The 64,928-nt window shown below is 36.5% G+C and overlaps 1 protein-coding gene across 2 annotated transcripts; it reads left to right on the top strand.

Annotated features, from left to right (window-relative positions):
* The first annotated feature begins 4,637 nt into the window (after nucleotides 1-4,637).
* Nucleotides 4,638-35,261, top strand: LOC147077521 (uncharacterized). Of its 2 annotated transcripts, none has more exons than XM_085940850.1 (8): nucleotides 4,638-4,790; nucleotides 8,868-9,061; nucleotides 10,964-11,393; nucleotides 17,588-17,742; nucleotides 24,949-25,122; nucleotides 26,718-26,909; nucleotides 29,436-29,582; nucleotides 31,909-35,261. In XM_085940850.1, exons 3-8 carry the CDS (start codon nucleotides 10,964-10,966, stop codon nucleotides 34,207-34,209), a joined length of 3,399 nt encoding a protein of 1,132 aa, XP_085796976.1. In that variant the 5' UTR covers nucleotides 4,638-4,790; nucleotides 8,868-9,061; the 3' UTR covers nucleotides 34,210-35,261. The 2 variants fall into 2 exon arrangements, with proteins under 2 accessions (XP_085796976.1, XP_085796975.1); XM_085940849.1 differs by having other exon boundaries at nucleotides 4,646-4,800.
* Nucleotides 35,262-64,928: the final 29,667 nt, after the last annotated feature.

Here is a 64,928-nt window from a genome sequence, read left to right as displayed (position 1 = left end):
GATCTTTAACAAAATATACAATTTAATATTTAAAAAAAGTGTTTTATTGTTTTCAAATTTAAAACTAGGTATCTAAAAAGATAAAAAGAACTTTTTATATACAACATTTTTAAATTTTCTGTTGAATCATATTATAAACTTTACTTGACTAGGTTTTAAAATTTGTTCTTGATAGAAATACTGAATAATGAAATGTCATTTCATATTGATTTCCATAGTAACGCACGTATATATTATTAATAATAATTTAGTTGCTAGGACCCCCTAGCAACCAATAATGGTATAGAAATAACTTTTCATACAAAACAGAATTAACTGAAAATGAATTAAATTCTACTTAAAGATGGCTAAAAGTATTAAAAAAATGCATTGGCATCGTGTTCTGATATATTCTAAAAGTTTCAAATGTCTAGCTAGTCGGGAAGTTAGTTAAAAATCGATTGCAAGATTTGTACTGGACAAATAAGAATGCGAGCTAAGAAAAACGTTGTAAAATGACCATTACAGACCTATAAACTTATCTAAAGAATAGATGGGGGAGTCACAGACGAAATCTGCCCAATCAAGACTCGCAACTGGACAGAATCTGAATGACGTCCATAAGGTAGTTCGTAGTTCCATTTTTGACCGTTCTAAGTTTGTAGGACTACCTTATTGTAAATAAAAAAGGTTATATGGTCGAATGGAAATTGGCTGGACACATAGCTTGAAGAAAAGATAATTGTTGGACAAATTTAGTCATCCAAGAGATACAAAACGTCCACAAGGTAGACCTAGAGGCCACTGGATCGATGAAATGAGGCGTCTAATTACAAAAAGTGACAAGTCCACAATTCAATATTTTCGGGAAACAACGTTTTTATGTTTCAAGCTTCAATTATTTGTTTTAACGTGAGATTATTTTTTCCATTGTATTCTATGTCGAAATTAGAACCAAATGGAGGCAAAATAAAATTGGATGTAGCGCTATTTGTAGCTCACTTTTTAATTTACTCCGCATAAGGCACATATTTCCGTGGCACTGTCATGAGTTTACCAGATGCTCCAGCATGGGAGACGACCCTTTTCAATATTGAACGTTCCCTTATTGGTTGACTTAAATATGCGCGAAATCAATCAAGCTTTAAATAATACGAAACGCGGACTTGGCGCTTTTTGTAATTAACCGAGACTTAAAATATTTTTTTTCATAGGGTTATGTCGCGTTTTTGAATTTATAGATCAATACATATTGTCTAAAATTATACAAAGAATACGTGCGTATTTTTTTTTCGATTTTGACCAAATGTGGACTTATCGCTTTTTGGAATTAGACGCCTCAAATGATAAAGTTCTGCGGAAGTACGTGGTAACGCAATGCACAGGACCGCGGGAAGTGGAATCAGCTTGGAGAGGCATTCATCCAGCAGTGAATAGATTCAGGCTGATGATATTATGGTTTGAAAATAGCAGAAAACTGTTTTATTAAATTCATAGAAAACCTGTTTAATTTTATTATTCTAGCACAGCGGGGGGCAAACTGCGGCCCGCCGGGTATTTTTTTGCGGCCCGCCATCATTAATTGTAGTTCTGATTACGAATAACTTTTTTATATTTTTTTTTTTAAATATTGACAATAGGTTAAAATTTGAAGAATTTGTTGTTTCGTAAACGTATTATCTCAGTACGTCTTCCTTGCGTCTCGTCTCACACTATGTAACCACTATTTTCTACGTTGAACATGGTGACACATTTAAATACTTTTAACTCCGCGTTGCAAGGTAAAAAATATATGCCCATGATAATATATGGTAAAAAGTTTGAATGGATTTCAATTAAAACTCAAGTTATTCCTTCGACAAATATCGAATAACAACGTGGACCACTTTCCAACTTTGAAGTTGCTGAATATACTAGAATATAAATTTGAAGAATATGGTAAAATTATTAAAGCTCTGAATGACGATTTTTCACAAAGATTTGGTGACTTCCGAAAAATTGAGACAAGTTTAGCAATAGTACGCGATCCATTTTCAATAGATATTGATAGTGTACCGACAGAGCTACAACTTGAGATTATTGATCTGCAGTGTGACACTGATTTAAGAGAATTGCATCGTTGTGAAGAAATCTCGAAATTTTACAATGCCCTTAAGGGGACGCTCTACAGAATTGCCCTTGAGAATTGAAAATATGGTTTTTTTACATGTGGTCCGGAATTGTTGCTCTACTGGTAATATTCAAAGGTCGCCGACAATGCTTTGGTCTAAAGTAAATAATGATCTCTCATAACATAACACTGTCAACGTGAATAAAATATGGGGTGACCAAAAAATGATATCTTCTAATATACGTAAATGTTACTAAATTCAATTTGTTAATCATCTGTTTGGTGGGAAATATTGTAACCAATATGATGGATAGCCACGATATAAACTTAATAATATATTAATAACGTTTTAACCAGAAATTGTCCGAGAGCTAAACATACGAAGGATGTTGAAATACATATCTACCTACATTTTTATTTCATGTGCTATCCAAAAAACATTATTATTGAATAGTATTTATTTTGAATGTGTAAGACCTATTACATAATTATTAAAAAAATAGGTAAGTACACATTGTTTAATTCTAATGCATATTTAAAAAAAAAAGTGTAATATAGTGATGTCTGTTTATTATAAAAAGAAAGTGACTTTGTATTAAAAGAAATGAAAATATAATTAATTATATTTTCATTTCTTTTAAAATGGAATTCTACCAAGTAAATGCTAACTCAATTAATGACTTTTTATTACTTACCCGATTAGTTTAATTAATTTAGTCTGACACTTTTACAAACAAGTAACGCAATTTTACTTTTATAAAAATAGGTAGTGATACACCCCTGTTACAGGCGGGCTTCTCCCGGTGTAAAATAATCATTTAGTAGCTCAAGTCGAAACGTAACCCTGACCTCTAGAAACGGCTTCATAAAACATCTAATCTGATTCCTTGCTCAACCACGTAAGTATTTTTTTATTTATAAGTAAGGGCCTTCGTCCGGCGTAAACATAAATATATCGTTCCTTTTTTTGTGAATCCGGGGTTCGATGGACACCTGAGCTAGCCGCTGGAACCCCGGGGATCTCAGTAGGTACAATAATTATTGTTGGTAAGTAAAGCCACTGCAAGAAATAATTTATATAAAAAATTATTATTAACGTAGAGACACCCACACATTTTTTTATTCAAAGCTAGCGTCGCTGAGAAGATAGCAAAGTTACCGACCAGGGCTGTCGAAGACTAATTACTTATTTTTATGATGTGTTTTTAATTGTGTGCAATTTGGCAGAAAAATATAATAATATAGATACAGTTGCTTACCATTCGGGTATCCAATGAGATGGGTTTTGTTTAATCTTTTGCAGACATCCTACAGTTTTATTTTTTATCTTGCCCATCTCACGTAAGGATATCTGATATTATAAAAGTTACATAGTACAACAGTGTTTAAATCTAATATGTAATTGTACAGGTTTAATTAAAAACTATAACAAAATTAACATTTTAATGATTTACAGATTTTCCTATGCTATATCAACTTAATATCAATTTTAATGAGACAAGATACATATTACGATTTATCCAAAATACACATCATCAGATAATATGTGAAATATTTTGATAAGCAAAAAAATAAGAACAATACAAAAATAACATAACATAATCAGCCAGTCTTTTCATAATTATTTTAGATAAATGTTGTATGCCGTTTGACGCTTGGAATTATGTAATTATTCCATCTGTTCAGTAAGCTATTTTTAACTTTAAATTTGTAACTTTTTAAAACGTAAAATTAGATTGATATTATTTTGACAGCCCTGTATTCGTTCGGCTGGCTTCAGGTTACGTCGCATACATGTTATGTTTGAAGGGAATAATAATAATAATATTCATTCGCCCGAGAATTGTAATTAATAATTATTGCGTTTCTTAAAATAAATCCCCGATGGTTAGAGGTTTTTGAGGTTAGACTGAATTAAAATGACGTCCTTTCAACTCTGAGATCATTCTCTGAATGAACTATGAATGACCTTGTTCCTGTTCATCGGGCTCTTAATTCAGACAAATTCGACCAATTTAAAGATTACGCAAGAAAAATGTTCATTATTTTTGGATCAACCTATATATGTGAACAAACATTTTCGATCATGAACCTCAATAAAAATTCTTTACGATCAAATATCTCCGATGCCCATTTACAAGCAGTTGTGAGAATATCAACTACAAAATTAACACATGAATTTAAAAAAAATGTACAATAGTTTCATTTTGCTCATTAATTTTTTTGAAATGTTTATTTTTCGTGATAATAAATAGTGTATATTTAAAAATGGTATTTAACTTGCGGCCCGCCGCTCATTTTGAATTCCTGAATTTGGCCCTCCATCCAAAAAGTTTGCCCCCCCCTGTTCTAGCATCAACAGAGATGACGGTCAAATAAAAATCAAACGTTGAATTTAGCTAAAAAAATATTTTTACGCCCAAAAAAATTATTTATTCCAGCATAAAGCGTATTTTTAGTCGTATTAATTATTTTATTTTGCTTCATTTTATTATTCTTTATTTAGGTATGACAATTTACGTATATTAATCTATGATGGCAACACTTTATTTGTTTGGATTTTTATCCTGCTATTCGGCCAATTCGGCTGTCAAAATTATAAATTGTCGGTTGTCAAACAAGTTAGACAATAAAAAATTGATCCTGGCTATATTCATTATGATCAAAATTACATTTTAAGTTCAAGATTGAACGGATCTTGGTGTGTATAGGTTGGTTAAGTTGAATAAATGGCTTTAATGTAAATAATTTGCGATTATTGAGACGACATCACCGTTTTCAACATTCGTTATAATATAAGCTCCTGTTCTCAAAATGATGCATTATAACTATTCAAGGACACAATATTTGACATTTCTTTATATTTATTATTGTGTTATGATGTACAAGTCAGATATTATAAGTTCTTTATTATAGGTTATCCAAACTCTGGTACGAATTTGTTTTTGGTAAATGTGCAGCAGAGGTGGCCATGAGATTTTACAACTTTGGGGTCTTTTTACTGGTTCTCCGCCACCGCTCGCTGTCATCTGTCAGCGAGCGCAGTGTTGCCAACTGAACTATAATTATAGTACATTTTGGTTCGCGTACTATTCGAAAAGTTACATTTTCGTCCGCGTACTAGTAAAAAAGTATAGTACGTCAAAAATACCACAATTTTGAAAAAAAATATTAATTGAATTCGCCGGTTTGGTTAGGGGCTCATATGTTGCGATGTTTAAAGTTCCGTAAAATGTTCGTACTTCAATCAGCAAATCGTAATAACGTGAAGCGAGGGACGTAGTAATTATAATCTGTGTATAATATAAATAATATAAGATCTCAGTGTGCGATATTAGTCTATGGACGTGGTTTTGCGTTGTATACCTACTCTAAAAAACTAACGTGACAGTTAATGACGGCGGATGTTAGCATTTTTCGGTTGTAAAAGGTGTTATAATAAAGCAGGGCATCGGAATTTCTCGAATTCTCCGTTATGTTTATGTGACAAACAAAAAACTTTCATTTTCTACATGTCCTATAATTTTTGCCGAAATACTACGATGGCTTGGACCGCGTACTATAATTCGATGACAAAAAGATAGCTAAAATCCAAAATGGCGACTGACAGATTACGATGACGGAGAACCAGTAAAAAGCACCCAACTTTGTTTCAAAACGTTCGCGACAAAACCGAAGAGACGTAACATGCTACTGTCCAACAAGAACTTCTTGGCTACGTGTTAAAACTGTGAACTAACAAGTTCCTCCCATTTTTTAACCGCACTTTCATTAACAAGCTCCTCCCATTTAGGCGACGACAGCGCCTTTGGCTTGTGCCTAAATCTTCTTGTTGGACAGTAGTCTCCCAGTCTCTAAGTTTCCAGTCACTCATAAAACAGTGGTACCAATATCAGTAGATTCGATGAAAAATCAAATTTTCTTACCAAAATTATTAATGGCACTAAACTGAACTGAACAAGCAATAACAAGTCAAGACATCTGTAGGGGGTCGTCGATGTGAGGGCCAATGGTGTGGTGACGAGGAGAGATGAGAAGTCGTTGTCGTGATTATGAAGGGTGTGAGTTTATTTAAATTGCGTAAACACATGTGTACAATTGTTACAATAATGTGAATCACAGCACAGAGCGATGTGCTTCGTTTGAAAACTTACAATCGAATAATTCTCTTTTTATCAATCATGACGTACTGATTATTATTTTATCAACTTATAATTATGTAATAATTAGGCTATTAACTAAGTGAGAACAGATATACAAAGATTATTGTCGCGGTCATTGATTTACAAAGTTAGCTATGACTTGATACCTACATGGAAATGCCTATTAATTCAATTTGTAATATGTAATATTGCCATACATCAAAAGTTAAAGATGGGCGAACCCAAAGAGATTAGACTGTGGAGAGTGAACATATTGTCATTTTCGTACGATCACATACGAAACCTTACGAAACAGAAAAAAAAGTCTGTTGGCATTACTGTAAGCTGCTACTTCACTAAGTAGTGTTTGCTTTTATGTTCTAAAAAAACATGGAGGATATTGTTATTGTATTTTACAAAGATTTCAGATGTTATTCGGCTAAAACGGTGTTTTTAATGAAAGAATACAAAGGAGTAACAGCATTTCGGAACAATATATGCATATTATTAATTATACATTGATAGTTTTTCCTAAAATATCTGTTACAATGACAATTATGTCAAACGTCGAAATGTTTACTCTCCAATGTCATGTGCCAGGGCCGCACTCTTAATATTATTGTGAACCCAAAATATAAGATTTGTTTTTCAAAGTAAAAAAAAATATTAGTACTTTCTAGTTAATGACATTCATTATTTAGATAAATTTATAATAGTTTTCAGAGTTAAATATATTTTGCCCTGCACCAAAGCGGAGGCATTCGTACGCATCCATAATTATTTAATTGAGAATATTTAAATAATAAACTTTTAAACTTTTTTGTTAATAGCAACTGTATTTTTAGAGAATTAGATAATCACATGTATGATACTTCGCCATTAACAAACCACGTCACAAATTTAATGAAACTAGTTTCAAAAAAATATTTAGAAATATGATATCATTATTTAGTGAAAAATGCAGAGCAACTAATCAACCATATTAGACAATATTTTAATAGATTAATTATACTTAGGAATCAATAGTTTTTCAAAATATTATTTTCTCAACGCTAACTTTTATACATTATATTTCAAATAAAACCATTTTCGTTTTAAATAATCTTTTTTTTTGTATGAATTCATATTATATATGCAGGGCTTCTCTGATAATAATATTATGTTAAATAGATAAAATATTGTAATTAACTATATAATCAAATTTTCAACATACCTACCTGTATTCTGTGTCTAATATATTTCTTTTTTTAAGTTATAAGTTTTTATTGCGGGAACTTTTTATAATGAAAATACGTTTATCATAAATTGGTTGTAAGCTTGTGTTGATAAAAAAAAATACTCAGTGGGGCATTTTTATGTCCGAGTATGGCCCATTTGCAGCAAAGTGTACCTAATTTCAGAGAGGTAGAGCTTTCTATCACAAAACGAGTACACACTGACATTTGTGTGCTACCTCTGGGGGAGGAGTCCAATCTCTTTGGGCGAACCGATTTTTAATGTAAAATTTGTGGCAGATGTTGAGAAATACTCCTGCCTCTATAATTACAGGCTGCCAGAATATTCCCGTAAAGATATTACAGAAAAAGCTTAGAATGAAGTAGGAAAGAATGGGTTTGACAGTTTGAGGTTATGAGATTATTTAGTTTCAGTAGCGCCGTGTGCGCAGCATCAGTCACTGGCCAGTTTACAAGTTCCATCACCAACAAGTTCGTCAGATTTTAGTTTCTGTGTGAGCAGTTGCGTAGCATAGAGGTAATGCGCGGATGGGACGTTATCACCGGCCTTCTTGCGCTCTTAGGCGGAGATGGCAAACGGTGATAATGTCATGGCCAAAGAAGCGGGGGTGGGGGACAGAAACGCACGGTGTATTTTGTCAAGGCTGGTTTATTTTTATCGTAATTGCAGTTAGTTAGTTGCAGGGTATAGGCGGTTTTTGCTGGCGGTTAGCTTGATGCTTGCTTGGCGCCGACGCGGTTTTCTTGGCTGGTTGTTGCTCTAGACTTGGAGATGCTGACTTGGCTTCGCGTCCGAGGCGAGCAGAGACGATGCTGGCTGTCCGGCGGCCAATCGAAGAGAGCTTTGGCGGTCGATGCTGTTCGTTCGGCGTCAGGGGAAAGAGAGCGAGATTTTTCGCGCGCGTCCAACTGTCAGGCGGCGTCATGTTCGTCCGTCGGTCGGGAACCTCCCTGTTTTACCAACGGATTGACTAGTGGCGGCGCGAGCGACCGTTTTCGACAGACCGCGTCTGTTTTGGCGGGAGCGCTGACGAATTTGAATTTTTGAGGAGGCGGGCTCTACTTGGCCGAGGGTTGCGAGAACCGCGAAGAGTGGACGTAGGCTGTGATGTAATGGGAAAGTTGATGGTTCGGTCCGCCGTTTGAGGCGGTCTCCTGTGGGAGACTTCCATCTGGTATCAACGTAAACCCGGGAGATGCAGGGTTTGATTCCCTGCCAGGGTGGCTTACTTTTTACAAAAAGATTTTTTCTATTGGTTATAATATATTTTCTCAGAAAATGTTTTTCAAAATTATGGGTGTTCAATAATTAGAATGGTACATTCTTAAATCTTTTGAATTATTCCTTGAATAAAAAAAATAGTTAATTATCCATGTATTAATTTAATAACAATTTTTTAGGTACATCAGTTTTTTCAGGTTACCTACCACACCGCTCGTAGTTGATCACAAAAGCATCGAAGGAAAAGTATGAGAAAATGAATCTGAAAATAAAGGTCTCATGGACTAACTTTTAAATCAGCCGCAAGTCACTCACATTGTGGATTCATTCGCAGCACACTTCACACTACTATCATTCACATCTGTCAATAGCTGTAAGTGCTTAAACACAATTTAAAATTATACAGTCGAACTTGGTTATTACGAGGAAGATGGGACCGACTGACTTTGCTCATTATAAGCGGTTCTCATTATATCAGAGAATAGGTATGAGCTGTCACATAACAAAAAAAGTCGAAAATAAAAAATCTGAAAACCATCGTAAAAATCTCCGAAACAAGCATGGCCTTCATAAACTACAAAAGAAGTTGTTTATTGTAATGAACGCTGGTAGTTACCTATGGACTTCATAAACCTTGGATTTTTCAACCATATGCATGGATACTTTTTCATTATTGTCGGCGAAAACAACAATTAGGTAGGTACTAGTGTTATAAACGTCAGTGGCGCACCCAGGGGGGGGGGGGGGGTGGCAAGGGGCCCTGGCGCCCCCCAAAACTGAAAATTATCAGAATGATTTTAAACATTGAAATTGAAAGCCAATAAACTATACCTTTGGGCTTAGACAAATAAAAACACGGCAAAAAAATGATTTGTATTAATTCTCCAGCACCCTTTTTAGAAAAATTTCTTAGATTTTAATTACTAACACAAAAATTTCGAAACACTAATGTCAGGTTTTTTTTAGTAACCCAATCCCTAATGGAACTGTCAAAAAATTCTCGGTGTCCACCCGTGGTCTAGGTCATGGCTGGGAAGGGCTGACAGGGCTCTAGCCTGGGGGCCCAGGCTGTGGGGGGCCCGGCGTGTCGGGTTGACCAGATAAGTGAGATAAACACACATCATAAATTAGATTTAATAGTAAAAAAAAGCGCCTGCGCTATTATACTTCATGGCCATAAATATTTTCAATTATTTATATAATTGTGCAATATATTTTTTGATTATTATGTGTCAATACTCGACAGCTTTATTATTAAAGTAGGTGTATTAAAAATCGCCAATAATTCACTGTATAAGTGCCCTTAATTTGAACTAAACACAATTTGAAAAACGTTAAAGTAGTGTTTCACACTGCCTTTAATCTTAGCGGTAGGTAGGGGGCCCGCCAAATATCCTAGCCTGAGGGCCCGTTTCAGGATGTGGGGACCATGGCGTAGGTACTCAGAGTGCAATAGACAAAAGACCGATAAACGAGAAATTAGGCTGTGAAGAAGAAAAAGAGCCTATGGGACTAATTTACATTCTCCTCCTTGGGCCCCCCCCAATATTAAATCCTGGGTGCGCCACTGATAAACGTAATCCGTCCCCGGCGGCATCCTTTATTGCTTAGGGTCAAAATGTTTTGAAAAGATGGACACATTAACAGTATTTTAGCTCAGTATATCCAATATGTTGCTCGTTATAAAAGTGAATAAATGTATGGAGAAAATCATAAACCAAAATGCCAACGAATGTTTCCTCATTCCATCCGAGATCTCGCTATGTCAGAGATCGTAATAACCGAGTTCGACTGTAATTATCATATTATTTAATACGCAAATGTTGCCAATGTAAACCCTGAATTTCGATTTTTTTATGAATGCGTATTATTGTATTAACAGCATATTTAATATTACCAGGCGGTGGCGTTCGCCGTATCACACTTCACCATGAAATCGGAAATATATGGTCGTATATTAAAGACCGTAGAACCTCTTTGGGTCGTATAGTACTGAGATAAAATTCATGTCTAAATAAAACACGGTTCTTGTCGGTTTACCGGAAGCCAGTGGCAAATTTTTTTTGAAAATAGCCGTTATACTGGACTATTTAAGTTAGGTTAGGTTTTCAATCTTGAATTCATGATTTTTGTCAATCTGGTCATCTCTTTCCGATAAGAAAGCTCACGGCGAACTGTGCTACGGTGAAATGTAATACCTACAATTTACATGTAACCATCATAAATACGTTCAACCGTGGCCATCATGAATTAATTTTCTGATTAATATTTCCAGATGCCTCGCCGATGTGCCATCGCGGGATGCAAATCTAACTATGACAGCTTTCTGAAGAATAACCCTATGGTTTCCACATTTCGTTTCCCGAGGGACAGCGAGATGAAGGAGAGATGGCTTCAAGCGATACCGCAAAATAACTTGACGCCTTCGGACAACACGGTCGTGTGCTGCAGACATTTTTTGCCGAGTGACCTGATTAATACCTTTAAATTTAAAAATCCCGACGGAGTAGTCGTGGATGCCGTTATGAAAAAACCTAAACTTGTTAAAGGAGCCACCCCTTCAATATTCGGTGACCAGCAAATCGTGCACTCATCGAAAACTCAAGTAAAGCCGGTTGTTCAGAAGATTAGTCGGAACAATTTCAATGACAGAACCAACTGCCAAGTGGATGATTCTTTATCCAGTGATGTTATGGATAATACTGGTAAGATCTTTGTAAGTTTTATCTCGAGTCTACGAGGGTAGTCCCAGAAGTACCCGACCTAACAAAGAAAACACAAAAAATTTGGGGAAAAATATTTTTATTTCTCTACGTAGTCTTCTTTTAGGTCGATACACTTTCCCCAGCGATGTTCAATAGCTTCGATACCCTGTTTATAGTGAGAATCGTCGAGCTCCTCAAAATAGCCATCTACCGCAGACTCCACCTCTTCACTGTTGGCAAATCTTTTACCACCGAGCCATTTTTTCAAGTTTGGAAACAGAAAATAATCCGAGGGGGCTAAATCTGGCGAATAAGGTGCGTGAGGAAGCGATTCTAACTTTAACTCATTGATTTTGGCCATCGCGATAACGGATGTGTGAACTGATGAAATGTCCTGATGAAATGAAACTTTCTTTTTTGCCAAATGCGGTTGTTTTTTCTTGATTTCATCACTCAAACGCTGCAATAAGTTTGCATAATACACACCGTTGACTGATTTTTCTTTCTGAAGATAATCAATGAAAATTACCCCACGCGCATCCCAAAAAACTGACGCCATGACCTTGCCAGCAGATGGAACTGTCTTCGCCTTCTTTGGAGCCGATTCTCCCCTTCCAGTCAATTGTTTCGACTGTTCCTTTCGTCTCAGGTGTGAAGTGATGGACCCATGTTTCATCCATGGTTATGAATAGACGCAAAAACTCTGCTTTATTGTTGTGAAACTTCGCCAAACACTCGATTGAAACATTCTCACGATGCTATTTTTGTTCCATTGTGAGTAATCGCGGCACCCACCTTGCGCACAACTTTCTCATGTCCAAATTTAAAGTCAATATGTGATGTACAGCACTTTTTGAAATGCCTACCATGTCTGCTAGCTCGTACAATTTCAGTCGACGTTCATCCAATACCATTTTGTGGATTTTCGTCACCATTTATGGCGTGGCCACCTCATTTGGTCGTCCACTGCGATGTTCGTCTTGGCAGCTCGTCCGAGCTCGTTTAAATTCAGCCAACCATTATTTTACTGTTGTAAACAAAGGAACATACACCCCCAGAGTAGAATCTAGCGCAGCTTTGTTATTGGTTGGACTGAAGCTTTTCAAATGAAAGTATTGTATCACATAACTATGACCAATTTTTTCCATGTTTACAAATTCACTGAGAGCGTTCACCGTTGATGGCTGACAAATAATTACTGAACAACGTAGCGTCGTCAAACTTCAAAATTAGGCTTTATAAGGTCGGTACTTTCTATTATGGTCATTATTTTCAAACAACAACTGCTATCTATACGTCAGGTCGGGTACTTCTAGGGCTACCGGTATGTTACGATAATATTCACCGATCGCTCAACAGTGGCGAGGTGTGGAGATAGGCTGTTTAGATCCAACATAAATCGTGCATGCTAAATTTTATCAGTCATGCTTATTTGTTTTCATTGAACTAAGAATACAAATTGCAGATGGCGCCGACTAGTTTTTAGAATTCAATTAAACCCTCTCTAAACCAAACCATAATACAGTCGAACTTGGTTATTACGATCACGGAAATAGCGAGATCTCAGATGCAATGAGGAAACATTCGTTGACATTATTTTAGTGTATGATTTTCTCCATACATTTATAACGAACTAAAATGATGCTGCCGGGATCAGATTACGTTTATGACACTAGTTAAGTGTCTCAGTACCTAATTGGTGTTTTCGCCGACAACATTGAAAAAGTATCCACGCATATGGTTGAAATTGCATTTAAAAAATCCAAGCTTTGTGAAGTCAGTTGGTACCTAACCTAACAGTGTCGGGGGTCAGAACTTCATTACAATAAACATCTTCTTTTGCAGTTTATGAATGCCATGCTTGTTTCGGGGATTTTTACGAAAAATGTTATATATATCGATATAATGAGTAATGCTTCATCATCATCAGGGTCGCGACAACACGGTGTGGATCCTAACCTCCTCCAACAGCGCCCTCCACCTGTCCCTATCCAGTGTGGCCGCTTTCCAATTTGGTACCCCCAGAATACGGCAGTCACTGGCAGCTCCATCCAACCAGCGAATCTTTGGCCTCCCTCTTCTTCTACGTCATATTGGATTGCTGGACATCACTCTCTTTACCGGTTCATTGTCATTCATACAGTGCACATGACCTAGCCATCGCAGTCTCCCAATCTTGATTGATTGAACTGCGCTGCAATCTTCGTACAGCCCGTAGAGCTCAGCATTATATCTTCTCCTCCAATTGGTGCCATCCCTGATCGGTCCATATATACGGCGGAGAATTTTTCTTTCAAAAATATTCAGGGCTCGTTCATTTCGCAGAGTTAATGTCCAGGTTTCCGATGCGTAGGTGAGCACTGGCTTTACAAGAGTCTTGTAAAGAGTGCTTTTAGTTCGGCGAGATAGTATGCGGGACTTAAAATGTCTTAACAGGCCAAAGAAGCATTTATTCGCAGACATGATTCTCTTGTTGATTTCTTCTGTAATATCATTATGTCGAGTTACAAGAGATCCAAGGTATATGAAACTGTCGACCGTATCAAACTTGTATGCACCAATATCTAACTTTGGTACTTTGGTGCGACTTCTCGTGGTGTGACATAGACAATGAGTAATGCTTATAACAAGCAAATTCAGTTGGTCCCATCTTCCTCGTAATAACCAAGTTCGACTCTCTATATTATGTGGGCGATCCGACAAAAATAGTGCACACTTTTTCTGTCACACTTATTTGTTTTTGTTGTATTATGAATACATGTTACAGATAGTGTTGGTTAGTTTTTTAAAATTCATTAAGACCTTCCTAAACCAAACCATAATCATTATAAAATATTCTTCTATCTATTAAATATCTAAAATTATGTATGACTTCTAATGGCATAATTTTAGATAAATGAATATTTTTTGACTATTATCTATTACTTGGTAGGTTACTACGTAGGCTTTAGTTGAATTTTACAACGTTTTTCTTAGCTCGTATTCTTATTTGTCCGGTGGTTCTTTCTCCGGTACAAATCTTGCAATCGATTTTTAACTAACTTCCTGACTAGCTAGACATTTGAAACTTTTAGAATATATCAGAAGACGATGCCAATGCATTTTTTTAATACTTTTAGCCATCTTTAAGTAGAATTGAATTCATTTTCAGTTAATTCTGTTTTGTATGAAAAGTTATTTCGACACCATTATTGGTTGCTAGGGGTCTGGGGTCCTAGCAACTAACTTATTAATATATATGTGCGTTACTATGGAAATCAATATGAGTGTCAAAATGACATTTCTGTATTATTTCTATCAGTACAGTCAAGTTTATATGACTTAACAGAAAATTTAAAAACGTTGTATATAAAAAGTTATTTTTATCTTGTAATATCGATGGCCGCGTGGCTTAAGGGCCGGTCTATAGTGTCGAGGGTCCCAGGTTCGAATCCTGGGTCTGGCAAGTACACAAATTGTTTTTCAATTTGTGTATGAGTCAGAGTATGGACCTAATAGGTTGAGCAAGTGGCTGACATCCATTTCTCGTAAAAATAAAATCTGTTAGAGGCCCATATGATCCTATTAGGATCGGTCATGGTCAAAAGAAGAAGAAAATTATTAAACATTATCTATACATTGTAGTTTTAGTTGAATGACATGATACGTTTGACTATTTATGTCCAATTCTAACAGCCTACCTCCACCCTTTGCTACACATATTATTTGCAGTATTTCGGCTTGCTAACTGACATCCCCTCATCCGCATTAGTCCGTTATATCAAGGTTCTACTGTATTTATATACAGTCGACCTCAGTTATTACGATCTCGGACATAGCGAGATCTCGGATGTAATGAGGAAACATTCGTTGACATTTGGTGTATGATTTTCTCCATACGTTTATTCACCGTTATAACGAGCAACTTATCGGATATACCGAGCTAAAATACTGTTAATGTGTCAATCGTTTAAAAACATTTCGACCCTAAGCAATAAAATCCGATCGGACAGGATGCCGCCGGGGACGGATTCATATTATCAAATATATATATTTTTTTTTTACATACCGTGAACCAATGACATTAATATGGACGAATCATCTGGGAATAAAAATGACACTCACTTTTTTGTCGGGTCTGCCGAATGGCATAATCTGTTCTAACGCCATTACAATAAAGGTGATATTGCTATAAATTCCTGATGCTTTTAGTCGGGTCTGCCGAACGGGTTCGCTCAAATGAACATTGACACCAGAAACACTATTCTAACGCCATTACAATAAAGGTGATATTGCTATAAATTCCCGATGTGTGATATCGCATAATGGTAATTGCGTGACGTCTACCTATACATGTGCGAATGTCACTGTGCGTGAATTTAATTGCTAGCTACTGTATTGAGTGCGTTGTCCATTAATAATGTCATTGCCGTGAACATTACAAATTACAAATTTAAGACGTTCACATCATAACATTTAAAAACAAAAAAACAGTGTAAAGAAGAAATAAATATATGCAGTATCACAAAAACAGTATGAAAAGTTAAGTAAAAGGTATAAAATTATAAAAAAAAAATATATAAATTATAAAGCATGGAAACACACCGAATGAGCTAAGTGGACCCTATTTTAAGAATTTATAAAACAACGTCCACCTATACTCATCCTCACGTAGATGGAATATATCAACATCCGAAGCGATTTGATTGATCAGAGTTATTGCCCTCCCAATTGGCATCACCAATGGCAGGTTAGTTCTGCTCCTCGGGAGAACAAACATCTAATGCTCCCGATTTCTAAGATAATTATCAGGGATACACAAGTCAATACTACCAAGAATGGCAGAGTTCTCATTTACACCACGTATAAGTCGTTTATGACACTAGTTAGGTGTCTAATGGTTGTTTTCGCCGACAATAATGAAATGGGTTGAAACATGGTTTAAAAATTCAAGGTTTGTGAAGTCCGTAGGTACCTACCAGCGTTCATTACAGTAAACAACTTATTTTATAGTTTATGAAGGCCATGCTTGTTTCGGGGATTTTTACGATGGTTTTCAGATTTTTTATTTTCGACTTTTTTTTGATATGTGACCACTCGTTTAAAAATACCTATTATATTAACACCTCCGGTGGCACGAGGACGGGATCGTAGCTTTACTCGGTTGGCAAACCTCGTCTTTAGTTTGGCTAGCTCAGTTATGTGCGTCCGGAGTGGTGTTAAAATTAGTCTTCTCGGGATAATGAGTGGTATAAATGATTCAACGCCCACGGTTGCCGCGCGGCTTAAGCGTTGGACTATAACGCCGTGGGTCCCAGGTTCGAATCCTGGGCCTGGCAAGTACACATATTGTTTTTCAATTTGTGTGTGTCAGGGTATGGACCTAATAGGTTGAGCAAGTGGCTGACATCCATTTCTTGTAAAAAAAAAAAATCTGTCAATATAAACCTCTACTCTGTGAAGGCCCATATGATCCTATTAGGATCGGACATGGTCGAAAGAATAAATGATATCCCTTGGTGTTATATTGACGTTTATTTGCATATATTATAGTTTTTACAATAAGTTACAATTGTTCTATGATACTATTTCGTATTTAAATTGTTCAAGTTGGTAGCTCAGAGCTTTTCGGTTATCCTGTTCGACGCTAACTGCCTCGCTCTGGGGTTCTCTTTCAAAATTCTTCCGAACCCACGTCGACTCACGAAAGAACTCCCGTGATTGACCAAATCAGATTGGATGATCTTTTGATTTGGCGAATCAGCCCGCGCGCGACGAGTAAAGCATTGTGCAATGCGCGGCCGAATTATAATATTTGAATTCTTATTACTAGTACATATTTTTTTTTATTTAGTCTTTAAATTATCGCTTTTGTCCATCATCATTTACACTTTAAGATTTATCTTTATTGCACCTTCGCCCAGTATGTGATTTTCACACACCGGACGAAGGCCTTTACCTATGAATAAGACATTTAAGTAGTTGAGCAAGGAATCAGATTAGATGTTTTATGAAGCCGTTTCTAGAGGTTAGGGTTACATTTCGGCTTATAATTATTAAATCATTCTTTCACACCGGGAGAAGCCCGCCTGTCACAAGGATGTGTCTCTCTGATATAACGAGTACCGCTTATAACGAGCAAATTCAGTCGGTCCCATCTTCCTCGTAATAACCAAGTTCGACTGTATTTACTAATGAATGTTTAAAAACACTAGATGCAGCGCACAAATGCGGCATACCACGCTGCGTCGGAAACTACAAGCGCGGGCCGAAAGTCCACACCTTCTCCTTGCCGAGGAACGAAGAGTTGAAATGGAAATGGATAAAAGCCATTCAACATCTTAATATGGGGATCCACAAGAACACCAAGGTATTTTAATGGAACGTTTAATAGCCCTTTTGATGTCGTGTCGTTTACCTTTCCGTTGATATTGTCGATGGTATCTGCTACAACCCATCACTATCTACTAGTGGCGAAGGGTGGAAGTAGGTTGTTGATATCCGACATAGTAGTGCATACTAAACTTTACGAATACACAAGTATTCATAGGTATACTCGAAAGTGTGGAGTGTCTGGATAAGAGGAATGTTAAGGTGTAGGCGGGGTAAATGTGGATGTCATTGGCGCCTGATAGATTTTTTCACCCCGCCGTCTTAAAAAAACAATATAATTGTTATGGATACATTTTTGAAATGGACCCCCCCCATACCGTACTCTTGCTGTCAGTCGCGGCCAATGACATTAATATGGACGAAGCATCTAGAAAATAAAATGACACTCACTTTGTGTCGGGTCTGCCGGATGGCGAAATTCATATTTTAATATCGGTATCCTACGCTCAAATGAACATTCTGCTTGCAAGCGGTCTGGCGACACCGCTGGGTCTGCCCATACAAAATTTATGACTGTCAGGTTTCGACTCCACCGTTATTATTGTGTTACAAAATGCCTATGTGCCTAGTTAAAAATTATAAAAAAATCTACTAAACACCCCAAGAAAGATGGGATATCACTTTTCATGTGTTAGTATTATTTATTATTTATAAAATGCCATTTTAAGATATTGATGAATGTTTATTCAATGCAATTGAATGACAGAAACCATTGGACAGTCGCCTGCGATGCGCTGGGCTCACTTGCGTCTAATCTCCGAGAAGTCGTAAGTAACCGAGAATCTGTTTCTAACGCAATGAGTCATGACACTAATACGCCATTAGAATAAAGGTTATATTACTATAAACTCTCGAAGCTTGTATCGCATAATGGAAACGGATACGTCATATGGTCACGTGACATCTACCTATACATCTATGAATGACTTTCATGCACAATTTCTCGTGCGCGGTATGAAGTGAGTTGTCCATTTAATATGTCATTGGTCGCGGCACTACAATTCTCTGCGTGACATTAGGATTGACTAACAGAAAATTATTAAATGAAACACATATTCTCAAAACATAATATTACAGTACCCTCTCAGTAATCGGCCACCGCAAAAACCAGACAAGTGTCCGATTAGTGAAAGCGGCGGATTATAGTGTATACATTCAAAATATATGGTAAAAATTAAAACAGGTATTTCGTAAAGATAGTTTTTTTGAGAAATTTGTACTAGCAAATTATGGCTTTATTTAAGGGCGGACGTGCTTAGCGTGGGTCAAAATGGAGCTTTTATTCTATTTTCAAAGCATGATCCTGGACATTCCTTAAACGTTGTAGATAATCTATTTGCATAACTTTGAAGCTTTATTATCCTTTATATTTATTTTAAACATTTGGTGACCGCATAAAGTATTTTTATTAGTTTATAGTTTGTCAATTTATGGCTACGGCCGTATGTTGTAGCTTAACCACTGGGGAATGCCAAAAGAAATGGCGTATTTCAAAAAAACACTACCTTATTCTTAGTTCAATAATTATTATAAAGCAATCATTATTCGTAGGATGTTTATCACACTTGAATGGTCAAAGACATAGCTTATAATTAGTATCTTTAGAATTATCTTCAAATGTGTTAATCTTGCCCATTTTTTGAATAATAAAATGCCTAATTCTTGTCAAATTTGGGATCACAGAGGTTATCAATATAATTTTTTATCGTAAATATTTCACTATAATAATGTCGACATAAATTATACTGATGGTTTTATAAATGCGTTTAAAAATTAATAAACGTAAAAAATCTTAACACCACTGCACATTTATGTACTGAAATATGACTATATTCTAAAACATTAGAGCAAGAGGTTTAAAAGAATACTGTTTTATGTAATAAAAATACTTTATGCAGTCATCAAATGTTTGAAATAAATATAAAGGATAATAAGGCTTCAAAATTATATAAATAGATTATCTACAACGTTTAAGGAATGTCCAGGATCATGCTTTTAAAATAGAATAAAAGCTCCATTTTGACCTACGCTGAGCATGTCCCCCCTTAAGTATAATCAAAATCAAGTATTTACAAATTTATAAACTAAGTTTATTAACTAAATAATAAACAGTATGTAAATCATTTGATGTAACCAGTTGTTCAGTGAGGCAGGTGTTCTTGAATGGCTTAGGATTTTTGGCTTTCCCTTTGATCAAAAGCTTCAGTTTGTGTGTCCCGGTTACATTGGAGCACGGTATAATTGTGACGCGGTCCTTGGGCACTTTCCTCCCTGGTACATTACTTTCTTCGTGATGAACGTACGTTTTACCAAGGAGAAGTTTCCAAAATAAACCCGTCTGCGTTGTATACTTTTACACGGCGGACTACTGAATTTGACAATCGAATACCGGCGAATTATAAAGCTTGATTTAGTGTTTTCAACTAGTATAAATAACGGCGGATTATAGTAGTTGTCGGATAATCGAGCGGCGGATTACTGAGCGTGTACTGTAGTTATATAGTGGGTACAACAGTAATATGAATATATTAATTCCTCTTCTAAACCAGTGATTCCCAACTGGGTTCCAAGAAGCATAGACATTCAAAGGCAAACTGTCATCCGTAGACATACTCTAAATGTCAATGGCAAGGGGTGGAGATAGGCTGCTCACACTAAACTTTGTCATTCAAACTTATTTGTTTTCATTGAACTAAGAAAACAATTTGCAGATGGTGCTGGGTAGTTTTTAAAATTCAATTAAACCCTGCGTAAACCAAACCGTAATAGTTTAGGTATGCTATGGGACGATCGAACAAAAATAATACACACTTTTTCAGTCGTACTTATTTGTTTTCATTGAATTAAAAATACATATCACAGATGGTGTTGGTTAGTTTTTTTAAATTCAATTAAACCCTGCCAAATCAAACCAGAATCGATAAAAATATTCGGTACAGTTCGGTTATGAGGAATACAGCGGAAAACACATTTTGAAAATACCCGATATACTGGATTATTTGTTAGTTTAGGTTAGGTTTGGTTAGGTTAACCTAACAAATAATCCACTATATCGGGTATTTTCAAAATGTGTTTTCCGCTGTATTCCTCATAACCGAACTGTACCAAATATTCTACTATCTATAAAATATCTAAAATGAAACATAATTATATGGTTTAATGACATAAATTTACATATTTTATAAATAAATGAATATTACGGGTTAAATTATAAATTGTTATGGAACATTTTCAAAGATGATAGTAACACCTCCGAAAGCACGAGGACGGGTTCGTGGCCTTTCTCAGGTTACAAACCTCGTCTTCTTCGGCTAGCTCAGTAATGATGTCCGGAGTGGTGTTAAAATTTGTTTTTCTCTTCGGGATGTTAGGTGTAGGGTAAATGATCTTCCACGGCGCTACATCCCGGGATGGGATTTGGCCTCCTCCACAACCGCTCTCCACTCACTCCGGTCTCTCGCCACACTTCTCCAGGTACCGGGTCTTCCTATATGAAGCCAGTCCACTTATACAGCGTCAGCCCATCTCCTTCTTGGACGGCCTCTGGGTCTCTTCCGTTGGGGTAGCCACTTCGTCATGATCCTTGGCGCTCTAGCTTCAGGCATTCTATCCACATGTCCCGCCCATCGTAGTCTTTGGGACTTACAGTACCTTATGACTGTTTACTGTTCAATCAGCTCTTCCAACTCGTGGTTCATGTTTATTCTGAAATTCCCATTTTCCAACGTGGGTCCAAAGATTTTGTGGTGTATTTTGCGCTCGAAGACAGCTAATTTGTTTTCCTCGTTTTGAGTTAAGCACCAAGTCTCAGCCGTAAGTGACCACTGGCCTTATAATTGTTTTATATATTAGAAGTTTACTTCTTCGGCCTAGAATTTTCGACCCCACCAGTCGCTTGCAGGCATGCCAGCATTTTTATCTCCTCTGCTGTCTTATTTTGGGTATTTAGGCTGGATCCGAGATACGTGAACTTGTCCACCCCTTCATATGCATGCTGTCCTATGTCTATATTCTACAGCGGTACCTGATCGCGTGTGCTGACCATATACTTAGTTTTTGACTGGTAGGGTAAATGGTAGGGTAAATGATACCCCTTGTTAATTTTATAGAAGTTTATTTGCGTTTTTAATTAAATTTTAAGTGAGTCACGCAGAACCTTCTAGTTCCCAAGCTCTTTGGACGCTCACTAACTTTTCTCTCGGGGTTCCCGTTTTTAAAATTCCTCCAAACCCACGCCGACTCACCAAAGAACTCTCGTCATTGGCCAAATCCGATGATCTTTGGATTCGGCGAATCACAAGACAGACCTTGGCGCCGGCGCGCGAAGATTTTACCGTTGCGCAATGCGCGGCAAACATTTACAACATTTGAATTCTTATTTATATATTTTATTTAGTCTTAAAATTATCTCTTTCATCCATCATCATTTACACTTCAAAATTTATCTTAATTACACCTCCGCCCAGTATGTGATTTTCACCCACCGGACGACCTTTACCTATGAATAAAATATTTACGTAGTTGAGCAAGGAATCAAATTAGATGTTTTATGAAGCCGTTTCTAGAGGTTAGGGTTACGTTTCGGCTTATAATTATTAAATGATTCTTTCACACCGGGAGAAGCCCGCCTGTAACAGGGATGTGTCAATAAGTAATATATTTTGAGCGTATGTTACGTTTATAAATGTTTAGGAAAATACATAATTCAAACTAATTGCTTATTTATAAACTAATTATAACAAACCAATTGAGCTTGCTTTTGAAATTTCATCGATTTAGTGTACCTATTCTTCTTCTTCCATGGCGCTATAGCCCTGGCCTCCTCCAGCCGGAACGGTCCTCCGCACGTCTTTTCCAGTTCCTGATTTTTAGCAGTAGGTTGGCATCTTTTGTAATGTTATCACCCCATCGTGTGCGTGGCTTTCTCACTGGCCTTTTCCCTCAAGGTTTCCTTCAAGGATCTTCTTCGGTATCCGTGACTCAGGCATGCGCTGGACATGGCCTGCCCAGTTTAGCCGCTAGAGTTTTGAATCTTGGTATAAGCGGTATACTTCTGTGTTGTACCTAATTCTCGACTCCCCACCATCATTCATGGGTCCGTATATCCGCCTCAGTATCTTTCTCTCAAAGCAGTCCACCATTTCAGCTGCTTTCATATTTAGCGTCCATGACTCGCACCCGTATGCAACGACTGTGCGTATGACGGTTTTATAGAGCCGGGTCTTAGTTTTTCTGTGGTCATTCCTGGATTAGAATATGGGCAGGAATGAGAAAACAGCGACACCAGACACCAACACAAATTTTGTCATTAACAGCGAACCAATCGAATGTGTGACCCATTATAAATATTTAGGTACATGGGTCAATGAGAAATGGGACCAGTCTCAGGAAATAAAAACTAGAATTGAGATCGCAAGGAGCGCCTTTCTCAAAATGAGACGCCTCCTTAGCAATTGAGATCTTAACCTAGGTCTGAGACTGCGAATGGTACGTTGTTATGTGCTCTCGATTCTTTTCTATGGTATGGAAGTATGGACGCTAAACCAAGAGATGTCACGGAGCTTTCGAGAAGTGGCTGTATAGACGCATCCTCAAAATTCCTTGGACTGACCGAGTGACAAATGTTGAAGTTCTCAATCGAATGGGGTAAGACCGAGACGTTCTACGTAGTATCAAAACCAGGAAACTACAATACCTCGGCCACATTATGAGGGGACAAAAATACAGCATTCCCCAACTTGTCATTCAAGGAAAGATCAATGGTAAGCGTAGCAGAGGACGGCGCCGCATTTCGTGGCTTAAGAACCTCCGTGATTGGTACGAGTGCAGCTCCACCGAACTGTTCCGGGTAGCAAACGACAAAGATAAGGTCGCCTTGATGGTGGCCGACCTCCGCTAGGGGATGGCACAATAAGAAGAAGAAGAAGCAATGAGAAGTACGATTTATTTGCAGTTGTTATTCGGGCTTTTATTTTTTCCAGTTCCCTTTTGTAATATTGGAACCCAGGTATGTGAACCGGTTGACAACCTCAAATTGATGGTTTCCAAAACTGGAACTTTGGCCCAGCCTACTCTGATTTTTTCGGCTTTGTACCATGACTTTAGTTTTGTTTTCATTTACTCTTAAGCCAATCTCTAGTGCGGCCTTTTGGAGGTGGTCAAATTCTTTCTTCACAATCCGTATGGATCTGCCCATCATGTTGAGGTCGTCTGCGTACTAATCTACTACGTCTAGTGTACCTATTCATCAGTGGCGAAGGGTGACTTTTGGAAAGAGGTAGGCTGTGGAGATCTGATAAAAAGAGCACACTTGTCAGGTATACTTACGAGAATAGTACAATATTTACTACTAATGAATAGGTACACACTAATAAATGACAACGACACACTAATTCAATGAAACTTCAAAAACTCATTGACGACATAAAAATGAGCGGTGTGTTTAAATTACGTATTTTTCAAAACATGTATACCCATCAAAAATCATTAGATAAATTTATTTTTTATTTTTGAAAACAATCTATACTTACTTATTTATTAATATTCGATTAAACGCCGTTGAAATTATTTTTTTAATTATCTAATTATTAATGATTTTGGACAAAGTGCGCAGTCGTGACAACAATATTATGCGCGAATGTTTTAGGCTCTGCGATAGGAGCTTACCTTATTTCGTACAAATCAGTAGACTTGCTGAGGTTACGAGACGTAAAGTCCATACGAAAAAAATTCAGAATTATTTCACACATAATCGGAAATTTATTTACGTCGAGACGTCGCGGCCTTTATTATTTAATTTACGGCGCGCTGTGGTATATTTTTTAATACCTTTGCAGATTGTTTTGTAAACTGTGTAATACTGTAATACATTCCTACATATACAACGTCTCTCGTTGGCAAAATAAATTATTTTTATATAACATAAAATAATGAAGTGATTAAGTATATAAATATATCAATATGCAATTAAAAAATTTGGATTATTTTCTTATTTCCCGTAAATATATCTGACAAGCGTGGTTACTCCCACAGCCTACCTCTTTCCAAAAGTCACCCTTCGCCACTGCTGCCGCCCCCAAGCGACGCTCAATCTGACTACCCCCACGGGATGTTAATGCTAATTCCACCAAGTACCTTCAGTCGATAGTATTAATATTACAAGTCTATTTTATCTGTTGCCCAGATCTGCGAGCTGCATTTTAAAGGTGAAGATATCGTGCGGGAGTATATGGGGCTGAACAGCGGAAATGAGAAAATATTCATGCCACTGAGGATTATCAAGTTGCGGGGTGGCACCGTGCCGAGCGTCTTCCCTGAGGCCCCCAACCAAGTCTTCATTGTGCCACTTTTACCAGCGGTAAGTGAATCTGATTGATCTACTATAATCAGGAGCTGATTTAAGCGTCGATGACATTGAGCTACTTTAGAAGCTATAAGCTGGCGAATTTGCAATCAGCTTGTAAACTCGTCCAGTGGTCATCATCGAACTAGCTAACAAGCAGATTGTAAACAATCTACCTAGAAAAGTTGAAAGCCGGACTACTTTACTCGCTACTCGCTGGCCGATCTGCTTCTGCGCAGTAGAGTAATAGTGTCGAACCAGCCGGTAAAAAAACTGATACTTAATACGTCCTGTGAAATAGTACCAAAAGTGACAGTTTCAACTCGTTAGTTTGTTGGCTTCTGAGAGAGTGGAAAGTTTTGTGTGTCATCATCACAATCGCACTAGCTGACTCGCCCGCTTTTAAACTCGCCGAATGGCAGCTTGTAGAGTAGCTCAATGTCATCGACGCTTTACCAGTGAATGCGCACAAAAGTATAGCCCCCGTGCTGACAAGGACTCCCGAATTAAAAAAAAATCAATTAACATTTAATATTATTTGAATCGTTTAAAAAAAATCCCAGACGTGATTGGACATTGCAAAAATAATAGCTTTGCTGTACCCATATAATATGTTCTTTTTTAATGAATATCACAGTAGTCTTCATACGATTTTAACTTTGTTGAATGCAGACCTCGCCATGCCCTCGAAGACTCGACTACGGAATATAGCAGCGATCTATATGCGATTATTATTCCTTTCATAATTAACGAATTTGTTATTGGACTTCCAAGGCATATGTTCCATGTCCATTCCTCATTCAGAGCATATGGACTTTGCACAGCACCTCCAAGAATTCCAGTCTTGCAGCATTCCAGATCATGCTTTTCGTAACTCCGCCGTATACACTTCGTAGATAGTATTTAGTGGCCTTCCGACATGCCGGAATTCGGTTGGTTTGAAGAACAGAATAGCGAGATTGTCTCCTCACTCATAAGTCTTCTTTCAGTCATGCCGGTATTCCATAGCTCTGCCGTATACCCATTGGATGGTATTTAGCAATGACATTATTAATGGATAACTCACTCAATACAGTAGCTAGCAAGTGAATTCGCGGATAGCGATATTCGCACATGTATAGCTAGACGTCACGCATCGGGAATTTATAGCAATATCACCTTTATTGTAATGGCGTTAGAACAGATTATGCCATTCGGCAGACCCGACATAAAAGTGAGTGTCATTTTTTTTCCCAGATGGTTCGTCCATATTAGTGACCTTTCAGGACGCTGGAATATTGTTGTCTTGAAGAAATGACTACCATACTACTGAAATACTATCTCCTAAGTGTATATGGCGAACCTGGCATGACGCAAGAAGACTGGCTAGCGACAAGGATTCTTGGAGGCACCGTGTATTATCCATAATAAGCTCCATCTAAGGAGTGAACATGGTCAAAGAAAGAAGAGTCAGTGAGCAATGCTGGAATTCCATTTAGATATATATGTACAAACGTTTCGTCCTTGAATGACAGACGTGTCTAAAACTAGAGATGAAAGCAAAAAGATTAACCTCTATCGCATGCGCTAGCCACACATATAACTAATTATTTCTTTTTTTAAATTCCTAGCATGAAATTGAACCGGTTTTGCAACCCATGAAGAGTGAACCGGATCCTCTGGAAGCCTCCGAGGTGACTGAATACGAGCCAGACATCTTTCCCTTCTGCACCATAGATGAAGAAGATGTAGATGATTATTGCAAAAAGGAAGAGCCAGAGATGATAATTGAATACGTGATGGAAGAAGATGACAATTCATTGGTAATTTAATTAATGAATTAGTTAGGCTAAGGCCACATAGGTAGGTACCTTGCTTGGTGGCTACGTGCTTGGTGACATATCCCAGCGAACGGACGCACACAATACTATCGCAATGGCCACACTGCACGCTTTGTGCCTCGCTACGTGATTATAGTCACCTAGTGAGTCTCCCGTCGAACAAACGTGTTGGTTAATTTTATTGTGTCACCTAGTGATTTTGCAAGATGGCAGATGTTTCTTCAGTATGACAAATGTCAAACACCGTATATTTTGAGGTTATGAATAATGACGCATGGGATGAATTGACATTATGCACCCAACAAGTTCAAATTTGAAACTTTCGAAATTTTAAACTTAAATTCACTGTGAGAAATAGCTTTCTGGTTAGTTTTGAGAGTGACCACCGCCATCTTTAGAGAGCGCTCCCAAATGTCAAATGAATTTGTACGTAAGCATGTAGCGTGCAATGTGGCAATAGTGTTTTTAGTAGACAAGCATAGCACCTAGCTCAGCACTAGCGAAGCACCCACTTATGTGACCGAAGCCTTAGGCTTCATAACTAGGCTTAATCGTTGTCTATATTGGAGCAGTGTTGTTGACTTTCTGTTGGATTTGAACACAAAGAATAACAATGAAAATTTAGACAGTGCATTTAGCACAAAGAATTTGGACACTTAAGGACTCTCAGAGTCTTAAGTTGTGATTAAATTGAGATGCATGTCACGTACTGTCACGGCGACAAATTTAGTCTATGGTTTCGTCATTTTGCAGAATATTTTGAACAATCACTATCTCTATAAACTCTATGATGGAGAGTGCCAACTCTAATGTATTAGTATTTAGAATTATTATTCATTATTCATGCTAATTTCAATTAATTTTAACAGTTTCTACGTGTGCGTACGTTAAAATTATTTGCGATATTACATCCATAGATAATACTTTGAACAGAACCCAACCTGCAGACCATAGATAATAGGCAGCATGTTTATAGAAAATACATACAGACCTACAAACTTATCTAAAGAGTGGATAGGGGATCCACAGTCAAAAATTACCCGATCAAAACTCGCAACTGGACAGAATCTGACATACGAATGACGTTATCAAAATGGCGTCCATATGGTAGTTCGTAGTTCCATTTTTGACTATTCTTTAGATAAGTTTGTAGGACTGTACTTAGTGCCAACCGCTAAAAACAAAAAAAACACGCAATTTTGACAGGAGTCGAAAATGTATAGGCATGTAGAAAATGGTAAAAAATGTTCATTGAGTCATGCAGGTGTCGATGCGGTGCAGTACAACGTGAGGTGACCTCATTGTTGTTCTGGTGACTTTGGCAGATTTTGCTAACTGACAATGTTCACCAAGAAAAATGACGTTACACACTTTCTTCCCATAGCGGCAGCTTACTGTGACGTCACGTGATAGTACGCAACGTGCAGTATAATATAATCACAATTTTTTACGCATACCCTATACGACAAGTAAATGTCGATTACCATAATTTTTAGCACCGATTACATTGGGTGGTGGCGCTTTTCGCAAGTGGACTGTAATTTTGAGGATGATGTGGATTCCGGATCTAGGGGTGGGGGCGATTTAACATGATGCCAGACACTGATATCTTTAATGATGTTGATGATGGCTCTATAATCTGCTTGTACTATCACTCGCGCGGTATTGTTTGTTTAAGGTTACCCGGTGCGCGGCACTTGACGGTACACAGTTTATGGATGACATAATATGGGGTTGATGAATGATTATGATAAGGTGTATGATTGATGGACGCGACGTTCACTCAAATCGTAACAGACTTAGTGCAACTAAGGTCAGCCAGATACTTTTGAGGCACTCGACCGCTCGTGCAACGATGGCTAATCTATCATGGAGTCTGCAACACAACCGCTTACTTGATGTCATTCGAGCTAACTCCATGTTATTTGCATCACGGTCTACAATGACCCGTAATTGCTAATTGTCTGGTCTTGTGACAATAATACTGGGATTTGAGGGAGGTGGGAGGTAAGGATTACGGCCACCACAATTCGGTGCAACCATTGGTTATACAAAAAATTATAGTTATCATGTCACGGTAAATGTAAACCTTTTCTATGCCTCATGATATTATGTACTATGGCAGTATCTGACAGGCCGAAGATTTTTAACGACACACGTTGAATGTAGAGCAAAGCTCTTACTACAATCGCTGTAATACGGGTAATTTGTTGCTTAGTATTTCATACTTATTCAAACAGATGTCACTGTGTGTTTAATTTTTTAGATTATGCAAATCAATTGACAGTGGCTAGTAATTTAAATTTAGAGTCGGACGAGATAGCTCGCGAAATTTGTATGGCCTCATACCATGTTTTCTTCGTAGTGGCATTTTTCTAGGTATCCGCTCAATTATCGCTTAGTAAGGAGTCTGTCGATGGTACCCGTTGTTCCTATATGCTACACCCAACGAGAAAACATAAAAAAAAAGAATTGAAGTAGGTTATTATTATTTTTAATTTTTTGCAGCCTGACTACACACTGGAGGTGGAAATAAACACAGAAATGAACCCCGAAAAAGTGTTAAAATACGGGGAATTATTTTCCCACGGCGGCGACACTGGAGAGAGTGGGGAATACTCGACCGCGGTGATACACGATCATACCTACGCCTTGGTGAGTCGTTTCTTGTAATTTATTCATTCACTCGTATGGCGTGGAAATATCTAGTGACTGATACAAAACGCGGAAGCTAACATATTTTTATTTCTTCCTTCGGCCACAACATATCGTCAGTGTTTTGTAAAAAGGGCGTATTAACCAAAATGCTATTTTACAGGAAGAGGGTTTTTAACTTTTGAGATTTATTTATTGATTACTTGTAGATGATTATAAATGTCTTTTATAATAAATTGTTTATAATAAAGGTGGTCAGAAAATAAACAACTTAAGATTCGCAGGCGATACCACACTAATCGCTGCTGATGAAAGAAAACTCACAGAGCTGCTACGCCGGTTAGAGGAAGAGAGTCGCAATTACGGCCTACTTAGTAATAGGAATAAGTTAATGGTTGTTGATCGGGCTAACCTTCTACCAACAGCAAGTACACTCTAAAACCTCGAAACAATCAACGAGTTTGTATATCTGGGATCGACCATCAGTGGAAAGGGCGGATGCGAAGCGAAACATCTTACCGCCATATGGAAGGATCGGGGAATTTCGATTGCCACAAAATTGATGCTTGTGCAAACATTAGTGTTCTCTATATTTTTATACGGAGTCAAGTCATGGACCCTGATGGCAAGGGAGCGGAAGGCAATCAATGCCTTTGAGATGTGTTGGCGCCGAATGCTTCGTATTTCTTGAACGGAACACAGGACGAATTAGTTAATCATCCAAAGACTGCAGATAAAGGAACGGCTCTCAACAATATGTCTAAGACGCATTCTGCAGTTTTTTGGACATATTGTCCGGCGTGAACCAGACATCCTGGAGAGACTGATGGTTTTGGGTGGCCTCCAGCGAAGGCGAAGCAAAGGAAGAGCGCCTGCGCGCTGGAGCGACTAAGTAAAAGAGCTGACTGGGGGCACCATTAATAATTGAGCGTAGTTATATGCAAAGCAGCCATTCCACAACAACCTCAATCAGAGATAGAAGCACTTTTATAATATAAAGTGTGTTTCTTTAAATCCACAAAGCCCGTGTATACTGTTTATACAATTTGAATGATATATATTATATTGATTTTGTGTAACTTTTCAAAAGATAAAAGCATAAAATTATGAAATTATGGCGTTTTAGCAGTCCAGGCTGTTTTGTGCAAAACCGTTTTTTTAGAATGTTCATTCTTGAATGCAGCCAACTCTTATTTTTGTGAGAAAAATCGTTATTTTTGCATCTATTTTCTTTAAAAAAAACCTTCTAAGTTACTCAAGTATTATGGGAATTTCATAGTTCTGAAAATAATTCTAAAAACTTGTAAATTATACATTAATATTTACCTGCCTGGCACTATTTTTTATATGAAAAATCTATATATTAAATTATATTATATATTTCATATATAATAAAATGAAAAACATATAATGTAATTGAAAAAATAATTTTTATTAATTGAATGTAGAAAAACACACCTAACACAGTTAGGATTTAATGATTAGGTACATAATATAATCATATGGTTGCTTTATGCAATTCGAAAATGGCATATTTTTAAAACGCATTTATATGACATTTTTGTATGACAGCAGCTTGGTTGCTTTATGCAGATCGAAAAAGTCGTATTCTGCTATTTGTAAAATCTTTAAAACGCATTTATATGAGATTTTTGTATGACGGCAGCTTGGCTGATTTGTGCAGATCATAAAACAAACGTGTGAGATTATGGAAATCACAATAACTCATTTTTATCAAAATTGTGGCTTGGCTGCTTTGTGTATAACTACGCTCAATTCTGCCCTACGAGAAGCGGAAGACCGAGAAGGATGGAAAGTCTTGGTCGCTCAAAGCACGGCAAATTAAAAAGTGGTCACGATCCTGCGCCATGAGTGTACAACCAAGAAAAAGAATATAATATTTTAAAAGGAGTAATATGTCACATTGGCTTTTTATCCGTAACACTAAGTGGATATTCGCCCTACCGATTATTGTTTTTAAGTACTTTCCTGTGGAGGTACATATTCATTTTTCATTAAAGTCTCGAGTTCGCCAAAATGGTTGATTCGCCCTTTTACATAACACCGACGATATACATGCGATATTTAGGGGTTGTCCATGTATGTCGTTATGCCCAAAATAAAAAATCATTTTAAAAAAAATTAAATATTACTAATATAATACCTACTAAACTGACTTGATCATTTTTAGACGGGAGGGTAAAAGATTTTGTGACGATAGAGGAGAGAGAGGTCAAACAATGCTGAAAATTTCATAATGTGATGTCATCTATGGATGACCCCTTACACATAACCAAATACTAATTGAATTCATGTTATTTTTCAGACTTTGACCACGGAAGAGGTGTACGGGCTCGATGTTGACATGCCCTCTGAAGAGTACGATAAATATGGAAGTGGACAAGTATACGGTGGATCCGATGAATGTAATGAATCCGTTCCATCTTCGGAGGGCGCCCTGCAGGCCATAAAGATTGAGGACAATTCGATAACATCGAGAAGTTACGATTTAAACAATCAAAACTGTAATGAAATTATGAATTATTACGAACAGTTTTGTGACGATGCGGCTGATTTCAAATACAGTCTGTCCGCGGGGGATTCCAAACACCATTTACAAGATGAAGATATCAGCGTGCCTGATTTGAATTGGAATATGGATTACGACGGAGATATTATATATGACACCCGTATTGACGACGCAATTAATATTGTCGAAAGTAATATTAAACGGGAGATTCTTAACGGCACGCACAAAATTGCGGACGTGGTTATGGGCAAAGTAGAACATTTTGAAAAATATTTCGTGTGCGACGTTTGCAGCAACGTTTACGATTGTCGGGATACACGTGATAAACACATGAGATACCACTGCAATAATATTGCACCGATTGACAATAAAAAAATTGCTGATGGTGTCAGAAGCGATAAGAAATCTGTAATTCGTAATTCGAATCGAGGATTAAATAAGAAATCGAATATTGATTGTATTGAAAAGTCGACGAATAAAAGTTTAAATGTTAAAAAACCTAGGAGTAGTCCGATATTAAAATGCGAGGTGAGAATTTTTCAAGAAACGCTTGTTGAAGAGAATGAAACACACGTTGTTCATGCTACAAAATATGAAATAATTGTCACGTTTAAGAGAATGGAAAAAATTTGTAATGATAATAGGCTTGTAAAGAATTCTGCAGCAAATTCGAATTATGATTTAATGCGTCAAAAAAATCTTTCAGATACGAATTGCAAATTAAAGTGTCCGGATGGTTGCCGGCAAATCTTTACCGATATTATAATGTTCAGGCAAACCGGAACGGGTTTCCGGCGGTTTGTTTGCGATAAATGCTTTTATCAATGCAGGCTGACAGGTCATTTGTCGAATAACAAAGTTTTTAACGATGTTATTGAAGATAAGTTCAAATGCGACGTATGCGACTACAAGGCGAAATTTGAAAAGGATTACGAACTGCATAAGTTATCGCACGCCGGCTTGAAAGCGTATAAATGTAAATTGTGTTTTTACTCGACTTGGCATAGCGAAAGATTCGCGTCTCATACGAAGAATCACAAGGAAGTCGTTCTGTTTTCTTGCACGAAATGTCCGTTTACTTGTCGTAAAAAGTATTTTTTGAAAGCGCACAATATGAAGCATACGGGGGAATACACTTTCAAGTGCGACGTTTGTCGGTTTAAAACTAATTCTCACTTGTCGTTAAAGAAACATGCGATTATTCACACGGACGAAAAGCCTTTCCCTTGTCACATGTGCGACGCCAAATTTAACAGATCGAGCAATCTGAAAACACATCTGTTCACGCATAACTCTGAGAAGAGATTCAAATGCGATTTATGCAATTATAAATGTATAGAAATGGCTTCATTAACATCACATAAATCAAAAAAACATGGCTTAGATAACGAACCAAAACCAAAAAAATGTGATATATGTAATTATAAATATAATAATTTGGTTGAGTTAAGTTTGCATTATGATAGTGTACATTCGGATGTAAACATGTTAAATTGTGATGAATGTGATTATTTATGTCCGAAATCGTCTATGATGCGCATTCACAAGTCGACTAAGCATAAATCGCGAAAATCCCAGTGTAAACTATGCGACGTTTGGTGCGTTAATTACAACGCATTGAAACTGCACCGCGTCAAAGTGCACGGGATGGATTACGACTATCACTGCGAGTTCTGCTCGTTCAAGTGCGTGTACAAAAACCAGTTTCAAATTCACCAGATGATGCACACCGGAGAAAAACCGTTGAAATGCGGCGAATGCGGTTACAGAACCACGGCCAAGACTCGGCTGAAGATTCACATGACGAAGCATACGGGAGTGAAGAAATACCTGTGCGATTTTTGCGGTAAGGAGTTCAGGGATCCGAGCAATTTGAGGAATCACAAGTTGGTGCATGACGACTCGAAGCAGTACAGCTGCGATATATGTTCGTTCAAGACGAAATGGCGGTCAAATCTCCGGGAGCACGTTATATCCTTGCACGGCAAAGGGCATTTGTATGAATGCTCCTATTGCGATTTTACTTGTATGTCGAGGAGCGTTTTAAAGAAACATAATGCAAAGTCACATAGACTTGAAAATAAAGGTGCCGATTAAACTAAAGGAGCCTAAAGATATGAAGACATTATAAATGAAAGACTATCGACAGGTTGCATGACAATTCATCTTTGCGTTGATTTTCAAACCAACGTTTTGTGTAATAGCACCTGCCCTGATCCAGATTTCCCTCTAATTAGCGACAGGCAAAACATTGAAAGCTTCAAATACCTGATAAATAGATGGTAATTTGCAGAGAGAGCTCGCTATCCGAATAGGAATGGCTGGAGCAACATTCAACTTGATACGGAGGGTCTGGGACTCACGATTGTACTCGGTCAAAACCAAATGCCGCCTATTCAACGTTTGCATTCTAACGGTGCTGCTTTATGGTAGCGAATCATGACACCTTACGAAGGCTCAAAGCAACCGTATACTGAGCTTCGAAAACAGATGTTTGCGACGGATACTGGGTATGACTTTAGGTGCAACGAGGAGATAAGAGAACGCATCAAGCAGCCTCTCATTATGCTGAGAGTGAAGAGGCGATGCTGCACATGCTGCGGATGCCAGAAGAGAACCTCAACCTGGCTTGCCTGTTCTTCAAGAACCCGGCGTCTCGGAAGGCCGCTAAATACTATCTATAGTGTGTATACAGTGGACCTACAAGATGCTGATTTGATCTGGAATGAAGCAAGAAGACTGGCGAGCGAAAAAGATTCTTGGAGGCGCCTTGTGGTGTCCATATGCTCCAACTAATTGGCGGGTATACTGCCGTACTAAGCACAGAGGCCGTAACTGACGTATTTAGGTATTTTCATGTTTTTAGATATTTAGATTCTGCAGAGTTTTTGTATAAGATCGGCGAATAAATCCAAGCTGTAACTACTATAGTTACGGAGAAATCAAGGGTTTTAATAGCCGTATCTACGGAGTTTGAGAAAAAAACTCGATAAATACTAAGCGATTCGGTTGTAACTATCATTTACTAAGGGATATTAGCCGTATCTGACATATATACGGCTAATATCAATACATAATATTAATAATTATAATGACATAAATCAAATATTTACGGTATGTAAACAAATCTTAAACCAAAATTAACTATTAAAGGCAAATAAAATAAATAAAAAGTTCCCCAGTTTTAGCAGGAAAAATAAAATAATATGAAAGCTCAGATCTCCCACTTGCCTTAAATGCAGATACGGCCTCTATGCTTAGTACGGCAGTATAGGGCCAAAGAAGAAAGATATTCTAACTAGCTAGTTGCTCATTGCACGAACTGTGTAAATGTGGAGGCCCGCATCTGTGTTTGATTTTTATGGCTGAATTCATGAGGAACGTACCTACAGGAGATTGGAGGCTTTCGAGACGTGGCTGTATCGTGAATATATCCTCGTCAACTTGTTTCATGTTTATGAATTTTTTCAGAGTATATTTTAGAGTACCTATTCATTAAATAGACATGAGATACAATAGAACAGTAACGAAGGGTGGAGATAGGCTGTTAAGATCCGACATAAATAATGCACACTAAACTTTGTCAGTTAATTGTATTTGTTTTCATTGAACTAAGACTACAATGTGCAGCGTGTCCGGAAACTTGTACATTTGCAGTTCGCCGTATTACACTTCACTGTGAAATGTTGTATCGGAAATATATTGCCGTATATTAAAGACCGTCTAACCACTTTGAGTCGTATAGTACTGATATAAAATACATGTCTAAATAAAACATGGTTCTTGTCGGTTTACACTTTACAGGAAGCCAGCAGAAAACAAATTTTGCCAAAATCAGCTATGAAAATTTAATTAATGTTCTTTTTTTTTTTTTTTATATTAATAACCATGCCCTTGCTTTTTCGTACAAGGTGGTTAGGTGGGTTAGTTGCATTGATGTGGGGCTAATTAGGTTCCTCCATTTATATCTTCAATTTTCTTTATGGCCAGGATTAAATATTTTGTGTAGTGTTCTTGTGTTGTTCTATTGTTCGTGAGGCTTTTGGAGGTCAATTTCATGATTATGCTGTCTACACCGAGTCCTGAGAGTCCATCGCTCCCTTTCTAGTATAGGGCAGTTGTTGATGACACGCCACACAGTTTGAGATGTGTTGCCGTCACATGGACAACAGTCATCATCCCTCAATTTAAATCTTTTTAGATAAACTCGCACCGCTCCGTGGCCTGTTAGTATCTGTGTGAGTTTGTGCGATATTTTTATGTTCCTGGCATGAGTGATGGCAGAGTTTAAGTTTGGAATAAATTTCTGTGTTATTGATCCTGTGGCGGATGTTGTGTATCTGTGGTTCCATAGCTCTATTGTGTCTTCGTTTAGTTTTTGTTTTGCGTAAAGTGAGGAGGAATTGTGTGTAGGTTAAAGGTCTTTTATCTGTTGTGGCTTGTTTAGCGTATTTATCAGCTTCCTCGTTTCCGGCTATCCCTGTGTGACTTCTTATCTAGAATCTAGGGTTTGTTCCTATCATTCGAACCTGTGTTGATAGTGTTAAAATGTCTCTTACAAGTGGGTGTGTGGATGATGGGTTTTGGAGAGCTACCAGACTGTATTGGCTATCTGAGAATATGTTAACATAGTCGTATCTGTAGATAATATAATGTTCATATTGAATCTTAAGAAAATTGGAGACCGTATAGTATACGGACATTTGTTTCCGATAAGAAAGCTCACGGCGAACTGTGACATGTGACATTGTTTTACTTACAATTTACATGTAACCAATATGTAGATAGTGTTTGTTTGTTTTTTAAAATTCAATTAAACCCTGCCTAATCCAAGCCATAGTATATAGCCAAGCCAATAATATAATCAAAAAATATTCGTTTATCTATAAAATATCTAAAATTATGCACTTTAGATATATTATAGAGGAACTGTTTTTCGGACCCTGCGATTATCTGTATTAACCCAACTCGAGCAAGTCAGCAGCTACGTCTATCTCGGACAGCAGGTGTCCATAGACGGAAGCATGCACGATGAAATTGCTCGAAGAACAAAGCTGGGATGGAGTGCTTTCGGACGTCTGAATAGTATCTTCAAGAGTGACCTACTGATACACCCCTGTTACAGGCGGGCTTCTCCCGGTGTAAAATAATCATTTAGTAGCTCAAGTCGAAACGTAACCCTGACCTCTAGAAACGGCTTCATAAAACATCTAATCTGATTCCTTGCTCAACCACGTAAGTATTTTTTTATTTATAAGTAAGGGCCTTCGTCCGGTGTGTGAAAATCGCATATTGGGCGGAGGTGTAATTAAGATAAATTTAATTTAATTTAAAAAGTATAAATGATGATGGATGAAAGCGATAATTTTAAGACTAAATATAAGTATTTAAATATAATAAATTTTGCCGCGCATTGTGCGTGAAATACTCGCGCGCCGGCGCCAGGGTCAGGCTCGTGATTCGCCGAATCAAAGATCATGCGATAAAATTTGGCCAATCACGAGAGTCGTTTTTGCTGGACGGCGTCGGTACGCGAAGTTTAAAAAAATAAAAAGAAGTTAGTAAGCGTCCACTTTCCGACATATATGGACCTGCGTAACTAATTGTAAAAAAACCTAAACATGTAAAGAAAGTGTAAAATATAAGGAATACCAAGTTACACGAGACAGACGTGGTTTTATTTAATTCCACCCTCAAATATATCGTACTTTTTTTTGTGAATCCGGGGTTCGATGGACACCTGAGCTAGCCGCTGGAACCCCGGGTTTCTCACTACCATTATGTATTAAGTGTAGGGTGTTCAACCAATGTGTGCTACCCTCAACACGAGAGATGTCCAAAGGCTAAGAGTCGCACAGCGAGGCATGGAGAGGTGTATGTTGGGCATCACGCGAAAGGACCGCAAGAGAAACGAATGGTCGGTAGTGGTGTAAATTAAAAAAACAGTTTTTCGGTGGAATTCGGCATAAATATTGTAGCTCTAGACCAGTGGTTCTTAATCGGTGCACCGCTGGCTTGTTGCAAGTGCACCGCGAAAATAATGATAAAAGTAGGAAAATCCGCGAAATAATGAAAACCGATGAAAGATCCAATGTGATTTCGATGTTGCCGAATCTATCGCACGCATTTTCTGTTGGCCTCACAGGTTTTCGTTTCATAAATGAAAACAAAATAGTGGATCAATATCTATGCTGCAAAAGACTCACCGAGCGTACAACATGACAAGATGTTTTTAATTCTATTTCACTTCACTTTCAACAGGCATTTTTAAAAAAACTTTGCATGTCTGTGGAAGCTAAGTACGAATGTTTGCTTTTTCACACTGAAGTTAGATGGTTATCTAGGGGTAAAATTTTATGCCAATTCATCGAACTTAAGAATGAATTGTTAATCTTTTTCCAAAATTAAGGATGGATAACAAAGTATGGATGATTTTGTAAAACGTCTTCAGAATGATGATGATTGGTGTGCTAAAATGGCATATTTAGCAGATACTTTTAATTAAGTACTTATTAACACAAGCATTCAAGGAAAAAACGATTGATTTTGGTGCATCGCTTTTTTTTCTTATGATCAAAAGTGCACCGTGACTTCGAATAGGTTAAGAAACACTGCTCTAGACCAAGCGGGTAGCGCAGCCGATATTATTTGAGTAATGGTTTAGCATGCTAGGTGCACATGTCCAGCATGGTTGCTGCTAATAGTTCATAACACTTCCAATCCGCCAGTCGCTGATGACACGCTCAACGGTTACCGCCACTATGCCTCCAATTTAATAAAAATGTTTTTCAATCCTTGCCGACGAAACTTGTGACATTTCGACAACGCAACAATTTTCTTTCTGTATTAGATACATAGACGATGGAAATAACAACAAAATTTGTGAATAATTCATTCAATTTATTCTTGTAACAAGCACTACAGGAGAAAGCTTATCTGACAAAATATTGGAAAGTTTCCATAATTATGGAATCGATATGTCATATTTACATGGATAAGGTTACGACGGTGTCATACCGATGAGCGGGAAGTTTAATGGTGTCCAATCTCATATATCCACAAGCAGTGACGTCCCTAGATAAAATGCCGCCCCTAGGCAGCGAAAAAAGGCCGCCTTATTTTTTATACAGTATTTTTCTTTATCCTTTCATGACTAAAATATCTAAGAAATGTGTTATATATATACATTACCGACAAAATATATACCACTAAATCTATTTAAATGCTATCCCTGCTTCAATAGAAATATTGTGAGTCCTAGGTTTCAGATATATTTAAAAATACACCTGGCAACTTCCAAAATTCGTAAATGGCAAAAATATTGGGAAAATTTAAAATTAGGCAAGTATGTACCTACCTAGAATTAAAAAATCTGCACGTGTCATTGCTGGTCATCAAGGACGTGACCTCCATGGCCAACGGAAGTAAACTAGACATCGCGAACATGATAAAAAATATAATCCTGTTAAACCTTGTAGGTATTGAGATCCCCGGGGTTCCAGCGGCTAGTCCATCGAACCCCGGATTCACAAAAAAAAGAAATTCAAACGGTTGGAGTATAAATAAAACACGGTCTTTCGTGCTCGTAACGTGGTCTTCTTATATTTTACATTTTCTTTAAACGTTTACATATTTTGTTTTAACAATAAGTTTCGCAGGTCCTATCCTATCGGAAAGGGGACGCTTACTAATTTTTTTTTTCTTTTTAAATTTCGCGTACCGACGCCGTCCAGCAAAAAGGACTCTCGTGATTGGCCAAATTTTATCGCGTGATCTTTGATTCGGCGAATCACGAGCCTGACCCTGGCGCCGGCGCGCGAGGATTTCACGCACAATGCGCGGCAAAATTTATTATATTTAAATACTTATATTTAGTCTTTTTTTTTTTTTTTTTGTGATTTTACCGAGGCTTTGACTGCGACTCGCTGTCATATCGCCTCTTCTCTTCTAGAAGGGGATCCTTCGATCAGGTCCTCACTCCTATTCTGTTAAATGGCTTTATAATTATTTTGTCTAGCTCTTCCATCTTTCTTTCTTTCTTCTTTAGATGCCAGTGTTTTATGCACCAGAATCGCTCTCCTCCGTATCCATCCCTTCTGTATTTTCGATACATCGTGTAATCATTGAATTTAAGATAGTCTAATTCAGACCTCAGCCAAGTCTCTGAGATTAATGCTATTGAAATTTTTGTCTTATTAAGTAGAGTTCTATATCATCCTTTTTTTGCTTCATACTTCTGGCATTCCATTGTAAAATCCTAATTTGTTTTTTATTATCCATTTTGCTCCAGAACCTCCCCTAGAATTTCCTTTAAGTGTCCTTCTTTGAATTGTTTGCATACCCAGTCCACTGCTTTAATTATTAGTTGTTTAATGATCTGCTGCCAGTCTCCCCCTTTCAGCAAGACTTTCATAATTTCTCCCATCGCGTTAACCTCTGTCTTCCCCTTTGAATTTTTCTTATTTTTTGTAGGCTTTACGCTACTACGTGTAGATATTATTGTTGAGCCTGAAGCTTCTACCACCGCTTCTTCTTTCTTTTTGTTTTCCTTAGTTTTTTGAATTGTTTCGCTTTCATCTCTTCCTACGATTTTTTTTTGTTTTAATATGTCAGCATAGCTATTATTTAACATATTTTTTTTTGCTTCCTTGAAAGGTATGTTCATTTTTTTCATTGCTTCTTTGCAATTCTTTTCCTCTTGCCACTTTGGGCATTTTTGGCTGTTTGCCGCGTGGTTACCTTTGCAATTGATGCACGTAATTTCCTCATTTTTTTCGCAGGTTTTGTGGTTTTCACCACACTTAGGGCACGTTTCTACTGTACGTCCGCAATTGTTCGCGATATGCCCATATCGCCAGCATTTGTAGCATTGCATAACCCTGAATACATACGGTTCTACAGCAAAAGAGACTCCATATATGTAAATTGTTCTCGGCAATATTTTCTCCCCAAATTTAATACTGACTGACGAGGTCTTTGTCAGCTCTCCTGTATCACCTTTTCTTGTCAACCTCTTAAGGTTGATTACTTTTGCATCACTTTTGATTTCCATTTGCAGTTCTTGGAAGTCCATATCAATATCGACTTTTCTTATTACTCCATAAGAGCAGGAGTCATTCTCTTTGGTCACAAAACCGAGATCTTTGAGTTCTCCAGCTTGTTTCACTTTATCTGCTTCTTTTTCGTCTTCTACTTGGATGTACGTCTTTAAATTTTTATTGTAAATTTTCTGTACTTTTACTCCTGCCTTATGCAGCATCTGCGCTATTTTCAATTTTAATGGAATTTTACTTCCCGTCGCTATCATGACGATGTTTTGGTTTCCCTTTGGAGTGACCCCAGAGTCTCTTCTGGGTTTTTTTCCAGAGGTCACCGTCTGCCATTCTTCTTCTTTTTCTCCAACCACTTCCTCTTCATCATCGTTTCTTTTCTTCTTCGTTTTTTTGGTTTCATTCACTTCCATCGTGGTGTTTTCCATTTTATTGCTTTTGCCGTTCACGCGGTCTTGGAATTCGCGCAACAGTGTGAACAAAAAACAGTGTGGACAACCCCTCGCTTCACAGCGTTTGACGCACTCCCCGCACAAAGTGCACTATCCGTGCAACAATAAATATTTTTCACTTTTTCTCAAGCACTGGCACTGATTGTCAAAATCACATGGGACCACACATGTTGAGTTTATTGTCAAATTCATTTACAAACAATATTATTTTTGTTGTATCCCGTATTTATAACCGTTCGCGAGTAACCAGGCGAATAGCGACCCGAATACGCAAGCGAAGTTGTACAACCTCACTCCACCGCTGTTGGCTTCCGACTGTGTATATTTAGTCTTAAAATTATCGCTTTCATCCATCATCATTTATACTTTTTAAATTAAATTAAATTTATCTTAATTACACCTCCGCCCAATATGTGATTTTCACACACCGGACGAAGGCCCTTACTTATAAATAAAAAAATACTTACGTGGTTGAGCAAGGAATCAGATTAGATGTTTTATGAAGCCGTTTCTAGAGGTCAGGGTTACGTTTCGACTTGAGCTACTAAATGATTATTTTACACCGGGAGAAGCCCGCCTGTAACAGGGGTGTATCAGTATGTTAATTACTTAACACGTTGATCGCCATGGGGGTCACCGGTGACCGGCATTGGATTACGTTCAGGGGGCCATGGGGGTCACCGGTGACCGGCAAAGAAGACCTGCGTAGAGTTGTTCTACAGCGCCGGCGGGCACGCGCGCTGTGCATTTTTCGATACGCGGTGACCGGCATGGCCCTTCTGTATATAACTGCCACTTGGCCTGAAAATATGTCTTCCCAGTCACAAAATATAGGCTCACTAATGTAAAGAATGTACATAATGAAAAAAAAAGTTTTCCTTTTAAATTTTAAATGTGTTTTTGTTGATATAAAAATTAAAATTAAATAGATTATAAAAATGTAAGTTATAAAAAATATGTAAATAATAAAAAAATAGAATAAAAAAAATGATTATAAGGTATGTATACGTATATTTCCAGTTTATGTGTATCCAGGTATTATACTACCCAATTTGAAAACTTTTATTCCGTATTTGTGCCTTTTCTGTTTATTATACTATCTAAATCTAAATATAATTCGACCGCGAAATGGCACCATGCTCTCGTCAACACATATGGACAGGTGACCGGCGAAGTGGCCGGCCCGGCGCAATAGAATAAATTAACTTGTTGGCGCCGCGACGGACACATGTGGCCGGCACATCATAAAAACCAATATTTACGTAAAAAAATCATCAAAATGAAAACAAACATTATATTCTTTCATTACCTATCAAATAATACCTTAGAGACAAATAATCATTTTTTAACTATTTTATGTAAAACTAGTTGGCGATCAATGTGTTAATACATTTTGTTTCAAACTAGTGAGCTGATTTTTTAATATGGAAAGACATTTCCATTATTACTAAGTTTAGGGAGCTATTTATATATATATACCTAATGATTCTCCTCCATTTGCCGCCTTCGAGTAACTGCCGCCCCCAAGCGACGCTCAATCTGCCTACCCCCACGGGACGTCACTGTCCACAAGTTTTATATGTTCATTGTGCATCACACAGTTTGAATTTGGCAATTGCGATGAAGCGTGTGCAAAAGCCGATAACTTTAATGTTAAAGCGGCGAGCTACATCGAAACAAACATTGAGGTGTAATGTTCCAGCTGGTTCGGTAGAAGAGTATTTCAGAAGAACTATCTTTGTTCCATTTATTGACCAAATATTAAATCAGCTCAAATGAACGTTTCATGCGACATCGCAAAGTACTGAAGCCGTTTATAACTCTTCTACCAAACGGAAAAGATGCTCCAACCGAAAGTGCATTGCAAGAATTTCGTGAGCTGTGCGAATTTTATGACCGTGGTATGCCTTCTACAAATCTTGCAATTTTAAATGCCGAATTGATATTATGGTATAAAAAGTTCGATAAATCAAAATGAAAGGCTCTAAGTACCAAAAAGTAGTATTGCCTGTAGTTACAAAATACCGAGTCATTGCAGTAAAATTTCATGAAGCAGACCTTTTGAAAAATGTGGTTTTACAGTGTGAAGCAATCACGGCAGCTTCTATAATTTTAGGTATTAAGAACTCGCAAGTGTCAACACACCATCGTTAGCCAATTTATATTGAATGAGGTTGACCACTGTAGTGCTATTTACACCATTATAAATAAAACAGGCCAACGGACTTACAACGTCGACAGGTTTAAATATTTTGCTGTATTTTTTTGACTTGCTTGAGGCACTTAGACCATAGTTGAAGTTATTGGCTATGGTATGTAGAACACTTTTCTATAAAAATGTCAGTTTTTTTGTTTTTGGTACTTAGCGCCTTAATTAATATACGTATTCATAATGCAGTCACTCCATGCAGAAATGCAGTTGATGCCATATCAAAATGCGACAAAACGATTTACCCCAAAATCTTTTAAAGTATGTGAAACACTTCCCGTCACAACATGCGTCAGTCAAAGATCATTTTTAACCTTACGCCTTTTAAAAACATACATAAAACAAACATTATATAAGGTATACATAAGGTGACATACCATGACGTAGTCAAAATTAAATGGACTGGCCTTACTTTATATACACAGAGAGATTAAAATACATTGACTGCTGACTAGATAATTACTTTTTAATTACCACATTTAAATAATATGCTAATTATATCGAATGACCATCTTAATTGTTACGCGCTGGGCGCGTCTTTAGCGTCCAATGTATTAAAGTAACCACGGCTGAAGTAATTCGAGAGCTTCGTAAAAAGAAAAGAAAACTTGATTTTGTTCTGTAAATAAAATTTTCAAATCCTACTAAATGGTTTTTTTTCATTTGCATGAAAACTATATTTAACCCTCCTACTTGGCCCCTCCAATAATAAATCCTGGGTGCGCCACTGGATAAAATGTTATACGAACTCATGTTTCACGTACTGCGGTGCACGAATAAGTGTCCCACGATGAACTGCGTACGTACAACTTACATGTAACCATTATGGTTTGGCTTAGACAGGGTTTAATTAAGGGTTTAATAGGGTTAAATTGATTTTAAAAACTAACCAGCTGAGATACCCGGGGTTCCAGCGGCTAGCCCAGGTGTCCATCGAACCCCGGATTCACAAAAAAAAAGGAACGATATACGGTTGGAGTGCAAATAAAACTCGGTCTTTCGTGTTCGTGACGTGTCTTATATTTTCTTATGATTTTTAGTTTCACAAATTTATGTCTGGGTTTTTTACGATTATAGTCGCAGGTCCTATACTATTGGAAAAGGGACGCTTACTAACCTTTTTTTTGTTTTTCAAACTTCGCGTACCCACGCCATTCTACAAAAAGGACTCTCGTGATTGGCCTAATTTTATCGCGTGATGTTTTTTGATTTGACGAATCACGAGGACCATCCCGGTGCAGGCGCGTGGAAATTTGGACGTTGCCGACAAGCGCGGCAAAATTTATTATATGAATACTTATATTTAGTCTTAAAATTATCTCTTTCATCCATCAACATTTGAGCCGTTGCCCGGAATAACGTTGTATCCAACAATATTCTTGTTTTGAGAAAAATGGAAAAAAATAAACCAGTTATGTTTTGTTACATTTTATATTTTAAATACAATAAACATACAATTATTAAGAGTTTTAAATGTAAAGTGGCGAAGAAAGGCAATTAAATTTGGATTTATTACAAAAAAATATAGTAAATTAGTGGAAAAATGTTGTATATGAAAATTTCACACACAATGTTATTCCACAAAATGTATTTTATTCATTTTGCTTCACTGAATAGTACCGTAAAACCCCCTAACTTCGCCAAGTGTCCCTAACTTCACCTAAATCAATTAAACACTAAAAACTCATGTTTTTACTATCGCACCACTTTAAGCCACTAAGGCGATTTTAAAGATAATATTCGTCCTGTCACAACACAATTTTTAAACCGACATTATTTTCGCCGTGTTTGTGTTAATACCGTTTTTTCGAGTCCGGTTTGAAGAGATTTTTTCGGAATACCTCTGAACTTTTGCTGATTACTTCGATTATTGTAGAGGTTGGTTCCTCATATTTTTAATAATATAGTGATATAGTCTGCTTGCCAAATGTAACGTGCGATTTCCGATATTTATATTAAAACATCAATTATTTGAGTATCCAATGTCAGGCTATGTTTTGTGAACTACTTGTTCCTACACTTCCCCTGGCTTTAGGGTTGTCAAAAAAAAACGATTTTCTAGAAATAAATGTGTTTTTTTTATTTTTATGGTTTTTAGTCTAAAAACTATTCATCACTTTGAAACACCAGTTAACAATTTTTCTCATATTTCCTTTATTAAAAATTTACTATGTAAATCTATACATAAAAATGCTACTATAATGCTTTGGGTTTTGGCAGCCCTAGCGTAAATTGGTAGGTTGTATGAAAAAGTCATTGAAGTGATTCCTATCTTCGCCAACGTAGATATTTCTTTAAAATATGTCAAATCGTCTCTAGCATAAGACCTGAATTTGCTTAAGGTCATTTTTAATAGACTTCGTGAGTATCCATAGACAATATTTTTTTAGTGGACCTACTAAAACACGTTAGGCGAAGTTAGGGAATCATGCCCTAACTTCGTCCATATAAAAAATAGTGATTTATTGTATTATTTAGTATGAAAAGGGTATTATTTCAATATGAATTAAAATAAACACTATCATTGTGCATTACATAAGATCTATAATACTTCATATTGGTGGATATTTTGGTGGCAAAACGACTTTCTGTTAAAAAACCAGGTGAAGTTAGGGGGTTTTACGGTACCTTAAAAAAGGCAGCATGCTCATCTAACATGAATTCACACATGTCATTGAGGTCTTTGAGCTTAGAATTATCTTCGTCTGCTTTCTGAACATAGCGTCCGACATTCGACTCTCAATACATGAGACGAGATGATGACTTTGTTCATTGTGATTCAGTAACCTGAATGCTAATTGAATATTTGTCTTGATATTAAAATCGAGAACACATCCCGGATTAATTTTTTTTTGGCACAAACGCGACCTTGCAAAATAGAACTAGGAACGATTAAAAAAAATTGAAACGGTATTAGATTAAGTTACAATATATAGAGCACTATAATGCCAGCATTATTATCAAACAACATTTCCAATAACAATATGGATAAATCAGTTGAATACAATCGATTAATGTTCGACATATTAATAATATGTGGAACGTAATAATTTTTTTCATGAGATCAACAGAACTGTCAAATGGTACCTATACAACATTATTCCACAAAACTGTTTCGACGGGTAAATTGCAGGCTTAATAATATTTTTTCTGGATAAATACTCTTTTCCTACATCCTTCAGCTTCCTAGCTTAGATATTTGTCCAGTTTAAAACATTAGATGTCCGTTTTCTTCCTTTATTCAAGTGAATTATACCACGCTCCGTGATATTGACGGATGGCGACGCCATTTTGACAATAGCATATTATACAACGTTCTTCCACAAACCAATAACTTTAAACTGCTGCCACAAGCGTAAATATTTTTTCTTTGCCATACTACCTACCTTAAACGATGCATAAAAACATACCCAACATTATTCCATCAATAACTCAACATTGACATTTTTGTTGGATACAACATTATTCCGGGCAACGGCTCATTTATACTTTTTAAATTAAATTAAATGTATCTTAATTGCACCTCCGTCCAATATGTGATCTTCACACACCGGACGAAGGCCTTTACTTATGAATAAAAAATACTTACGTGGTTGAGCAAGGAATCAGATTAGATGTTTTATGAAGCCGTTTCTAGAGGTCAGGGTTACGTTTCGACTTATAGCTACTAAATGATTATTTTACACCGGGAGAAGCCCGGCTGTAACAGGGGTGTATCACAGCACCATCTGCAAATTGTTTTCTTAGTTCAATGAAAACAAATAAGTTTGAATGACAAAGTGTAGTGTGTACTGATTACGTCGAATCTTAACAGCCTATCTCCACCCTTCGCCATTGACATTCAGAGTATGTCCACGGTCGGCAGTTTGCCTTTGAATGTCTATGCTTCTTGGAACCCAGTTGGGAATCACTGGTTTAGAAGAGGAATAATTATCTCCTATATATTATTATCCTAAGAGATTTTGGAAAATACACCAACAGCTCATTTAAGCGACATTTTATTGTTATTTTTACATCTTCACTTCGAAATGTGCGCTACCGATTCATCTACCGTTTGAATTGACCACATTTCATAAATTTTCAATGATTTTACAGGTACGTGGCGTTTATAACTGATATTTTCTCATACAGCGTATACAATTCGCCATACTTCTTTTAACATACAGCAGAATGACGTCTTTGTCGCTTAAGACCTTCTAATCCTTTATTTGACAAACGAATTCGATTATTTTTATTCAAATATCGTAATGTAGGCATTGGCGCACTTTTTTCCGGTGAAAAAACCATAATTTTGGTACAATTTAATACGTATAATATCTTTTGACAGCGGGGTACGCCACTGACGGCCATTTCATAGATAATGTGATATTCCAAATTTGATTTTTTTAAAATACTTTGTGGCTGTTCACCCACTATTTTTGTTATTGAATAATTACCTAGGCTACTAATTTCCATACTAAAAAAGGTGCCATTGCAAACAATGAAAGAAATTAATACGAATTGTTATAGTTATCAAAATGTGTGATATTGTATAATATCTACCTATTTTTTTCGTCCCTATCATCATCAATCTTGACCTATACACTGCTGGATGAAGGCCTCCTCAGCCTTATTCTACTCCTTACTTACACATGAATTGTTATATTTATCAAAATCAGTGATATAATATTATTATCTAACTATCTATATATAATGCCATTATTATCACGAGCCTCAATAAATCCGCTGCTGGATGAAGGCCTCTCTACGTTGATTGTATTCTTGACAGTATTTAATTTCTAATGTTATTTATCTACATATTCATATCGGCATCATAATCATCATCATCATCATCAACTAGGATCAATCCACTACTGGATGAAGGGTTCCGCAACCTGATTCTACTACTATCGGTTTAACGAATTTGTGATATTATACCTATTTCTATCATTCTTATATCATAGACCTGAACCAATCCACTGCTGGATAATGGCCTCCCTAGCCCGGTTCTACTCCTTTTTGTCATATGAATTGCTGTATTTATCAAAATCGGTGATATTATATTTAAAAACATATTCATATCGTCATCATCATCATCAACCAGGATCCATCCACTGCTTAATAAAGACCTCCCTAGCCTGATTCTACTCCTTTTGTCATATGAATGTATGTATTTATCAAAATCTGTGATATTATATGTATCTACACATTCATATCGTCATCATCATCATCATCATTATCATATACCTGAACCAATCCACTGCTTAATAAAGACCCCCTTAGCCTAATTCTCCTCCTTTCTGTCATATGAATTTCTGTATTTATCAAAATCGGTGATATTATATTTATCTACACATTCATATCGTCATCATCATCATCATCGTCGACCTGAACCAATCCACTGCTTAATAAAGACCTCCCTAGCCAGATTCTACTCCTTTCTGTCATATGAATTTCTGTATTTATCAAAATCGGTGATATTATATTTAAAAACATATTCATATCGTCATCATCATCATCAACCAGGATCCATCCACTGCTTAATAAAGACCTCCCTAGCTTGATTCTACTCCTTTTGTCATATGAATGTATGTATTTATCAAAATCTGTGATATTATATGTATCTACACATTCATATCGTCATCATCATCATCATCATTATCATATACCTGAACCAATCCACTGCTTAATAAGGACCCCCTTAGCCTAATTCTCCTCCTTTCTGTCATATGAATTTCTGTATTTATCAAAATCGGTGATATTATATTTATCTACATATTCATATCGTCATCATCATCATCATCATCGACCTGAACCAATCCACTGCTTAATAAAGACCTCCCTAGCCAGATTCCACTCCTTTCTGTCATATGAATTTCTGTATTTATCAAAATCGGTGATATTATATTTATTTACATATTCATATCGTCATCATCATCATCATTGACCTGAACCAATCCACTACTTAAAGACCTCCTTAGCCTGATTCTACTCCTTTCTGTCATATGCATTGCTGTATTTATCAAAATCGGTGATATTATATTTATCTACATATTCATATGGTCATTATCATTATCATCATCATTGACCTGAACCAATCCACTGCTTAATAAAGACCTCCCTAGCCAGATTCTACTCCTTTCTGTCATATGAATTGCTGTATTTATCAAAATCGGTGATATTATATTTAATTACATATTCATATCGTCAATATCATCATTAACATCATCATCATCATCGACCTGAAACAATCCACTGCTTAATAAAGACCTCGCTAGCCTGATTATACTCTTTTCTGTCATATGAATTTCTGTATTTATAAATCGGTGATATTATATTTATTTACATATTCATATCGTCATCATCATCATCATCGACCTAAACCAATCCACTACTTAAAGACCTCCTTAGCCTGATTCTACTCCTTTCTGTGATATGAATTTCTGTATTTATCAAAATCGGTGATATTACATTTATCTACATATTCATATCGTCATCATCATCAACCAGGATCAATTCAATGCTGGATGAAGAGTTCCGCAACCTGATTCTACTACTATATTATACCTATTTCTATCGTCCTTATCATCATTGACCTGAACCCATCTATTGCTGGATAAAGGCCTCCCATGCCTGATTCTACTCATTTCTGTCATTTGAATTGCTGTATTTATCAAAATCGATGATAATATATTATATCTATTTATATTTCCATTATCTTTATGAACCTGAATCAATCCACCGGTGGATGAAGGCCTCTCTAAGTTGTTTGAATTTCTGTCGGTCATATGAATTACTATATTTATCAAAATTGCTGATAATATATTTTCCCATTCATAATATCGTCATTATCATCATCAACCAAGATTAATCCACTGGTGGATGAAGGTTATCCCAACCTAATTCTACTCTTCTTGGTCATATAAACTGCAATATTTTTTTAAATTTGTGATTTTATATACCTACCCATTTATATCGTCATTATCGTCATCAACCTGTATCAATCCACTGCTGGATGAAGGCCTTTTTAAGCTGATTCCACATCTTTAAGTCTTATAAATTCCTATTCTTATCAGATATAATATGTATTACTTCATTATTTATCAACATTTGTCTCGATATGAATGTCCCGCACCGGGAAACTATATTGTTTAAGGTTAATTTTTAAAACAAAATATGATTTTTAAAATATTATTCTGTGGCTCCAAGCATTTATTTTTTATAGACAATGAAACAAAATAATGTTTAAATTTATTTTTATCCTGCTAACCTTTTTCTATTATGTAAATGGGACCCGAAAGAGATTAATATTAGCGTTATATTGGATCGCTATTTATGATAATCACGATTGAGATGTATAACTATTTATCATATTTAAATGCACATACCTACACATATATTGTATTAAAATTAAAATGACAGTGATAGCAATCGGCGATTGCCAGCTGTTTTGCTAGGCTTAGCAGCCTGAAATGGTGTCAGATGATATTGAGAAGGCCAGACTCCAGAATAGACTACGCACATGACTCCAAATTTGTATTTGCAGTGACGACATGCATATCGTAAAACTGACAAATCAGATAAATTTTCAATTGTCTGACGTGAATGAAAATCCATCCCGAAGGGAAAACTATGGCGCCGTCTATACACACTTTACAATTATTATATTAAAATCCAACACCAAGTCACTATGATGAAAAGCTGTCTGCAAGACCTAGCGAGACAGACTGGCGAGAGCCAGCTGGCTCAGCTAGTAATTTATAATTAATATATTCATATACCTACTAAATAAATAATATGTATTATATTTTAAGAAGAACTGTGTTTCATTTAATAATTTTCTTTTATTCAATTCTGTCACGCAGAGAATTGTAGTGCCGCGACTTGGCTGCTAATGACGTCTTAACGGCCCCCTAACCAAAAAAATTTTTTTTTTTTTAAAAACGGTACATGTTCAAACACGCGCATTACCATGATCTTACTCCCTACTTCGTTTATCATTTGTCAATTTATGGCTACAGCCGTATGTTGTAGCTTAGCCACTGGGAAATGCCAATAGAAATGGCGTATTTCCAAAAAAAATACTACCTTTTTCTTAGGTCAATAATTATTATAAAGCAAACATTATTCATAGGATGTTTATCACCCTTGACATAGCTTATAATCAATATCTTTATAATTATCTTCAAATGTGTTAATCTTGCCCATTTTTTGATCATCACAGAGATTATCAATATAATTTTTTATCGTAAATATTTCACTATAACAATGTCGACATAAATTATACTAATGGTTTTATAAATGCGTTTAAAAATTAATAAACATAAAAAATCTTAACACCACTGCACATGCATGTACTGAAATATGACTATATTCTAAAACATTAGGGCGAGAGGTTTAAAAGAATACTATTTTATGTAATAAAAATACTTTATGCAGTCATCAAATGTTTAAAATAAATATAAAGGATAATAAGGCTTCAAAACTATATAAATAGATTATCTACAACGTTAAAGGAATGTCCAGGATCATGCTTTGAAAACACAATAAAAGCTCCATTTTGACCAACGCTGAGCATGTCCGCCCTTAAGATAAAAATTAAAAAAATACATTTTCCGATATTGAAAATTATAGTATTTTGGGCGTACTATACCTTTTTTATATCGTACATAGTACGCGGACCGAAACTATAGTACAGATACTATAATTATAGTACGGTTGGCAACACTGCTATGTGCAGTTTTTGTGATAGTACTCGAAGCGGATTTTTTCCCCCACAATCTGAACGTATGGTTATTTAAAAAAAAAAATCTGAGACAGCATGAATACGATATTAAATAAATCGTATGTGCAGCTATTAGTCAAGAGACTTTTAGAGTCAAGAGTTAGTATGGACATTACTAACATGTTTTTTTATCATGGAACACCTGTTAGCATGAACCGGTATTATACCTACCTAGATTATTTGGGATAACTAGTATCAATATAAATGGGAAAACTGAAGGGGCACAGCAAAAACCGCCATAAACTTTAGGAAAAATATATTAGTCTATGGTTTTGGGTGTGGCCACCGCCATCTTTAGATTAATAAAGCCTGAACATATCTTTTTGCACAAGTGGTCTACTATTCGGCTGTCACAATCAGATCCCAGATTGCTTGAAATATTGATTCGCCCTTTCTCATTTCAAATTGAATTATAAAAAATTCTCAAATCAAATATATTAGGTAGGTAGGTACCTAATAAATTATAAAAAATATACTTTCCTGTTATTATCCTTCGCACAAAAACCGGTGTTAATATCGATTTCCAAAAAATATGTAGCATTGCTCTATGCATTACATTTGTAGAAGATGTCTTAATGCTAGTGTATTATTTATCATTTTTTTGTAACTCATCTATTCAAAATGTGTGAACACGACAGACGCGTCGGTATGAGCACTCTATAGAAAAATGACAGGTAATCCTTAGACAACAATGGGAGGGGCGGAAAAAGTAGGACCAGGGGGCCTTATGTTAGAACTTGCGAATTGTAGTCGCCCGGTCGACATGACGTCATATGACATCATTGTGACGTACTACCGGAGTGATAATAGCATTCGAGAAAATAACGCTAGTCAAATACTGGCGTTATTCATTGTCCCCATACACAAATAGGTGTTTCAGCATAATAATATATATGGTGAGCAGTGTGTGTTGGGCGGCTTGCCTCGAGCGTGTATTGGCTTACGTCACAATTATGTCATGTCGTCGGGTGACTTTATATCATCAGTTATAACATAGGCATGCAGTCGTTGTGAATGTATCGGCTTTCTACTTGAGTCGGCAATGGCGTGGCGCAGTGTTCCATATTATTTTAATTTGCTGTATTTCTGAACAAAAACATGCGCAGAACTTTTTTTCTAATGAATATTCTTCGAAATTATAGTTATTTTGACTTATTTTGCGTATGGTTATTATAGCAGGTAGATACAAATTGTAATACTGGCTTGGCAAACAAACATATTACCTGATAGTAGAGCAAGTGGGTTTTTTTTTTACAATTTAGTTGAAATAAAAATATATCATCATCATCATCATCAGCCTGAATCTATCCACTGCTGGATGAAGGCCTCTTCAAGCTGCATCTACGTCTCTCAGTCCTGTGAATTGCGTGGCCACGTACTTCCGCAAAGTTTTATCATTTCATCGATCCAGCGGCCTCTAGGTCTACCTTGCGGACGTTTTGTACTTCTTAGATACCACTGGATGACTAGATTTGACCAACGATTGTCTCTTCTTCGAGCTATGTGTCCAGCCCATTTCCATTTAAGGCTTTTAATAAACTCTATTACCTTTCCTTAATTATTTCCTTTCGCGTTATGCCTAGCATGTACCTCTCCATACCACGTTGTGCTACTCTAAGTTTCTGGATCTCTCTTTTACTTAGGGTCCATGTTTCACACACATAATATGTGATCACGGGAAGCACACACTGGTTGAACGCTTTGCGCTTTAGGCATAGTGAAGGTCACTTTTGAAGACATTATTCAGGCGTCCAAAAGCTAGCCTTACTCTGCGAACAATTTCATTTAATATACCGTAAAACCCCCTAACTTCGCCAAGTGTCCTTAACTTCACCTAAATCAATTAAACACTAAAAACTCATGTTTTTACTATTGCAGCACTTTAAGTCACTGAGGCGATTTTAAAGATAATATTCGTCCTGTCACTACACAATTTTCAAACCGCCATTATTTTCGCCGTGTTTGTGTTAGTACCGTTTTTTCGAGTCCGGTTTGAAGAGATTTTTTCGGAATACCTCTGAACTTTTGCTGATTTCTACGAATCTTGTAGAGGTAGGTTCTTCATATTTTTAATATAATATAGTGATATAGTCTGCTTGCCAAATGTAACGTGCGATTTCCGATATTTATAATAAAACATCAATTATTTGAGTATGCAATGTCAGGCTATCTTTTTTGAACTACTTGTTCCTACACTTTCCCTGGCTTTAGGGTTGTCACAAAAAAACGATTTTCTTGAAATAAATGTGTTTTTTTTATTTTTATTGTTTTTAGACTAAAAACTATTCATCACTTTGAATCACCAGTTAACAATTTTTCTCATATTTCCTTTATTAAAAATTTACTATGTAAATCAACACATAAAAATGATACTATAATGCTTTGGGTTTTGGCAGCCCTAGCGTAAATTGGTAGGTTGTATGAAACAGTCATTGAAGTGATTCCTATCTTCGCCAACGTAGATATTTCTTTAAGATATGTCAAATTGTCTCTAGCATAAGACCTGAATTTGCTTAAGGCTATTTTTTAATAGATTTCGTGAGTATCCATAGACAATATTTTTTTATTGTACCTACTAAAACACATTGGGCGAAGTTAGGGAATCGTGCCGTAACTTCGTCCATATAAAAAATAGTGATTTATTGTATTATTTAGTATGAAAAGGGTATTACTTCAATATAAATAAAATTAAACACTATCATTGTGCATTACATAAGATCTATAAGACTTCATATTGGTGGATATTTTGGTGGCAAAACGACTTTCTGTTAAAAAACCGGGTGAAGTTAGGGGGTTTTACGGTACATCCATCTATAGACATTTGTTGTCCCAGATAGATGTAGCTTTTCACCTGATTCGAACTTTTTGGCCCGCAAAGCCAATAAAAAATATATAAACCCTAGTAAACTGGTGAAAAACCATACAAATGCGATGTTTGTTAATTTAAAGACTTGCGACGAGCCATCTCAAAACATTAGGTGAAAAACGAAACCAATGCGATGTTTGCTCATTTAAATTCTTGCGATTGTTTATGCCAAAAGTTGATCCCGACAACAAAAATAAGGTGGCTTTCCCTGATATATATGGCGGTTAGATCTATGCGGACCCGTCTATATGCACCTCACCTCACCACTTGACCGCTGCTAGCTAACCACTTTACCTACTCGTGCTTAAGGTTAAGTAAAATTTAAGGTTAACATTATAACGCAATTCGACAAGCATTTCATAAGCTTACATGAATACTTTAGTTGTTACTACTAGTTTAAATCGACATCATTAAGTAGGATGCTCGTAGCTTAATTGGAAAAGCACACTGGCGCCAATCCAGCGGATCAGATCCAAGTCCTGTCGGGTTTCGTGTTTTTTTTATCGACAAAAAGATTTTTTCTAGCGTCTAGGTATATGCATGAGATCTTTTCGAATCATATAAGCTCTATAGTCTATAAAAAGTATGTTACATTCTCAAATCTTGTGTCTTATTCATTGAATAAAAGAAATAATTTATTAAACAAAAAAGGTCGCATTCCCTGATATATACGGCGGTTAGATCTATGCGTTCCCGTCTATATGCACCTCACCTCCCCACTCCACTGCTACTAGCTAAGCATTTTACCTACTCAAGCTGAATATTTTTATGCGCGGTGTTTCATATTAACTTCGGACCCTTTTGAGAGATCGAAATTAAACAGCTCTACTAAATTTATGATGCCAATGTAAATAGTATATATTATTATTTATAAACTAAGAAAGTATCATCTTAGTTAGAGCGCCAAGGATCATGACGAAGTGGCTACCCCAACGGAAAAGACCCAGAGGCCGTCCAAGAAGGAGATGGGCTGACGCCGTAGAAGTGAACTGGCTTCATATACAGGACTCGAAATGGACCGGAACGCACCGGAGCGTCGTTCCGGTTCGTAAAATCTCCAAAATTATCGCCCCGTCTCGTGGACATATTAATTTGACAGTGAGATAGATTTGCCATTTAACGTAAAAATCTAAAAGTTTGTCCACTCTGGTAACCTCATTAAATTTCACGATAATTATCAAAATTTGTTTGACAAAAAATCGAAATTTAATGAGGTTGCCAGCAACTTGTTGCCAATGTGGATACGGCATAACACACTTATTTTTATAAAATTCGCAATCAATTAGATAACTATGTTAACATTTTCACAAAATATTGAGCGCTCCGGTTCGTAAAATATTCAATTTCGAGCGCCGTTAACTGGAGAAGTATGGCGAGAGACCGGAGTGAGTGGAGAGCGGTTGTGGAGGAGGCCAAATCCCACCCGGGATGTAGCGCCGTGGAAGAAGAAGAAGAAGAAAGTATCGTCAATATTGGTCCAGTCCAATCTCTTTGGGTCAAGTAGTTTTTTTTTATTTCCATTGTGCATAGATATTTGCGGAAATGCTATCATTTCTTGGACCGCGACTATATTTCGGTCGTAAAAAAGTGGCAACACTGAACGGCGCCGAAAAAAGTTGGCACACAGTTGTCTTTTTATCTATGCTTTGTCAAATGTCAGCGATTTCTCTGTTTCTAAATGTACGTGAATAATAATTGTAAACAATCCACATTATCAGTCCATTCTAACGATTGTTTATTGTCAAGGCTTCAACATACACGTAAGTAGTTTCATTAGTAATAATAAAATTATATTTACTAATATTTAATATGGTATGGAAGTATGGACGCTAAACCAAGAGATGTCACGGAGACTTGAAGCTTTCGAGATGTGGCTGTATAGACGCATCCTCAAAATTACTTAGACTGACCGGGTGACAAATGTTGAAGTTCTCAATCGAATGGGAAAGGACCGAGAAGTTATACGTAGTATCAAAACCAGGAAACTACAGAACCTCGGCCACATTATGAGAGGACAAAAATACAGCATTCCCCAACTTGTCATTCAAAGAAAGTTCAACGGTAAGCGTAGGTAGCAGAGGACGGCGCCGCAATTGGTGGCTCCGTGATTGGTACGAGTGCAACACCACTGAACTGTTCCGGGTAGCAGACGACAAAGATAAGATCGCCTTGATGGTAGCCGACCTCCGCTAGGGGATGGCACAATAAGAAGAATACCTACTTAATATGTTGGTAAGTGATCAGTCGTGGGAAAGAGTCACTTAATTTTGAACGTGAGCGTCAATTACATAATATAATATTATCATGTCTCCTTCTGACGGACTGGTTGGTGATGGAACTCATAAACTAACCAGTGACTGATGCTTCCCACACGGCGCTACTGAAACCTAATAATCTCATAACCTCAAACTGTCAAACTCATTGTCTTTTCTTTACAGGAATATTTTGACAGCCTGTAATTATACAGGCAGGAGTATTTCTCGACATCCAAAATAGATTTTCTACGGGTGAATTTTAAAAAAATTGAAAAAGTCGCCGGAAAAAAATGATTTGGCCGATTACATGCATTTAAAAACTGCGAGCACGTATTGCTGAAATTAATTGTTTTTGTTTTAAATATAAAGTTAGTGGTACTTATTTATTGTTACTTATTTTCTTCTCCTTATTGTGCTATCCCCTAGCGGAGGTCGGCCACCATCTAGGCGATCTTATCTTTGTCGTCCAATCACGGAGGTTCTGAAGCCACGAAATGCGGCGCAGTCCTCTGCTACGCTTACCGTTGATTTTTCCTTGAATGACAAGTTGGGGAATGCTGTATTTTTGTCCTCTCATAATGTGGCCGAGGTACTGTAGTTTCCTGGTGTTGATACTACGTAAAACTTCTCGGTCCTTCCCCATTCGATTGAGAACTTCAACATTTGTCACCCGGTCAGTCCAGTTAGTTATTTTAATAGAACATAATATGGTTGACTATGTTGGCTTCAAATTCGATAGTCGTACTGAGAAGCAACACGATGGTATAACTAGGGATTGCAATATCGAATGATAATGTCAATACCGGTTTTTAACCCTTTGGCTGCTACGATGTTGTGCAAAATCCGGTCGAGGATTGCTACCAATAATTGTCGATAAATTAAAGTTTGTATTATTTTTAGACATCTTACCACTCTAATTGATTCTGCGAAATCGGAATATTATGAAAACACGTTTCGTAATTAATTTATCGTTTTGAATAGATAACGAGGCAAGTAATTGACATATCTCTTTCTCGCTCTATCATACGGGCGATCGCGAGAGCGAGCGAAATGCACGATCCGCGCACAGAGTTTTGATTTTTATCAGTTATTGGAAACAATCGGTTATTCCACACGAAGGATAATACAAAGTAGTGGAATGAGGAAACTACCCGGCTGAAAAGAAAAATTTTGCATGGTGGCCTCGTTAAAAGATCGCGTACAATATGCGTGATTTGTGAAAAAGGTTTTCATGGTGTTTGTTTATTAAAACATTTAAAATATGTATTGCAAATGGTTTTATTTCATTATTTTTTTTATAAATGAAACTGTTTTTACATAGCACAAATCCACTCTACTTTAAACACTGAGTTGAGTAAAAGTCTTTCCCATTATTTCAAATGCATACAATAAAATAAAACATTGTCCTTCCACCAAGAATTTGACTGTAAACAAATTTTTATATGGTAAACTGAAATTTGTATTTGGAATTGTTTTAATTGTAAAAAGGGTGATGCCATGAAAAAAATATACAATAGTTATAAGTTCTAAACCTACCCAGTCACAAAACATATATGAATCGGGTTATATTACACAACAATAAAACTAAATAGATAAAACAATGTTTCGTACCACTGGTGCAGTAGTATGTTCCCAAATTAACTTAACATTTTAGGCATCAAAAGCAAAACGACGATCGTTGTTAGCATTTCTGGCCATTATCAAAAACAACGATATATCGTTGCGTAGCATTCTAAGGGTTAAACATTAAAAAACAGAAGTAGGTGCTTATCAATAGATATAGCTATTAGAATCTTTTTAAAATATTATTTTATACTTAGCAAAAACCTACATACATACATTTATTATGTTGACATTTAAAATTTGTATTGATTATAATTGTAGAACTAGTGATATTTTACAAATAATTTGATTAAATATATTGATAATTTTAACTAAAGCCCTCAAAAATTCATCAAGTGCAAATAAGTCCCGTCTGCAGGAAAAGCTTCTTAAATTCAAAGAAACATTACAGAATAATTGAACATTTTTGTCACGGATGTTTTCTATTTTGAAATAATATTATGATAATACCTAATTCATCGCGACAATTGCTTAAGTATATAAATATATTTGATGAATTTCGTTTTGTTATTTTTTCACCTCTGTTGGATTCACTCAATATATTTGCAATTTAGTAGCACATAACTTATAATTCATTTTCTAAAGCGTAAACAGGTGTACTTTCTTAATACCGAAAACTTCGGTATTTTGGATTTTTAAAACCGGTATTTCGGTATTGATAAATACTGGAATACCGGTATTGCAATCCCTAGTTATAACGTTTCATAGTTAAGTTGATAATAATAAAATCGTTGTTCTACTGTGCGTTATACGCTAGAAACACGGCTTCATTTTGCCGAAAAATATGCCCTCTCTATATATCATTTTCATTCCGACCATGTCCGATCCTAATAGGATCATAATATGGACCTCCACAAAGTAGAAGTTTGTATTAACAGATTTTGTTTTTACGAGAAATGGATGTCAGCCACTTGCTCAACCTATTAGGTCCATACCCTGACTCACACACAAATTGAAAAACAATATGTGTACTTTCCAGACCCAGGGTTCGAACCTGGGACCCACGGCGTTATACCTCTATTACATCGCAAACCCTTGTCTGCTTCCTTATCTACTCATTCCTCTTTTTGTCCTTTCGCGTTATGCCCAGCATGCACCTCTCCATACCACGTTGTGCTACTCTTAGTTTCTGGATCTCTCTTTTACTTACGGTCTATCTTTCACACGCATATGTGATCACGGGAAGCACACACAGGTTGAACACTTTGCGCGTTAGGCACAGTGGAAGGTCACTTTTGAAGACATTATTCGGGCGGCCAAAAGCACTCCAGCCCAGCTTTACTCGGCGAACAATTTCATCAAATATACATCCATCAATAGACACTTGTTGTCTCAGATAGATGTAGCCTTTCACCTGTTCGAGCTGAGTGGCATTGACGATGATCTCTTTTTGGCCCGCAAAGCAGTTGAACATGACCTTCATAGTCCAACGCTTAAGCCGCACGGCCACCGTGGGTGTAATTATTATCATTTCTTTCATTATTTATCTATTATCATTACTCTGAGTATATTATATACCTAACAAATTTTGTTATTTTTGCAGGTTTCTTCTAAATTTGCGGTTCGTTGGACATATTTAAAGGCTTAATAAAATGGCGAATTCAGAAAATACGACACATATTAACGATTTGCCTTTGGAAATGTTGACTGAAATATTCACCTACATACCCTTTGTGTCTATTCTTGAAGTAGCTAAGGTTTGTAGGTCCTGGAGAGAAGTCTCCGGGAGTCAGCGAATATGGAATCAGTTCCGAACTGTCATGGATTCCACGAACGAGGAGACATTCTCAACATCAGTTAAAAGGTTTAAAGAAATATTTGACCGTATACGAGTCATTGAATTTAGATATCTTAAAAAAGCTACACACCTGGAATACGTAATAGCCAATTGCCCCAACATCAATAGACTTATTATTACAAAGAGTGAGATTGATGTAAAAATGATTAACAATATTCGTTGTCTGGGCTATTTGGAAGACTTGTTTATATTTGATGAATCTATCGAGAATCCCACGTCAAAATATAATATTAATTTTCGATTTCATCCCCTTTTAAAGGTTTTAACCCTGTTTGTTAATTTCGGTTTGAAAACTTCAACACAAATGAATTTATTGAAAAATACAAAAAATCGTTAAAGATACACTGAATAGCCTTAATTTTACCTGGAATATCATTTGGAAAACGTTTTTGTAACGTATCTGTTTTTAACCCTAGCGATAGGTAGGGGGGCCGACAATAATCCTGGCCTAGGGGCCCGCTTCAGGATGTGGGGGTCATGCGTATCCTAATACGTTTATTATATATATATTTTCATTTTATCGTTCAGCAGTGTTGCTGCGGTGCTCGCCGGCGGCGCAACCTAATATTTTATTTTATTATTGTTCACTAGTTCTTCTACAGTGCATCAAAATGTTCTTCTGTAGAAAAGTAAAATTGTTTCAATCCTTTGGATTCGGTTAATTTCACAAATTTTCTTTAAAATTTGGAAAACCAGCATGTAGAGATTCAGAAGCCAAGAAAGAAAGCAAAGCATGTTCCATGTTTAATAATTTTAGCCGTTAGGGCTTAAGTATTGTTTTTTTCTCTTACTTGCAGTTACTTGTCACTTACAGTTCGGTGCCGACACGTTCTTCATTATAGCTGACGCTCATGTACCTTAATTTATTAAAACTCCACGTCATGTATTATTTTCTTTATTGTCTATGTACCTATTTGTTTTGTCAATTTATCGGCATTTCCTGAAATGAGCACTCTTTTCTCGTTGAAAGTGTCAAAGACTCGAGGTGACTGTTCAAAACCAAATGTACTATAGGGGGTATAGCCCAGGGGTCCGTAGTAGGGAATCCAATCCCGAGCCAAATTTTTGATCCCGGGATTGGCATTTTTTCGATTACTTATATTAAAAAACATTCATAAAATCGGCCAAAAATTAATAAATAAATAATTTATACTATTTAAGACATGTATTGTTAATATTGTGCATGTTCAATCTTGGAAATACACAGGTGCAATGGAGTATATGGAAATAATATTGTAATATAAATAATAATGTGAGAGTAAAACAATTCAACAAAAAACAAGTTCAATTAAAATAAAAAATAACATATTGTGTTGACAATAAAAATACAAGCTAACATGAAGTGTTAGTTTTTTTAGTTTTTTCTGATGTTGTTACGATTGCTTAAGGCAGCAAAAAATGATTATTTATTTTCCGGTGATTCCCCTTGTGATCAGTGGGTCTCCAAAATAGAATTTTTTGGTAGAAACGTCTAACTAAATGTTTCTTGATTTATTTATTCTATTTCTCAAATTCATATCACGAAAGTGTAAAGCATTGTTTTTTTTTACAATTTTTCTCATTGTTATTAATTTATGTGAAAAAATAAAATGAATTGGTAACACATGGGTAATAAATCAAAATTCATTCAAACTCAGTATTTTTTCTAAATATTTTCGTTTTTATTTTATTTTCCATAAAAATTAATAAAAAAATCAATTCCGAAAGTTACGGGATTATGTTTATCAATCCCGGGATTCATAGGTATCGAAAATAGCTCTGGATCCCGGAATTGGAATCCCTATTCCGGAGCCTGAAGAATAAATTGAAAACATGATAAAAATAACTAAAGACAGGATGAAGCTGCCTTCAGTCAAGCCTGACAAAAAAGGATATATACCTACTGTTATTGAAACACGACCAATAGTCAAACACATCAAATTTGTAGAGCGAGATATAAGGAGTTTCGAGGTACATTATTTTACTAAGTTGTTATGTTTATAACTTGAGTGTGCGTAATACAAACTACAATCATTCAAACATATTATGTTATTAGCTTTCGGTACCTATTTAAGTAAATGTATTATATTAATTAGGCATGTGTGTTGTGTTTTTTGACAAACCTCCCCCCACCCAGTGACGTCCCTTTGCAAAGTGCCGCCCTTAAGTAGGCTGAGAATCCCAGAGCGTTGGAGCAGAAGCACTGGAGCAATGGGATTTTACCCGGAGCCGGACCACCGAAAATTTGTAGTGCTTCGAATGTTTTTTTATTATTAAATTTTCGTCCTAAAATCCAATGAAAATAGTATATATTTTGACACTTTGCGGCACTGGAATTATTTGAAATATGGCAACACTGCCGAGTGGTAAACATCACTTTTTTGACAATAAATTAAATATGGAAAATAATGAAAGACGATTTGCTGTCGTAATTTTGTTTAATAGAATTAATAGGTAAGTAATGAAAATGACGGAAGAGCCCGCCGTTCAAATATAATTTAGTATAAAAAGGACCTCGGCGTCGTAACTACGTCAATTTAAATCGATCTTTTCGCAAAAATCACTAATCATCGGAGATTTTATTTCAAGAAATATTATTATTATTACTGATAATTTCTGCCGCGCGGAGAATTATTATTATTTTATGAACACCTGCGACATGAAGCCGATCAGAAAACAGGGCTGTCAAAATAATATTAAGCATTCATATTTTTTAAATGTTAATTTCATCATGGTTTTTAATCAAACCTGTGCAAGTACGTACTGATAACTTGGGTGGATTTTGTAGCAAACATACTATTGATATATATACGGGTATATTATTATTATAACCCAATTCAAATTGAACATAGGTTGATACTCAAATACTATTATAGTATGTTTATGATTTCGAGAAAATAATACGATGGTATAATTAATCCATATCAATTATTTGAAAACATTACATTCGCACTTTGCACAAAATTACAAACACATTCGAAGTTTGCCGCACACGTACAGACCACGTGATATTTGTCGCTTTTCAAAATGGCGAATTTGATTACCAGATTTTACTGCGATGAATCAGTATGTTCCTTTTTGTCTTTTTTTATTCGTAGGTTTGTTTACTATGTACACCGAGAAATTTCCAATTATAAACTCGGAAACGATTTTTACAGAAGAGTTTTGGAATATAATGCAACCAAAACTGGAAAAAATTCTATCATGGGTGTTGACTTCCTGAATTAGCTAACCCCAGGTCCATGCCACTACGCGAACCACAGTGGATATTAAGCCATTTCCACACTGGCAACAAGTTGCTGGCAACCTCATTAAATTTTACGATACTTACCATAATTGCTTAAGAAATTTTACAATAATTATCGTAAAATCTAACGAGGTTGCCAGCAAATTAACTTGTTGCCAGTGTGGACCCGGCATTAGATGCACAAAACTTAAATAATATATATTATAAATAAAAATTTAAAATTATAAATATATATTATGATTTATGTCTTCGACAGCCCTGATGAAATGAATGTGAAATATGAGTCGGATCAGTCACAGAGCAAATTTATTAACACAAACAACTTTGACACGACCTTTTTATATTAACTAGTAGACCAGATATTATGGACCACATGTTAAAAAATCATATTTTCAATTCTCAAGGCCAATTCTGTAGAACGTCCTCTTAAGACTAGGTGTATATTTTTTTAACATTTATATATGTACATATAATAATTATTAAAACTTTTTACCCGGAGCAAGTAGTATTAGGTCCCGGAGCGTTCCGGTGGACTCTGATCCATTTCGAGCGCTGGGAAAATTATATCGGTAG

The sequence above is a fragment of the Rhyacophila brunnea genome, unplaced genomic scaffold (assembly GCF_057557595.1).
Source record: "Rhyacophila brunnea isolate RB1 unplaced genomic scaffold, BYU_Rbru_1.0 scaffold_13, whole genome shotgun sequence".
Lineage (NCBI taxonomy): Eukaryota > Metazoa > Arthropoda > Insecta > Trichoptera > Rhyacophilidae > Rhyacophila > Rhyacophila brunnea.
The sequence above is the reverse complement of the archived record's forward strand: the minus strand, read 5'-3'. Positions and strand labels throughout refer to the sequence as shown.

Excerpts from the sequence above, each read along its gene's own strand:
- LOC147077521 (XM_085940850.1), top strand. The coding sequence starts at position 10,964 with ATGCCTCGCCGATGTGCCATCGCGGGATGCAAATCTAACTATGACAGC. Across the intron at positions 25,123-26,717 it reads TTGTGCCACTTTTACCAGCG|CATGAAATTGAACCGGTTTT; the intron begins GTAAGTGAATCT and ends TTAAATTCCTAG. Across the intron at positions 26,910-29,435 it reads AAGAAGATGACAATTCATTG|CCTGACTACACACTGGAGGT; the intron begins GTAATTTAATTA and ends AATTTTTTGCAG.